Here is a 68,813-nt window from a genome sequence, read left to right as displayed (position 1 = left end):
ATAATAAGCTTAGTAGTATTAATAAAGTAAAATATTGAATTGATATTCTGTTCTGAAGCTGATTGTAGAATGTTCAAAGGGGTAATTGTTCCAAATGCAATACTTCTAGCCAAGGAAAAGTTGAGGCAGTCGCAGAGAATGTGCTTTATAGTAAGAATTTGTCCACAACAGCAGATTGGGGGAGAAGACTTCTTCAGGATCCATTGGTGAGTTGCAATTGTATGACCAAGGCGAATTCTCGAGAATGTTTGGATCTTGGTTTTCTCAACATTTGTTGGATATAGAGGTGGAGTTAATTGAGGGTTAATGCAAGAGTAGTGTTGATGATGGTATTGTAAATTTCCTTCTGCAATTTTCTCTTTAACTTTTCTTCCAATGTGTCTTTGAAGATCCAACTTTTCCATGACATCATCCATAATTAGAGGAGCAGAAGCAGCATACTTTGCCACTCGATCTAGGTAACACGCCACCGTTCGGTCATTATCGGTTAGAACTACACACCACTTTACTAAACTCATGCGGTTTCTTTATGTCGTAGCTAAATTAACTATTTTTGTTTAATTTGAATATTAAATTGAATTTGTTTACTATTATCTTTTGTCAAAGTTTTGCATGTTTTCAACGGCTTATGCGTTCACTCCCAGCTCATATTTATACCGATTGCTGGCGTGCCCGTCGTGTACGTGCTTTTTGTTTTCTTTTTTTTATTGTTTATTTATGCAAGAATTTTTCTTTTTTTCTTCATTTCTTATCTTTATTTTTCTAAATATAGCTTGCAGTATATATTAATAGTACTTAGCGCAAGATTTCTAAGACTCAATTGAACTCGACTGCTACTCTATTATTATTTTGAATTTCATGTGTAAATAAATAAAAAAATAAAAAAAAATTATATATCGAGGATGTCCGTGAGGAGGAGATTATTTTCGTTTGTCTTAAAAAGAGATGGCGGTTTCGCGGGACCATCTAATGTAATTTTTGATCTTACATGATAATTTACAATAAAATGAATTTCCTTCTCTACAGTATTTTGGGAAAGCAGATCCCACTAAAAAAATTTCTTCCTGATGCCCTTTTACCCAAAACATTTATGAGCATAATTAAAATTTTTCGACAAGTTCTCTTGAAATTATGTTGTTCTCAGCTAAACTTGCAACAGCTAAAATCATAGCTGTCAGTGAGGTCAGTCCATAAAGAATCCTCTATGTTGTAACCATTTCCAAATGTATTAGCGAAACGTATTTGATGTGCCATAAAAGAAGTCTGATGCATATTCTCATCACCACCACTAAAGACAGGTGTTACGTTCCTACCTTACGATTCATTGGTTACAGATAAAAAAAAACATTGTAACAAAGCTAAAAACGTAGTCAATCAGATTAAAGTCAAGCTATTTTGTGCTGCAGAACCTACTATGCAAAGATAGACTATCCTGTTGAGTGCAATAAGAGGAAATAATGAACTGAATACAGGATAAGGTAATCTTACGCGACGTCAGTAAAGTACAATACTTTCGCCTGAATGCGAACTTCCGATTTGGGACACAGGACGAAGTCAGTTTAATTCGTCCGTTCTCGCTCCCTTATGTGGAGCAATAATCTAAGCAAACCTTTGTAAGTCAAATTTGTAGATTTAATCGCGCATTCCGTTGCAGTAAAGCTGCCACAAACAAAGCTTTAAACTTAGACTGAATTTAATATATGAGGTAAGATTTCTGAAATTAGACACTCTGAATCGAGTATGATTGTAATAAAGTAAGGCAAAGACTAAATAAAGATTAACATCTTATAACGTTACTCTTGAAATAAATGTGTCATCACTGTCCAGGACTATAGAGCATCTAATTGCTCCGTAAGGATCTGATCTGATCGTGGTAAGTCACAATTTTCAATAAAGTAACAAGATCAAATAAATAGTTCTGAGAAGAACACTTACGAGCTTAACACCGGCCACAGAAAATTGCCCACATCTTTCTGAGATCAAATCCGTGGCACTGAATTGTGATTTTTAGTAAAGCATTAATAAGTTCATAAAGTTTCATTTGCAGTTCTTGGCAGATCTATTTACAAATTATTTACACTTGTTCTGGACGACGAAAAGTCTTCTGCTTGGCCCTTTATGATATTCTTTCTGCCTTGGCTCATGGGTCCACCAGTAACTTCTTGATGTGTGAAACGTTTTCACCACACCATATGCGCCATAGGCTTTCTCAGTGAGGCTAATATACTTCCCTATCTATTTTTTTCCTGGTAGGACACTTACTATTTTTAACAGTTGCTAATATAACGTTCAGACCTGCATCGGCCAGTGAAGCTTTGCGTATGTCTTCATTTGAGATGTTCGCGTTCATCTCTGTCCGGCGAACAATATTTTCTTCTGACGTTCCTTACAACGTTTTTTACTTTGTGGGATATTTGCGATCTTTTCTACACATTCCGTCTTGGAATTTCTACATTTCTGTTTCCGAAGATGCTGCTTATCGTGAGGGCAGGTTTTCCCTGCATACTTGGCTGTTTATTCTCATGCAGAACCTTTCAGATTGCTTAGCTTACTACATTCTTGATTCGTCTTACCTTCACGCTCTATCTTCATAATACGTAAAACGTTTCCTGCGAAGAACATCTCTTATAACATCCGTATGACATTTGGTAGTTCGGCGTAAGTGTTCAACATCTTATGCACAAACTCTGGCAGACAGATGTTTGTGAAGTGGGCCAGGTGTCCGATGTCGGTAGCACAATCTTCAATTGTTTCGTTCGGCTTCTGGCGACGTGTGGGCAAATCTAGATGGCTTACTTTCTTAACATGTTTGCTACCATATTTCTTTTCCATAGCCAAGGCAAACATTGCCCTTCTTCTTCCGAAATTGTGTGAACGATTTGTACTGTTCCTCTCTCCAAAGATGTTATTAGGGCGATAGCTTCATTATGGTCATCTCATTCATATTTTCTTGCAACAACAGCGAATTGCAGTTTAAATGTGCTGAAGCTTGAGATGCCACCAAATGTAAGCGTTTTTAAATTGGTGATATATGTGTGATACGCTATTAATACATAGGTTATGTATTCTTGCATTAAAGAATTTAATTCAATTCTCAGATTACTTTCTTCTTTAACACTCACTTTTTCTTCCAAGACTTTGTTTTTGGCATCGAATCCCACAGTTACATTAAATATGTGCACTTTTAACATTCCTCAGCTTTTGTCGATTTTTGCCGTTGTCTCACCAATTTTTAATGCCACTTGTCGTTGCCCTGCTTGCATTTGCTGCATTGATTGCAGCAACACATCGAGAAGCTATGTACTTGTATTACCGTCGCTTTTTGCTCCGCTATGTATGTTCTGGGTTATGGTTGTACAGTCTACCTCTTCGTCATCGTCACATTTAAATTCATGTGATAAAAAGTCCTTTCTCTCTTGCTGCAGTTGCCGTCTTAGCTGTTATTTTACTTCAGCCTTAGCACCAGGTGGGCGTAGCTATCTTCTTTTAGCTCTTATTTCAACTGTCCAACACTGTTAGAATACCAGACTCGATCACTATTTCTGCTATCAATCACAATTGCACTTCTGACACCAGTGTAACGTAAAACGCCCTTTCTGATTTTACGTATTTATCCGACTCCCTTTGAAATTGAGTTAGTGCCACTGAATTTTTAGAGGAGCGTAGTTTTTCTAAATAATTCTTAGGAGATCTATTTACAAATTATCTACAGGCTGCTACTGGCTTTGCCCCTTCGAATATTATCACTTAATTCTCTCGACTAGGTAACTTTGCTTACGCAAATATTTTCCTTGTATATCCTCTTACAAGCAAATTTGACATTTTGACATATGACATTTTTATGCTAGTACTTTTTCACCTGTCAAATTTTCTGTGAATTGCTTTCAAGCTTTCCATGAGTCACTAGATGCGTCGGCAGGTACAGCGTCAGGAATGTGTATTTTGTTCTACCATTTTTAGAACTTGGTTTGGCAACTCTGCGCGTACGCTGTGCTCGTATTTTTCACTTTGTGGGTAGAAATTTTGCAACTGCGTCTTTTTTTTATTGATTTACACGATTTAAAGCCTGTAAAGAAACGTTTTTGCTTCCTTACTATTAACAGGTCCGTCCGCTTAGATGTCTACCCATAGACCCTGGCAACATTCAGTCCAGTTGCTCCGTCCACGCGAAAACCTAAATACCTGTGGGTAGGGCACACCTTCAGCCGCCTTTGGCCCCAACGTAAGGTAAGGAACAGTTAACCGTATAAACGGCAAAGCTTAAATATTACACAAAGTTTGTATAAAACATACACACGAGTATAGAATATGTATAGTCTGTACAAAATCTGTATAAATCTGTATTAAATCTGGATAAAAGTAGAATCTGTACAAAACGGGTAGAAAACCATATAGAGAAGGGTATATTACTGTTAGGCCATTTCAACATATAGAAAGCTGTATGCTTTAAAAGGTATAAACACACACACTATGAACCATAGCATCACATATAGCAATGTATGCGCAAAATGTGTAAACACATACGGCAAAAACACACATGCTGTACTGTATAAACGCTGTTAGGCCATATAATCAGGTAGAACCCTTAAGCTTTACAATATATGAGCATACATGATCATGCAAAACGCATAGACTCAAGCAACACGCAAGTCTGTATACTTTAAAATGTATAAGCACATGCGATCATAGGAAAGCGCATAAACTGTAGAAACAATGCACAAAAATGTATAGCACCGTTAGGTCATATAAAAATCGTGAAGCAACGTACAAAAATGTATAACACCGTTAGGCCAAACAAAAACATATACTCAGGGATAAACACTTAGGTATAAAAGTGTATAGCACAGATGAACATATAACAATGCAAAGGCGTAGGATCACGCATGCCAAACATGTAAACACACAAATATAAACATGGATACACACATTATAAACAGAAAATACCCTTACTCCACATAAACGTAAGCTAAGTATTGTGCACAAAGGTTAAGAAACATAGCACTCACACACCTAACGGTGAATAAATCACGCGATTCGGTACCTGGGTGCATGTTGAGTAACACATATGAATAAGTTAGCAATAAGATTGGCAGAAGTTGGCACATGGGGAGGACTAGTATTAAGTTAGGTATAAGTAATTTCATGCGAGTCGTAACTAAGGTTGCGTCAAACCCGGCGAAGCCAACCTAAACTAAGTATATACATAAGTATAGTACTTTAAGGCAGATGTAAACGCATAGAACATGTTGGCAATGGGACAAGCGAGCTAGACTTCAGCTATAAAAGAGCAGCTCATCACACAGAATCGTTCAATTTGGTTTCATAGCGGCCTAAGGTAAGTGGGTACGGACAACTTTACAAGTGACCTTTATGAAGTTTTTTTGACTTACGGATAGGGGATGTGCTGGTTCAGCTTTTAGTCGCCATCCCTGAAGGACTTTTAGGACTACTGACTTTACGGATAGGGGATGTGCTGGTTCAGCTTTTAATCGCCATCCCTGAAGGACTGAGGAACATCCTTTTTGCACGAATAATCAACCGGAGACGAACCGTCGGCCCAGAGAGCCAAGGCAGCTATGACACTGGCAACGCTTCCGTTTTCTTGTAGTTCTCCGCGATAAATCAAAGAAAAAGATAAATAAATCTCTCACCACGTGTAAGCCACACCAGAAGTCGGGTCACCTCGCTGGCTCCTGGCCAGCCTCTACACAACGCTGCACTCTTCTTGAGAAAAAATAAGGGAAATTTTAAACTATCCCCCCCGAAGGTCCAGAACGTTTCATTTTAAATAGTCTTGCAACGAGCCCCGGATTGGCCGAGTTCCACCCCCGCTAAGAAGACTCGTTACAAGCCTATAGTGTTTAAATCTATTGAAATATATTGAAGTTTACTTGTAATTTATCTTTACTGCATTTTTCTGCGTATTGATATCATTTTGGTTTTTCCGATTAGTACTTGGAGCTCTCTTCAAAACGTTTCTTTCTTGTTTCTTGTTTTTTTCTCCTTGTTACTTTCAAACATCTCCCTTCGTTTGAATAGTTTACAGTTTTTCTGCTTGTGTACTGTATTTTGTGTATGCGTGTCAATTTAACACAACATTTTGAATAAGAGACAAACCTTTTGGTTTTTTTTTCACGTACAGTATTTTGTCTGTTGCTTTCTGACATTGATTGTTTATTTACGTCATGTCGAACCAAAGCCAGCCCAGATTCTGAGCGAATCATTAGTTGTTGGCTTTGCTTGTATTACTCGACCGTGCTGCAGACACAATCCTAGATCCTTCGAAAGGATTACATTGGTCATGTCTCGACTGAAGAAGGGGGGCTTTTACAAGCTTTTCAGGGAAATAAGGAATAGTTATTCTGATTTAAGTAAAGAGCTCCTGATATTGTGCGGAAAATTTAAAAAAATTAAAACAATGTTGAGTGTCGCTACCTGGAGCACTCATCTTCTTCTCCAATATATAAAAGAATAGTGTAGCGTCCGGTATTTCATCTCCCTCTTCCCGTAAATCTCATCATCAACGATAAAACTTGTACATCTGTCATTGGCGAATTCACTTAAGATAACGAATGTTCCATGCTTGCTTGCAAAGAACGTTAGCATTTCCTCCAACGTAAACTTAGCTGGTAATACAAACATTACAAATAAGCCGGGAAGCCCACCTCGTGTCAGTTATGCTGAGGTGGTAAAAGTGTCTCCTCCTAGTGGTGTCATTCAGTCTAGTCAGTCTGAGGATAACATAAAAAGTTTTTCTGCTGCAAAAGTTTGAAGCGTGTTAGCATTTTCAAATTGGCTCCATCCCAACATAAAGCTATGTCCTCCTTTAAGGTGTTAGTTCCGATTGAAAACACGGAAATTTTGTTAAATAAACCCTGTGGCTTTTTAGATTTGGGGACCTCATCCACGCATGTTATTGCAGATACTTTCAATGAATAAAATACTCACTGCTTATTAATCCTAAATATTTTTATAAGTTTGTGAACTCACAAAAAAAATCTTCTTATATCCCTCGCAAGTTTCTTCTAATGGCTCCGAGTCCTCTTGTTATGTTCAAACCTCAAATCTCTGTACTGAACACTCCCAACGACATTTTTCAACTGCTGATTCCGATTTACTGTTAACGATCCACATCAGATCACTAAGTCGGCTTCGATTCCTAACTTGATTATTTCAGAAAATGACGTTTCACATGGGTTGAGATCTACAAACAATAGTTGTTCGCCTGGGCCTGATGGCATTCCATCTTGTACACTTAGATCATGCTCTAACGAGCTTTGTGGTGTTATTTCAAAGAATGTATCAATTTTTGTTGGAAGAGTAGTTTCCTTAACAAATGTGGAAGCGCACATCGCGTTGAGAACTATAGAGTCATTCCCATGTTGAGTGTCTTAGCTAATTTGTTTAAACGACTTGTTACTCAATATTTAGCTTTTGCTGTCAAGTCTTATTTTTCTCCATTCTAGCCTACTTTCTGAAACGAAGATCAGCTATTACGAATCTCTTAGACTTCACTTGCCATGTTTTTAAGTGGTTCTCGCACGGACGGCGTATATACTAATGTTAGTAGAGAGGTTGAGATTCCAATTTCTATCCAACAAACGCACCACGAAAGGTTGCACTCAAGAAATGCGCGTGTCCATGGGGACAGACGAGCAGTCGCAACTTACTGGATAGGCTGTTATGCCCTGGACCACTCTACCCTTTGCCGCACTTTTGGCCCATATGTTTTTGCGGGGCATCCAGAGGTTGGGTCCCCAGACCCTTTTAGCTTACTTTCTTCCTTTAAACAAAAATTGTAGTATTCTTCTTTATTTATAACATAATATAAAAAGAAGTTTTTATTGATATACTTATTTGTGTATATATTTACTTTGAAATAGTGACGATATATAAATATAATATTCTTAAGGAAACAATTAGCAAAAAAAGTATGTCATGTTCATTGTTTTCAATGGTCAAAGGAACCCCATTAACAACAACCACCAAAAATACCTATCCTCGCCAGTATCGCTAGTGTCCACGAGGAGTAAACTCGCTTATAAAAAATTCAAAATATTCATCTCCCTTCAATTGCACAACATATCGCTTTTACCACCTATCTTTTGGCCAAACCGATATTTCTACTCTTTAATGGACACATATAGTAAAGAAGCACTTACACTTTTGACTATCGACGAGCCTGCGCCTCTACTGATTAAAATTGTCTCATCATCAAATTTTTTTGTTTATAAGGTAGTAGGTGGTACAAGTAAGTATCTGGTTATTTTCGCTGCCATCGTTTGCATTGAGATACATCACGAAAATAAATGCAAATAAAGCAAGGATTTTACTAGACGAATTGGTGTAGGATTTCTACAGTTGGCCTTACCAAACTATTATATTCTTATATGTTTTGATTTATACTTTGGCCGTACTAACCTGCGGTGTTCGTTCATTTTTAACTCAAAAAAAAGGAAATTATTTTCAATTAACAATTACTTGCAAAGTGTAAGAAAAAGTTAATATTTATATTGTTCATTATTTTCAATCTAATATAATAATATCAGCGGACGTTTCGTTGGCTGTGTTATTTTTATCATGTAACTGACAAGCCTTTTGTCTTTCTGCTAGTTTCTCCTGCAAAGTCTTCGTCGAATTAATAGAAGTTACTGCAGAGCACACTTGTGGGATTCGTGAAAATATTGTAGCGTGAGCTGAAGCACAGCCCGTTTCTGATAAGCAAGAGATTGCTGATGAAGTTGATGGTTTAATTGGCTCTGAAGATGTTAAGGTATTATAAACTGAAGGTCCGTGCATGGTAACATTTTGAATGTCATTTATATTTGACAAAGGATTTAAAGTACTTGCACCTGGAATATTTGATATTTGTGTATTTAGGATTTGCTCTGTATTTCCCGTAGGATTACTTTGAAGTAGATTTGCATATGCGGCCAATATATTTGTATGATTACCAAGAGTTTTAAATATATTTAAAATCTCCATGACATTTTGATTTTCTCTGCTTATATTTTCGATATCAATAGAACGATTGTATGGCTTTTTGATTGCATTTCCTTTTTTTAAAATATTCTTGCCCTTATTTGCAAGTTTGGAAATTGAAACGTCATTTTCCTGAATATGCTGCACTTCCTCAATTTGAATTACATCTGCTTCCCGTTTCATCGCTTTTATTGGAATTACGGAAACAGAGGACTTATTTAAAGACTTTGCGAAAACACTCGCATTTTCAACTGGTAACCTATTGTCTTCTATACAAAATGTCTTATTCTCATTTTCCTGAAGCTTTGCGTAGTATTCTTCAAATAGTCCTTGAAATTTAGTTGAGTCCTGCAAAAGACGTAAATAAAAACATGTAGCTTTTTATTCTAAAGGAGTAACAACACACTTACCTTATTCAATGTCATACCATCAAATATGATAGGTTGAAATTGTGAAGGTGTCATTAGATCTGCAAATGACACTTCAGTTGAAGGATGGTTTTCAATCTTTATTGGCTGTTTTAACGTTGCTAATTTGGTTACTACAGTTCGAAGTTTGGGCTTCGTTGATAAGCCGGGTATATGAAAAGTTCTTGACACCTGCAGCGTATACATGTAATCATAAAAAAATTTCATCTCGTCATTGGAAGAAAGTCAAATAAAACGTTATAGCAATACAAGTTCGACCTTGGAATGTTCTATATCTAATATAAAAAGTTAAAAATTTAGTAAACTTATAAAAATGACACTTTGAAAATCTTACAACACAGAGGAAAGAAAAGATCAAACGAAAAAAGAAAAATTATTACTTTCTTTAATATTAATTAATATAATTTACAAGAAAATTTATTATTTTCAAACTATTATCGTCAAAAAAGTTCAAAAAGTATACCTTCTCATATAAAAGCCAGCTTCCCACATTATGTCTTATAAACAGAAGAAGAACTTCCACAATAAAATATCAAAAATTAGATTTTGTTGTCATATAGGGATTTATTTCTGTTTAGAGTCATTTTATGGAAGCAAATCAAAAAATGACACCTTTCATGAAAACTTTTCCAGGTTTAATGTGAGGAAATATTATTTTTCAGAGATTTTTATTGACACATACTAACAATGAGAAAGTCTTGTCATATGACGATCTTTTTTTATTAGCAATTTACATGTGGAGTAGTGAACGTAATCGTGGTCCAATTCAACTTATATGCAGTTCGGCCAAGCCATGTTGGCTTACCAAATGTCATTGTTATCCTAATGAATTTATTTTTAAAACTGCGACTTGTAGGTTTAACATAAGAATATGTGTTTGGCCATTGCACAGAAAAAAAAACCGAAAACCCTAAATCGATTCAGAAACAGAATCTTGCTTAATTGGCGTAGTAAAAAGTGGATCTATCTCATGTCGGTCTGAGTGCTGCATGTAGCCGCAAAAATGTAGAAAATCCTTATTAGAACAGATGTAGAGTAGAATAATAATTGGCTAATGTCTCTACTACAAATATACTAAAAAATTTAATACTAACAGAGGATTTCAGTAATGACTGTTGGATAATAGGCAATTTGAAAAAGGGTCGAACCTTTGAAATTTGCAAACAAAATTTTATGTTCAAATTACGCTAAATTGTATATTTCAAAGCAAATTTTTTTTCTAATAATATGTTTCCAGCTATCAGGAACAGCTAACGTATAAACAATCATTACCAGAAGTAATGCATCCTCCAACTACCGTGGTTAAATAATACTTCTATACATATGTTGATCGTTTTGTGTTCACACCCACATTTGTAATTTGCTTGAAAAACTTCTTGACGTCTCAAACCATTCCAACACATTAAAAAATTCACATTCTCATTGGAGAGAGGGTGAAAAACATTAGCTTAACTAAAATAAGCTAAATCTAGACATTTTCATAATAAATATCGTAAAAAGAAAAACGAAAAAAAGGCATATTTATCAAGGAAGCCCATCTCACCGTTGCCGTTGGTTGAAGTAGAAAATGATCTACTGGACTGACAGTATCTGCTTGACTTTTTTCAAGATTTTTCAACACGGAAATTTCTTGCACACATAGCTTAATAGCCAAGTCGACGAAATTAACACTTTCTGGCACATGATCAATTTTATCCTTTATGAAAAACTTGTAGACTTCGACTAGCAGATGCGTAAAAATAACTTCCTTTTGGCTCATGTATTTCAAACATTTTTTGTGAATTTTATATATGTCAATAAGAAGGTTTAGAGTTTCCATATCATTTCGAGTATCTACGTTTTTCTGAAAAATTCCTCGTAAGATTTGTACACAATATGTTAAAGATTGTTGAAATAATTCTTTACGCTCGTTATCGGTTATATAACGCCTAAAAATATTTAAAATTAGTTATTGCCTTGATAAATATAAATATTTTTTTTTACTTACTTGTCTACGTCCGGTGTTTTATGCAGATGTAGCCCAACATCGATCATTAATTTGTACTTGTTCGTTTTGAGCAGTAATTGTATTAAAATATTAATACATTTGGCCAAATGTGTGGAGAAATTTCCAGGTCGATCGATTTCTGGAGAAGGTATGCGCCATATACCATTGAAGATATTGCTATTTTTTCGATCGTAAAATAAACCATTTATTGTATTTCCTAAACTAGTTTTATATTGTCCCAATAATAATTGTTCACATTTCTCGTAATCAAGTCGATTAGGAAGAGAGTACATATAATGGTATGTTAAACGGTATATTGATTTGTAATGTTCTGGAAAACGAGTAACACACTCCTCGATATTTTGTACCACACTTTTAAATATTGCCTCAAGCTCTGCACACGAGTACAAACGGCTATTACGATTAGGGTCAGTTTCATGCTCTGAAGAAGCATCCGTGTCGCTTTCACTTTCGCTAGACGACGACTCCGAAGTTTTACTAATTGTTGGCGTAGTTAGAGTTTCCTTAAAATAAAAAAATTTTTAATTTTAACTCTTGATTGTAAAAGAAATGAGATGAACATTAAAGACATAACGAAATACTCAATGAATATGAATGTGCCCTAAATTTATACATTCTTTACCACAAATAAGATAGAATGTTTGTTTGACATCAAATTTTACTGCAAAAATATTTTAAAATTCGGCTAAATCCGTCTATAATAGTTAGCAATATGAAAAATAGACAAGACCCCAGAGTCCATAAAATAGCTTCCAGTAGTGAGTGAGATATATATATGTAGCAATAACAGTTCATTGCCAAACGAAATTGTCAGCATACTTTATGCGAAAGTAATACATTAACAATCATGTGACTGACAATCTTATAAAAAAATTATTATTATTATTAACCTGTGATGTAAAAAAAGAGTGGTGCAAGAGAAGCTAATGATTCTACCATGCGTGCCTGGCTGTTCGATATGTGTTTTATGCTAGCGAAGTAGTTGAGCCATTGTCCTTTGAAATAAAGAAGTATGGTTCTTTGAAATGAAGCCAGAAATATTGTTGTAATGAGCGTAAAAATAATCTCGTCCATTTTTACATCTCCAGCTACGTAGCCCTTTCGATGCACACCTATCCCTTTGAAAAAAAGGCTATACTTAGTGAAAGTTATAGAGGGATAAGTGTGAGTGTTATAATCTTGGTCTTGTCGGGAGACCCTCAAGACAGCCATTTAGACACTATTCCATTTATTCTTAATGATTTCCCGATCGTTATTAAGTATGATAAACTTCTGATATATGCAAACGATATTTATCTTTTTAATCCTCAGAAGTTCCACAGCTGCTACGCATCGGCGCTATACCGTAAAGTCTTAATGCACTTAAACTTGCGTATATTAATAACGTTGAACTGAAAAAAGTCTGGTCATTTGCCGGTGGTTGAAGGAACTCGAAGTTTGTAATGAAAAAATTATTCATGCGTCTGGTCATGTCAGTTCGTGAAAATGAATCATTACGTTAGTTGCCTAGTTATCAATACTATATTGAGTTAATTGAATCAGTCTAAAAACAGTTGTGCTACGCAATTGTAGCGGGGGTCCCACGTACTCGTTGCTATGTAATGAACACACGCTTAGGGTAATTGACTTATCTTCGATGGAAAGACAAAAATTTTTGTTATAGGGGCAACTTCTATATGTGATCTAGTGAGCTGAAGAATAAACGCTTCGGCCTTATTAAGTGAAATTCACAATTAAAGTACAGCGCCGCGTAACTCACCAAATTTCATTTAATTAATCTTATTCAATGTGGATTCTATTTTGGGCCATTTAACCCCTTTCGCTTTCTTTGTGGCAATTTTAATAACGTTTATTATTTAATTTCTACATCCGATTCTAAGGATATAGTCAAAGAATGCCTGTTCCGACATCTTTAACCTTCAAATAAACGGTAACCAAACTTTGTTGTTACAAGAAAGTTTTTGGCGAAAGCACCGCACTTCCTTATACATACTTAATAATTAGATAAGGTATCTTAGAGTTGCGTATAATAGTCACAGTTCTTCTGAGTTCTTTACATCCCTTTTTAGCATGGTACGTACACAATGGTTAAATTCGATGATTTAAACCTTTCTTTGTATGAATTAACAGTTTGCCACTTCGTATTACTGCGCTATTCAGCGTATAAACACGTTAAGCATAGAACGCTCAAAACTGCATATTCGACGTTCATTACTTTTATTGCTGGATTTGAAGAAATCCGTTGCCAAAGCTCATCAAACACTTTTAGAAGCTTATGGAGATCCTTAAACTGTTAAAAACCTTAAACTGTTTAAACGTGGTGATTTTGATGTGAATGACAATGAATTGCAAGGCTCATCGGACGAAAACGCAGCACAAACCCTCAAAAAATTTTCGAAGAATGGGAAAGATCCAAAAGAAAAATGGCTAAAGTACGAAAATGCCATTTCGAATCGTTTCAACATCGCGGGTTCATTGCTTACCAGGCGAGCAAGATGAGTTTTCTCTGGTGTATCGTGATTGACGATGAAAAATGGATGTACTACGAAAATCCCAAGCGCCAAAAGTTATGGGTTAGTCCAGTAGCGCCATTCACATTGACACCGAAGGGGAATATTCATGGCTATAAAGTTTTTCTATGCCTATGATAGGATCAGCAAGGAGTGGTTTATTGCGAGCAGCTAAAACAGAATAATACATGTTACTACAAATGTCTACCGACATCAGTTAAACAAATTGAACGATGTATAGTTGCAAGAAGGACCAGCAATACGGGTTGACAGACGCAAAATCGACAGCGCGGCCACAAAGATACACTGTGCCAGCTCGAATGAAGAGTTATCTTTAGTTCATTATTTAAATATAACAAATAAGTAAATAAAAAAACAAACAAATACAACTCCAATCCATCGAAGTTGCAATCTTGCTCTGCAACTCAATCTGCAAAGTTGCGCTTCGAATCGTTTTTCCGTTCAATCCAAGAGATATTGCCTTTGCGATCTTTGCAAAGATGTTTATTACAACGACTGTGTAATCTCTAAAAACGCCAATGCCGGCTTGTGACATTGAACCTTTTCTTTGAGTTATGTTAAATTATTAATTCACTAAAATAAACCAGAAATGCTCATTTACAAACTAACGCTCAACGCAGATACAATACATTTAAGCAAACGGCAGCTGAAATACTTTGTTTTTACGTGTTTTTTTGTGTTAAATTGTGTTGCATCAAATTAAAGGAAAACAAATTAAAAAGAAAAAATAATAATTAAAATAAATTGTTACTGATTACAATTTTAAGTGACAAATTACACTTTCCATTTAATTAACAACCTCATGAGTTGCTTTTTTCTTTCGGATTTTGCGTAAGTGTTTCTCAGAGTAGCATCCACAACAGTCAAAACATTACCAGTCTGTCTTTCTATGGAGGCACGATTTGATTCGATATTGTATGTAAATTTGACTTCGAAAATTATTTTTTGAATATTACTGAAAAGAGTAAGAAATCGAGTATGGCCGGGAATATTGTCGAGTTATCTCCATATCCCACCGATCCAACAGTGCTAAAAAGCCAGGTTTATAAGGACCTGTCCGCTTTGTGTGCCAAATGTACTTCAAATCCTTAAATCAATTTACAGATTTTGGTATGCTATATAATTTCTTCGTCCTTTTTGAAACCCGTAGAAACGCTGAAGGTAAAAAAAAATATTTCTTCCTACCTTTTCTTTCACAATTACCTTAAAAGTTTTGGGATGTTTGATTTAAAAAGAGTTTATTTATTTATTTATTCATTCATTTATACATGGAATTCAACTAAAGAAAATTACAGCCGAATTTAGTGCATCTTAGAATATGGAATAGAATATAGAATAGAATAGAAAATCTTATACTAATTGTTTTAAATTTAGTATACAATAAAAAGGAACAAAAAGAAGAATAACAATAACAAAGTAAGTTTGAAAATAAACTAACAAATTAAAAATAATTCATGTACAAATAAATAAAAAGAGAGAAAAAAAAAGAAAAAAACATGTAGACCACTAGCACAGAAGCACACCCGCAACAAGATCAAATCCAGGTTGCAAGTGAACCCCTAAACCATTGCAAACATGCATAAACTTGGCAACCAACACATTAACAAGACAATATTATTTTAGATAAAAAATGAAATCTTAAGAATCAAATGTTAGTTTAATTACGGCAGAAGTAAATTGCGCATATTTAGCAAAGTTGCTTTAATAGACTTTAAGTGATAGACATTATTTAGGTTTCTGCAAACAACTCTGAGCGACTTAAACAGCTCATAGTTGTATTTACATTGACTAAGCTTAATCAAAATAAAGTGCGTAGAAAAACGGTTAGGGACATTTAAGCTTATCTCACCAAGTAATGCGGGCGATTCAATAGTACCATTTATTACTTTGATTAAGAAGGAAACCCCAAGAACAAATCTACGTTTCTCCAGTGACGGTAAGGATAACAGAAGCAAACTATTTTCATAGAGTGGACGATTCAATTGAATCTACACACAACCTTTATGAAGGAGACCACACAACAGAGGCATACTCAAGTATAGGTCTAACTAAACACATGTAAAGCCTTTTCGTCATATAAGGATCACCAAGCTCTCTGGACCACCTCTTTATAAAATCAAGCCCGGCCCTTGCTTTGCTTAACAAGAGCTCAATAAGCAAATTGAAACGTAAGTTATAATCAAAGAGAACGCCTAAATCTGTGAACGAATCGATGTTTTCCAACTTGTGCGAATCAATGAAATATTGAGTACTAAACGACTTCCTTCTTAAGATAGAAAGCTTCTTACATTTATTTAGATTTGGTTTCAGAAGATTGAAAGAGCATCATGCAACCAAATTATTCAAATCACTTTGAAGGTGATGTGATTGCGATTCTACGGAAAAGGAAGAAAACAGTTTCACATCATCAGCATACATTAAGATCTCGCTGAATTTAATCACGGAGGGCAAATCATTGATGTATAAATTAAATAAAATGGGTCCTAAGTGGCTACCTTGAGCTACGCCAGACGTCACGGGGAATTCATCCAAGGTAATGAGGTTAAATAAAACCCTGAATGATCTACCATGCAGATAAGAGCTTAACCATTCCACTAAGAAGAAAGGTAAGCCAGAGGCTTGGAGTTTAAAGATCAGTAAGTTACGGTTAACAAAATCAAACGCTTTGCTTAAATCAGTGTATATAACATCTGTGCGAGAGCCACTAGAAAAAGTCTTGAAAACATGACAACTAAACTCTAACAGATTGGTGACCGTAGATCTTCCCTTTCGAAAATTATTTTGGAGAGGAGAAATATACGATTCCATGGAAAAGGCTATATACTGAGCCACAATTCGCTCAAACAGTTTAGGCAAGACACTCAACTTGGCAATGCCTCTGTAGTTCTCTACAAGTTGCCTATTACCACTTTTGTGAATAGGAATAAGGAAACAAGTCTTCCAACGTAAAGGGAAAACACCTGAATTCAAGGACTGGTTAAAAATTTTTGAGATAACACCACATAAGTCGGCAACGCAAGATTTAAGTACACAAGATGGAATTCCATCAGGTCCAGGCGCACAACTATGTTTTAGAGAGCTCGAGGCTTTAAAAACGTCATCTTCAACAATAACCAAATTAGGTTATTAGTTAGTTATAAGTTAGTTATAGGATATGGGTAGTTTGCGGATAAATCAGAATTAGCAGTCGAAAAGTATTCAGCTAACAGATTTGATATTTCAAAATCATCCGACGAATCAGAGCCATTACAAGAAACATGCAAGGGATGTGTGGAAATTTTTCTTTTTGATTTAAAAAAGTGCTTAGGATTAGCAAACAGAGAGGATTTAATGAACTGCAGATATTTGCTTTGCATGGAAAGATTCGGTATTTTTATTAGGATGTTAACGATTTTGCCGAAAATGCCATTTTTGACGTATCAATTAAATCCGCTTTTAGGCTTTGGCGGGGAAATTCGTTCAACAAAAACGCATCTATCCTTATTTTCACTAGCGTGAATATCGGTTTTACGGAAAATTCTTTCGTGTTTTTCCAGTCGATTATTTCATTTCCACCGTAAAAACATGATTTAAGTGTGGTAGGTTCGTATACATCTCTAAATTTTGTAAGACTAAAGAGACCAGATGCCTTAATTGTGGCAAGACGCCTAAATGCAGCGTAGGCAAGTTGAATGCATCCCCCGTGTTTCGAACGATCGTAAGACATCCGCCTAGAGTTCGGGAAATAGCTCCTAATAAGATCGTGGCTATAAGGACGTACAAAGTAAAAATTTAAACAAAATAAAGCACTCACTGCTTAAAAGGGCTGATTATTTACCTTTTGCAATTCAAAACAAAACAATTAATACGTACAGATAAAATAGTTTAATGCGCATCCATTATTTTTCTGTTTTTTTTTTCAGCCGCAACAGACTACACACTTTGGTTCTTTGTTTCATATTCTGTGCGTGCATTACCCATTAATTAAGAACACTACGTAAGCATCCGCACATCTACAAGCCATCAATAGAACACCTGTGTTGGTAATTATTCTTTACTCTGCTATAATTTAAGGATTATATCATTCAATTATAAGAAATAATTTAAGGGTTAATTCTTAATTTCTTTATTACTATACAAATGAAGAATAGTTTGCGGACTATTTTTCAGTTAAATCTGAACGCAAATAATCATGCAATTATTCCCGTTGTCTCGATAATGAATCGTATGATGAGAATTTCCCTTCGTTGGTAAATTCATCTAAGGTTTCTTCAAAAAATAGCAATGAGGATACGAATAAAATATCAACTAAAAAAAGTGCAATATCATTGTCAAAAGAAAATCGGTTCTCTCAAAAACTTTTCCTAGTCCACCTCTAAGACGGCTCAAAGGCCAATGATTCCTATGAATGATATGCGTTCATCTGCAATGGAGAGAAGAAATTTCTCCATATAATACACGAGTATTCGTCGTAACTCATCTGTGAACATTATTCCAGCGCCTTCTTATGACTTTTAAAACACACAAATCTACAAACATGCGAACTGCGAACAGTGAACTGTCTTATCTCATAGCGAGTCCAAAGAAAATCGGTGAAATGTTTGTCATGTTAACTTGACAAAGCTTGATAGAATTCTTTTAAAGTTTTCAATCCAAGCGCGTATTGGTGTATACACAATGTTGAAGTTTGGCTCAAGGCAGTTGCTTGAGCGACATCCTCTCGAATTTATATACAGCTGAGCTACATAACCGACAAGACGATAAAACTCATATTTTTCAATATATCAAGTTGTTTTTCAGTGACTGCGGGTAATCTCCCCGTAAAGCAAACCTTTCTTTGATGCATGTGCCTTAATTAATATTTTAATCTTCACACAGCAAATAATGTATTTTGTTAAAGGCTCTAAACGTAAAATTTACTACTATATCAAAGGAAATAAGGTCAATCGGGAGAAATCTAACTCTTGGAACGCGTAGAGCTGGGGCTGCACTTTGTTTCGCCTGGCCAGCCCAGTTACGTTTACAAAAAAAAATTTAAAACCAACAAGAGCACTATCGATGTCATGTCAACTAACAATCCCATTGTTCGTATGTATTGTTCTCCTGTCCGTTAGTCTGTGTTTATGCATCTGTTGATCATTTAAGTCATTGTCCGTAAGTACATCCACACACGAACGCACTTACTTATTTATAACATCTTCACGAGCCCTTCTCTTTATCTATTCCGTAACTATTGCTATAGAGATCACCTTATCTTATATTTATTTCTTAAGTACAATAGAGTTTGTAATTAATAACGAATACTTATATTGTTCTATTTAGCAAACGCTACAATACTCTTCATAATTGTCCTTCGGTTTATTTTTCACTAAAAATTAAGTTGTTATGGTTTGTCGAACGAATAATGCTTACTATTAAATACAAAACAATTATTGTGTCGTATATACCATCTTTCATTTGAATCATTTCTGTTTTTTGTTCCTGTCTTTCCTTTTACCGCACGAGTCAACTAAATTTATTTCATGATTTTCTGCATGAACTGCTTAGATCCCATAGTTTTGACATATTCCCGACTATTTCTATTTTATCTCCACCGTAGCATTTCGCAAAAGAGAAAAGCGAAAAAAACCAATGGCGTAATAGTTGTTCATGTTATAAACCATTCGAGTCTTCTTCAAACAAAATTAAAATTTTTTTTTAATATTTATCAACGAATATAACGAGAGAGAAGTTTCCCGAAATTTTGGCTTTTATTGCACGTTTAACAATTCATATGAGCCGCTGCACTTAATTTTAATTTTATTTATTTAACTATAAATTAGCGTATGAATTGTTTCAACTATATACACATATTCTTTTTTATTTTGTTACTTCTCCGTTCGTTAAAGACAGTGCGTTTCATTTTTCTTTTACGATGATCCATGGACGACAATTCCCAGAATGCATAAATTGGCCGTTTTCAATTTATTTTTTTTTTGCGCATTATAGTGGCTGGATACATTTCTATTTGCAGACTGTCTTGATCTGTCTCATGAGTATTCCTTCTCGTCATGGTAACAAAAAAGAGACGCCATTTGCTTATGTAAAACCCACCCTTATGCTATGCACACGGACTCTCTTTTCATAATTCTCTCTTTAATTTGCGATATTATGTCAGTGGAGAATTATGAAAAGAAATACCGACTCCGATGTTGTATGGAACACTGCTGTCTTGTAAAGAGCAGAAGAAAAGCCGGCCAACCGAAATCCTCCACATCTATATACACGGACGTTACACTCTTCGCAAGGGCAATACGATAAGTCCTTGAAAGACTGTCAATCCAGATATAATATCATAAAACTCACGACTAACAACCAATCAGGATTGTCTGTCAAAAAAGTTCGGACAATTTAGAGAGCATTAGCCCTTACCGGGCTGACATCTTCAAATCCTTAGCATATGCTCAATGTTTTATATTTTTAAGGAGTTAATTCAAGTTCAAGTAATGAACTCTTCCTGCCTCCAGAATGTGAGGAATCTCAGCGAGGTTATTGTTCTTTTGACAAGATAAAATCAATCCGTTAGCGATAAAGATGAAGCTTTCATGAACAATTTTGAATCGACATGTATGACGAAGCGAAGCGCCAATTTTTCCTGTGCGACGATTTTATGCCAAAAAAACTTGTTCGTTATTACAACAATGACTACGATATAGACGCTACTGACGTTTCGATCAGACTAAGTGTGTTCAGCTACTCGGTAGTGAAGCATCTATTCGAAACATTGCATAAAGTCAAAATCATGGCGGAGCTCTCCTCCACTTTTATTGAATTGCACGACATCAGGCATGCTGCAAAGACAGGTGTAACGAAATTTCTTGGTTTTTTTTGTTCGGCTCCTTTTTTTAATAAGCAAACGAGATGTAGATAATCAGTACATATTTGAAACACTTACGATGATATACGTATGTCAAATTGAGCACTGTCACTTTTATTAAAAGAGCTAGGTTTTATGCAAAACGGCTCAATTTAATAATACAATTTTGTCCCAGTGTAGTAACTCGTAAATACATATTTCAACAATTAAAAGACAAATTTAAAGAAATTGCGCGTACAAAAATGAATCGCATCTTCTATTAAATAAATCCCACTTTTAACTTTAGTCTGTTTAAAAATAATTCGTGCTATACCAATTGTTATAATTGTTGCAGTACTAGTGGTTCTGCTGAACATCTCATTTCCAATAAAGCTCGATGGTATTAGAGGTTCTTTTAACTTTTTCAATTTATTTGATGGTCTCCCCCTTCTCTTCCCAGCAAAAAACGTGCGTCATCTCGGAGATCTAACTTCCTTCATTAGAATCGCGGATTTGTCTTTTGAACTTATATAATATATTTAATATACCCACTGAATTTTAGTATAATTACTCTTAGTAAGTATATTTATTTTGACATAATTTATTTTACCAATAAGCATTTAAATAGTTTCGATGAGCATAAGCATTTATGTAATTTTTATTATTACATCTTTGACCATATTTATACCTGAAATCTCTTTGCTGGTTTTGATTCTTAATTTGGTCATTTCGGAAATGCACATTTTAGAAGATTTAAGATGTCTAAAATATAGTTCCGCACTTGGACTTGATGGTAGGTATACTTAAAACATGCTCTGTTGAGCTATGTGGCGTTATTTCAATGATTTTTAATCAATGCTTGATATCAGATGTTTTGCCTTTGTGTTGGAAGAGTACTTTCCTTATTGTAACTCACAAATGTGGAAATAGACTTCACGTAGCGAACATCAATCCACAGAGAGGCATCTCCAAGTTGATTGTTTTAGCTAAGTTGTTTGAGCGCATTGTCACTCAGCATCTACTTTTTGCTATTAAGGTTTATATTTCTCTACTGCAATATAGCTTTCGAAAAGCAAGATCTACTGTCACAAATCTGAGTTTACTTGCCATGTTTTTAAGGCTTATTCTAGTGGCTCTCGCACGGATGTCGTATACTGATTTTAGCATAGCGTTTGACTTACTTAACCATAATTTATCTTCAAACTCCAGGCCTCTGGTCTTTCCCTTCTACTTAGTGAAATGGATAAGCTCGTATTTGCATTACAGATCATTCTGTTTAACTTCATCACCTCGGACGTATTTCCCGTGACGTCTAGTTTCCTTCAAAGCAGCCATTTAGGACCCATTTTATTTAATGTTTACATTAACGTTCTCCCCTCGGTGATTGAATCCTTAATTAATTTCGTTAAATTGTGCCCGTTAAATTTTATGAAAGTAAATGTAAAAAAATCCAAGAAGCTTTCTTTCTTAAGAAGGAAGTCATTCAGTACTGAGTATTTCATTGACTCACACAAGTCGGAAAACGTTGCTTCGCTAATCGATTCGGGAGTTCTATTCGATCAAAGATTACGTCTGAATTTGCAACTGGACTCTCTTGAAGTAAAGCTAGGTCCGCGCTTGGTTTCGTTAAAAGGTGGTTCAAAGAGCTAAAGGATCCTTACATTACAATAAGGCTATATATGTGCTTAGTTAGAGCAATACTTCAATACACCTCGGTTATGTTGTCTCCTATCTACAGGTTTTATGTAAATTCAATTGAATTGAATCCGCTCAAAAGTAATTCTTGCTGTTTACCCTTAGGAATTTGAGTTGGGAACCGCTCGGCTCTTTGGCTTCTGATGAAAATAAGTTGCTTCAGGTGGGCTTAGCATCACTTGAGAAACGTAGATCTATTTTTGATGTCTCCTTAACTAATGGTACAATGCATTCGTCCATATTAGTTGGTGAAATAAGCTTCAATGTCGTTAATCGCTTCTCTAATCACTTTATTTTCATTAAGCTGAATCAAAGTAAATATAATTATGAGCTGTTTGACCCGTTTGGAGTTGTTTGCAGAAATCTAAATGATGTCTATCACTTAATCTCAATATCGGATTCTTTAGAGTCCATCAAAACGACTTTGCTTAATACGCGCAATTTGCCTATGTTGTATTTAAACTAACTTTCAATCTTAACATGTTATTGCAATTCGAAAATTAACAGGCGTTGTTTGCTATTATCGGTTGGGAAGCTTTTGCATGTTTGTAGTGTTTTAGGGGATCACCTGCAACTTGTTTCCGTACCGGTTGTGAGTGTGTCTATGTAATATCCGTTCTATTTTTTTTTTTTTCTTCACATTTCTTTGTATACTTTATACTAACTTTTAATAATAGTTAGTATAAGATTTACTTCCAAAAATTAATTGAATTCGATGTTTAATTTACTTTAGTTGTTTAATAAATGCATTGCAATCCCTCTGCATACCACACCCAATAATACTGCTAACAACGCCAGCATCCCGTTACACACCTATCTCACTTCTAGGTCTCACAGGTGACGGAAAACACCGATGCGCAAAAAAGAAATTCCACATTTTTAACATATCCAACAAACATATCCTTTGCATTAATTTAAAAACAGACAAGATACATATGAAGTTGCTGATCGATAAAGGACCAGAAATCTCACAAATAAATAAATAAATATTTACAAATTAAATGGCAACACTTCAGGAAAATTAAACACTGTATGAACCGCATTAATAAATTTAAAATTGGACAGATTAAATCTTCACATAACTTTCACCTTCAACAGACGGAATAATAGGAACAGATTTTTACAAAAATACCTGTGCAAAGTAGACTACGACACATTAACTATAGAATAAAGAGCATACAACGAAAGCATTGCTTTACGTATGGAAACTAACAACCCAATGATTATTACCACACCCACTAGGACAGAAATTGTTCACCCAATAAAATTCTGTAAACAATAGACATTAACCAAGAAGACGAGCACACTAAAGAAACGGTACTAATATATTTAACGAGATTCAAAACGTTTTCCATCTGAAAGCAGAACCACCAAAATCTAACAATTTCTGTACACAAAAGTTATCAATAACAGACAAAACCCCAGTATACGTACGAAATTTCAGATTACCTCCACCACAAAGTCAAGAAATCAATAACCAACCACAGAAATTAATTGATGATGACATAGTAGAACCTTCTATAACCCCTTATGACTCAACTCCACTTATTGCACCAAAGAAAAATTGCGACGTCTAAAAAAATAGAGATTTATAGTGAACTTTAGAAAATTAAACGATAAACTAATAAATGACAAATTCCCCTTATCCCGACCTTTAGCAGCCGTTTCCGCAAACAAAGGGCACTATAAATTTGAGAGACTACCATTTGGACTAAAAATTTCCTCAAATAGTTTTAAGAGGATGCTGAGTATAGCCTTAAGAGGACAAGGTTCTAGTCCTTTCTTACATGTCGATTACATTATTATATTTGGCTGTATTTTAAAATATCACAATCTTGTTAAAGTGTTCTCACAATTAAGAAAATACAATTAAAAATTAAATGCCAATAAACGCCAATTTCTAAGACTAGAAGTAGGACACTTGGAACAACTTATAACAATAGAAGTCATCCGAACAAATCCCGCAAAATTTAAAACTACTACAGAATATCCTTTCCATAAAAATTTTGATAACCTGCGACGCTTCGTTGCATTATGATATTCTTATAGAAGATTCATCAAGGATTTTGCAACAATTACAAAATACCACAATACATTACTATAAAAAACACCAACCCTTTATTTATATGGTCTAACGAGTGTCAAAATGCTTTCAACACATTCAAAGAAAAGCTAATAAACCCACCAATTCTCCAATACCCGGACTTCGACAATTCACTTATATTAACAACAGACTCATCCGGGTTTGCTTTACGAGCAATACTTTCAAAAGGAGACGTGGAACATGATTTACATGATTTATGTTCGCAAGTACTACACTCTCGAAACACGACGTAAATAAATCCGCCATAGAACTACTAGCAATCCATTGCGGTATAAAGTTTTGCAGACCTTATCTCTTCAGACAAAAATTAATCGTAATAACAGATCATAGACCGTTAATCTCTCTTTTTATCGATAAAAACTCAACATATAAAATGACGAAAATGAGAATGGATTTATCGGTTGACGATTTTGGTATAATTTATAAAAAAAAGCTCCTGCAATATAGACGGGGACAATTTGTCGCGGATAAATATGAATTATGACTCCACTAAAGTATTAATACCTAAAAGAATGAATTTGAATTAATTTATGCTAACATTTACAAATGACGACAATCGGGACCAATGGACACCATACTACTAGAGTATTACTGTTTTGCTTACAATACCGCAGAAAACATAACTACACCTCCCATGGAAAGTTATCGTATTTGCCGAACGATAATATAATGGCAAATGACAAAAACTACAATTTGGACGAATACACCAACGAATTGAAGGCCAGACTATGACGTTCTTTAAGAATACCTAAAAACTCATAGAAACAGAGAAAAACACCTCTAAACAGATAAATCCACTGGGAACATTGTATTGTTGAAAAACGGAAATAAAAGAAAAAAGAACCAAAAACCATATGTTGGGCCTTATGAAATCATTGCACGAAACGGAGTAAACTCCACAATTAGAGTTAACAAGTCTCTAAAAGATTTCACAACAACCAATTGAAACCATATATTCCAAACATGAAAAAACTACAAACCTACTTTGTAAAAACCATATGTAGCAAACTTTATATATACTTATAATTATATAATGTAATGAATATAAGAAGTTAATGTAATATTAAATACTGGGCCTTTAGGTTAAGAAATCTGCCATTTTAAATTTAAAAAACCCGTAAGTTAAGATTTATGCTACATAATATTTAAAAATATAGATACTATTTTATTAGAATATATTAAGCACTAAAAACAAAAACGTGCTTTTCTAATTTTAGCATAACTAATAAAATTTAGTCAGTTTGTTTTGTTATCTTAAAAGTATATCTGTAAGCTTCTGCAAATAATCACCACATTATATTATCAGGACATATAAGCCGCTTTTTTCGTTGCCTTAATCCAATAAAACAACATCCGAATAAAAAAAAAAAAATTCTTAATGTTCTTCTTTTCTAAAATTACCCGTATTATTGGTTAAATAAGAGTTATAAGAGATGATAAGTTTCTGGTGGAAAAGGAGTCAAAAATTCGTGGTCCAGAATTGAATTTTCACAGAAGCCCAGAAGAAGCGGTTGTTTACATGAAATGATTTTTAAATCAAAACGCCATGAACCAATATAAAAATTTTTTAATTTTTTCTAAAAAACATGTATCTAGGTATGTAATGAAAAAAATTCATAAATGTAAAAATAGTCTTCAGTAGATTTTTTCCATTTTATATGCTGCTATTTAACTGGCTTTCTTGGCAACATGGAAAGTTCCAATTGATATTTCCAGTATGACCAATTGACATATCCAGTTATGTTGAAATTTGGCAATACATTCGGTTACAATGACTAAACAATTGGTATATATATTAGAGCTACACGTAAATAATCATTTATTTGCAAAGAATTTGCCTTGCTCTAACACCGATCTTTGAAGAGGAAACACATGTTCAACTGTTTCCGATAAGGCAGAAAATATTTCAAAATACAATTTTTTTTTTACAAAATGGCGGCTTTCGTACCCGCTATATTCTGCACAATATTAATCATTGCATCATTTTTCATGTTCAGGTGGGAACTAACACAACAGTAACAACACAGACGAATTGCGATATTTATAGAGATATATTGAAAGTCAATTAGTATAAAACGATCACTTGAGTTTGATAATGACGCCGTAGAATCGGTAAAGATATCTGATCCAAAATTAAGTATGAGACTCTTGTTATCTACATGGTCACTGATACAAAGACACCTAATACGAAAGTGGAGAGGCGTGGAGGCAAAAAATATGGACACCGCATTAATTATCTAAAACGTAAACAAGAATATCCGTCGATAATTTGCACTGCATTGTTGTCCATATTTAGTAGAGATCTATTTCTTAGCAGAAGCATTACCGGAGAGGAGAAATATATATTTTATAGCAACATCAAAGAATCCAAGCAACGGCAAACTATAAATTTTATTTATCGGGGAAGTAACTTGAGTCACGCTTGACTTTCGGAGGTTTGAATTTTTGTAAGACTGGAATGGCAAATTTTCAGGAAAGATGGAAAAATATACTTGATAATGATATGGATAATAATATAATAAATTAATAAGCAACAACTTGAATTTTACTACAAAATTTTTTCGATTTCAAAATAATTAATTAGTTATGGGCGTCGCTATTGCTTATACGCAGTCTATATATAGCTAGGCACCAACACTAGTTTTGATACCGTTCTTTTATTAATATTTTTACCCATTGAATTTCCAATGTTGTTAATCTTTTCGTCACTCGACAGCTCCATAAACCCCCTTTACTTTATGAACCAGTAAAGAAAAGCAAATATTTATATGCTTTGAACATTTTACGGGATTTCGTTTTCGATAAAACTAAATAATTCTCTCACACACCCTTCCGTAACAATATATAAAACAATAGACGTCACAACTTATATCACAAGATCGGCTGTTAATGGATATTTCGGACACTCCTGGCGAAAAATCTAATTTTTTACACATTAAAATCTGAAGCGCGCCAATCTTTTGGTCATACAAAAGGGACTTCGGGAAAAAATTAATTATTCATCTTTCAATTGGTTGAAATATAAAGGTGGGACGGGGTTTTCAATAAAGCCAGTACCCTTAGATAATAGTGCTTTAAGACTTTGGTCGTAGAATTTATTCCTCTGGCTAAAAAATCAATAATAATAAAAATAATGATAGAAAAATGTATTTCAGATAAAGCTCGGAGCTTCCAGAGCTGTTAGATTTGCGAAACATTTGCGTCGCGAAGATATATGGAATGGTACAGCTAGTTTATGTTGTGGACGTTGAACTCGCCAGCAACTACGATTTCGCTGTCAGGGTATTCGTTAAGAATAGATGATATTGAGTTGGATAGGGTGTTGAAGCCATTAGGGGAAACCATCCTGTCCGCTTCTATAAACGAACACGAAATGCAATGAGTCTCATCGATAGTGAGGTCTATTCAGGATCCGGTAAAGTTGGTGGCACTGGCACGACTATGTCGTTGCAAACATATATCACGCGAACACTGTGTGATGCAAAACTCTGAATAACTTCAAATCTGCATGGATCGTTGCTTTCAATTACCTAGCGCCAGGTATGTGCTCAATCGGGAAGTATTATGCCTTTGCCAATCGGACACTTATCATATAAGACTAAGCTCGATCGCCCCGCTGCACTAGCAAGGTTTGATAAGGTTTAGCAATGAAATTTATGGAGACTGTTCCTATTACCGAGATGGGAACACAAAAGCCCTGAACAACTCTGTACATGGGTTATAATGTAATGTAATAATTTAAGGTAATAAAGAATAATATAAAGTTTATAATGTACTTAGTTGTTTTTATGGTTTTGCTATTGGTGTTTGTTGCAATTGTTTTGTGTTGTTTTCATGTTGCATTCGCTGTTACTTTGCTCTTATTGCCATTGGAACGTTACTATTGTAGCTGTCTTTGGTGTTGATACTGGTGTTATTTATGATGGCTATTGTTAAATAGCACTTGCAGATTTCCGTTGTTGTTGGGCCTGCTGCTATTTGATGGGCTTGTTGATGTTCTTTTGTTGCTTGTTCGGCTGGTATTACTGCTACTGTTGCTGTGTGTTATTATTCGTTGGTACTACTGCTAATGTTGCTCATATCGTCGTTGGTGTTGTTGGTATTGTTGCAGATTTCACTCTTAACGTGCACCCATTCCATTTCTTACTTATATATATGTACATTTAATTTTGATTTTAATTTATTCGTTAAAATTTTACTGAAGTGAAGTTAGCCCCCCAAGATAACCCAAATTTTCGTGGTTCGTGTATTCGCTAAAAATGTCTTTGCTGACTTACAATTTTTTGCGAAACGAATAACAATAAGTAAAATAAGTATTAAAATTAAATATTCTTATCGCACATATAAAACATAATAAGTCGCTAGTTACGAACACAAAACCAAAAATGCTTAGTTATTGCTAGTAAATCTCATGCAAAAGTATGTTACAAATACTGAAAGAATCCAATGTTAAAATCGTATTATAACCTTTTTTAGACTTTAGGATTTTTCTTTCCCTTGATTTAAACTAGATGGGACTAAACATACTTCTTCCCTTACCGCCAGTGCATTTTTAGGAACCTGTGGAATGAAACTTTCTATTCTGAGTTATGCGTCATATGATCTACTGTTTTTTACTAAATATTTTCATGTAGAGTTTAAGGCACTTCCATTTTCCTTATAAAGTATATTTTTGATGCCTTATTACGAAAATGAATGTATAATTGTATAAAGCGAAATATTGTGAGGTATTTAAAAGTCGTCCTTACCTGTCTACATTTTTTTAAATCTTTATTTATGCGAACTATGCGATGCGATCTTGAGAAATTTCAAGTACGGAGTAAATACGGCAATTAGAAAAGGGAACAATCTGTCGTGTTAATAGAAGACTAATAAATGAGAAAGAGTTTTCACATTTAATTGATGTAGCAAAATAGTATTCATCGATTTTTTTAAGAAATATTAAAAATGAAAATTTCTTTTCATGTAACAGCTTTTGCAAATAGTGTTGTATGTGGAGATGGTAAAAATTTTCAATGCGATCTATTATCAAGATAACTCATTTCTGGGTCAAAGCATATCGGATTGCATATTTTATCAAAATATTTCCATAATTGCGACACACAACGTCAGACGTGGCAGACATCAGGCAATAAGGGGCAAATCGATTAAAAAATCGGTTCTAAGTTGAAGGGTATAATAGAAGACAAGTCCATCCTAAGTTTGTCCTAACGTTCTTCGCAAACCTATTTGCTGCATGCCAAAATCGCCAGAAAAAGCCCGTTGGCCAGTTAAAGGCTTTTTTTTAGAAATCTCTACGTGTAAAGGTTCACCCATCTCTGCTTCATATTAAACGGTTTTGTTACAAAAAACGAAATATTAAGTTGCGACCATTCCTTGGAGACATATTTTAATGGAGCCACACTTGCCATCATTTGATAAGAGAATTAAAGCCTTCTTTGAATATCATTACTATCAAATAAATTATGCAGTTTGTGTGTACCATCTTTGCTCCTGTACACTCCGTGGGATATTAATGTGGCAACGTTCAACGAAAAAAAGGGTGGTTTTAACCGAAGGACGGCGTAAATGTAATTGGGGTTGACTTGGATAAAAATTTTGTTTGCTTTGTATTAAATAATGAAGAATACATTTTTATTTTATAATTTTTACATGTTTTTACTGATATCAGTTTTAAATATTTGCAATGCCGTCACAACAGCACAATTTTATGAAACATCTGGGTAGGTTCATAATACAATATACCAATCACTTTATAAACAAAACGTAATAACGAATGGTCTATTATAGAGCGGAGAAGTTCGCAAAAAATTCGCTTAATGATGAGGTGAAATAAAAGTTTTTATTTAAATTGCAAAAGTTGTATAATGTTAACGATAATGTTTACATATAGATCGCTGTTGGAATATGTCAGATATACAATGGAACGACGTGTAAAAAATATTTATATGATCAAAGCGTATTTGTTCCACCGAACCTTTCATTAAATGAACTCGAAGAGAGGCTAAAGGCTGCATATGGAGTTATTAAAGAATCAAAGTAATACGCAAAATTTTACAATTTCCGATATTATTGCAATACGAAATCACTTAATCTTTTTTAAATTTCTGTTTTGCAGAGATATGAGCCCAAACTGTCGTATTTATGCTCTCCCAAGTTTATGTTTTAGTACTTTGCCATTATGCCGGACACCAGAACGAACCAATTTGCTTTATTTTGCCAATAGAGCGGCACACAAGGAAACAAAATCCAGGAAAAATTTTACAATAGATATTCGAACAGACTCTGAGAATCAAATATCAATTAGCCGTGTGAAACGTTTTTTAGAAAAGGCGACGAAAGAACGCAAATTAGTTTTAAAGAGAAAATCTGCCATTACATACGACGATGTTTTTAACATAGACGTTTTTAGTCAATATCCACCGACTAGAGAAACTGAAAATCTACGGCGCATTTGCCGCGACGAATGTGAACTACTTGAGAATGAACTTTGCCAAAAAGAGTACGCTATAGCTAAACGGCATCCGGTTATTGGAGAAAAACTACCATTAGAAGAGTGCTCGCGATTACCTCAACATAGTGACTGTTCCTCAATGGGAATAACGATTGATTTGGACCCAACGCAGTCATGTTATTGGGAAGATGGTTCCGGATATCGCGGAACAATGGCTCAATCTCAAACAGGAAAGATATGTCTACGCTGGTCATGGCTAATGAAGGAAATTTCCGACTATCCAGAATTAGCGGGACAAAACTACTGCCGGTAGATAACAAATGCAACTGCTTCTTAAATTAAAGTACTTAGGAGTACCCTAAGATAACGCAGTATTTCTTATACATACATTATCAATTTAGTTATTTCAGGAATTTATATCAAGGAAAGTTTGACCTATGGAAGCAAGATATGATAACTCCGTAATTGAGAGGGTTTTTGAAATTCACCTAAGCACGCTGCTTTTCTTTCTACAGAAGGCATAGTTTGAACTCATACCAGCTTTTTCTCTTTTATGAAAAAAATTCCCAATGTTCCGAACATGTACTAACATAGAAAGCTTTCCGTAAAGAAACTTAGTAATTCTGCAATTAGCAGATGGTTTGCCCACTTCCTTATACTCAAATCTGTGGCAGTTAAAAATTGTTTTTTTTTTTTTGAACATTCATGTAAATGTAAAAGCCAGCATAAATATATGTGAAGCCACAGCCTATAAATATTTTCCGATATATTTTTCGAATTTTAAAGACTGGAAATCAGAAATTAAAGAAAATGTTAACAATCCGCTCACTATTTAGAAAACTGATGATGCCATATGTCGTTATATAAATTTAAAAACGATATGGGCCGTATCCAATAGGTAAAAGCGCAATTGAAACAAAACTTCGTTTAGAGATAACCGCAAATTTGTCAGTTTAACAACATGTGATGAAACTCAAGTTAAAAGTTAAAAGTACGCTCTATAGAATATTATATTCCAACCTTGAAGATAGCAGAGTAATAATATGAAATCTTCAATATTTCTAACAAACAGCAAATCTCAACAATAGAGTCCTTTACGCAACTACAGTTAGAGTCATAACAGAATAACGACAATTCACAAGAAATCGCCCAAAAAATCTCGAGGCAGAGAGAAAAGACTGCATAAAATCATATTATCACAAGAGCTCTTAATTTATAAAATCACAGGTTCGTTTAATATGCTATAAGCAAGATTTTTTTATTGATTATTTTTTAGGAATCCTGGAAGCGTAGAAGACAAGCCATGGTGTTTCGTAGGCGACAAATCTTTCGAAAAAATTATAGAACCATGCAATATTCCTAAATGCTCGGATAGCATTTGGATGTACATTTTTACAACGTTAGGTGCTCTTTTAAGTTTTCTGTTCATGTTTATTTTCTTGAAGCTACTGAAGCGGAAGAAAAATAATGGAATGACAAATATTCAAAATGTTTGTATTTACAATTTTAAAAAATCTTATAGAGAACAATTCTTCAATTTTCCGTTTTTAATTTCAGATAAATACGCCAAATGCAGACAAAAATATTTACGGAAACTCACAAGTTAACACTTCACTCGAAATGTCGCGAATTGACACCTCAAATAATGTAGACCAATCATGTGTTTTTACCCAGAATATGGAAAGAAGTTCACTGCTGCGAGTGCCACATTACACTTTGGACGATGTGGAATTCGTTGAAGAGCTAGGGGAAGGAGCATTTGGTAAGAGACACAGTGAAAGAAAAAAAGGTATTATTGAATAAGAAAAATATAAATTAATATCGAAGGATACGTATTAGAGTTCTAACATAGAAATTTTCAGATGAAATGACGTAGATCATCAAGTAATAAAATTAGTATATTGTTTATGATGAAAATAGTGGTACATCTACCATATGATTACTAAAATATTTTTGTAAATTTTCTATATTTCTACAGGCAAAGTATATAAAGGCCAGTTAGTTTCAGCTGGAGGTGATAAAACTTTTGTAGCTGTGAAGGCTCTAAAGGAGAATGCCTCATATAAAACGCAACAAGATTTTAGACGAGAAATAGAATTAATTTCGGATCTGAAACACGACAACATTGTATGCATACTGGGAGTAGTTTTAAACAAGGAACCGTTTTGCATGCTGTTTGAATATATGTCCAATGGAGATTTGCACGAATTTCTTATAGCCAATTCGCCAAATGAGAACAAACTTCTTACGCAATTAGAGTTCTTAAAAATAGCTCTACAAATAAGCGAAGGAATGGAATATTTATCTAATCATCATTATGTTCATCGAGATTTAGCCGCACGTAACTGTCTTGTTGGCGATGACTTAATGGTCAAGATATCAGATTTTGGCTTGTCCAGGGATATTTACAGTTCGGATTATTACAGGTTTGTTGGTTTTTGTTTTTTCTGAAATTAAATGACGCTATGTAGCTGTACAGGGTTCAATCAAAGTCATTGCTACCGGTTCGTTGGATGCCGTCTGAATCGATTTTATATGGTAAGTTTACCACTGAAAGCGACGTTTGGTCATTCGGAGTTGTTTTATGGGAAATCTACAGTTACGGCATGCAAGTATGAGCGATAATGGCTTGTAAAAATTGTGAAATAATTTTTATTTCCTTTTCATAGCCATACTTTGGGCATAATAATCAGGAAGTTATAAATTTGGTGAGATCACGGCAACTTTTAAATTGTCCGGAATCCTGTCCAACTGCTGTATATTCGCTAATGATTGAATGCTGGCATGAACAATCTGTCAGGCGACCGTCTTTTGCAGAAATAACGCATCGATTAAAGGTCTGGTATCAAGGGCAACAGAAGCTTGCGCTTACTACAACAAATAATATTTAATATACTTCGACTGATACTTTTTAAAAAACATAGCAACATTAGTTCTACTAAGCTGTATGACTTTTTATACAATAAAATTAGAAGGAAAAAAAAGAAGAACTTTATGCAATTCATGGAATGTCGATGTTATCACTTGGTTACGTACATGAAACAAAACAAAATTTTTTTTTTATATGTAAAGTGTAACTTTAGAGCTTTCCTTTCTCCAATTATGGGCAAGTTCGTCTGCTTTGATATAGGAAATTTATTCGTAGGAAGGCCAACATGCAATGTTTGGCAACTATTTGTAATGTATTCATTAGCTAAACTAAGGCTTTGAATACTTTTTTACACATAATCCGACTACACATAAAGCAGAGGTTTCCAATCTTTATGCTGCTACCTTTCCTCGGAAAATGATAAAAATGTGTCCACATCTTCGCGTTTTCTCTTTATTACAAATTTGATAATTGAGCTCAATATTCTCGGCTTTAAAAGAAGTCAGCCTTCTTCCAAAAGCAAGCCTTTGATTGAAAACACTTTTTTTGAGGCAACATCCTTTTGTCGGTCGGCCATAGTTTTATCACTTTCAATTCAAGCATCACCTGTTTAGCAAAAATGGGCAGCGCTCGCATATAATACCATTTCATATGCATCATACAATATAAATAATTGTACATTGTTGTTATGCAATTCACATTATGCTTTTACCACAGTAATTCCATGTAACAAATAACTATTCTATATCAATTTCATCACAAGATACTGCAAATTAAAATTTATTAATCTGTAAATGCTTATTTCCATTCATTTGCTATAATAAAAAGAAAATTTTGCACTGATCTTTGCCGATAAATATTACAAGTTATCAATCTATTTCTCCAGTCCGACAACAACCCATTTTCAATAGACGTCGTCCATGTGCCAGTGTATCAAATTTTCTCAAAACATCTCCAACATTGCGACCTGCTGGTTGAACAGAAATATACATCGACAGACATAGGCCGATCGTTGTAATCAACTGTGTGTCTATCTTAAGCCGTTTTCGGCATTGGGTAGATAGACACAAACCTAATATATAGCCTTCGCTTCAAAAGATTTAGGATAAAATTATCATTTATGCTTACATTTTTACGTGTTTTAGTTTAGTTTAAAATTGTATCACTATCACTTGCGAAAGTCTAATGGTTTAGAGAAATGTAATAACAATAAGTTATATTTTTAGCTTGGTGGTACCAGAGGTCCATGAAAGATGTTAAAATTTAAATTTATAGTTACCTAAAATAAATAAATTAAAAATACTGAATTTTATACAATTGTGTAAACAATATGAAGTTTTAAACGAAACTCCATATGAAAAAAAGAGTTTCTACAAATGGATTTTTAATCTTCACTTCGCTTCAGTTAAAATTTCTAACCAATCACTAGAGTAGAAAATTCGATTTGCATCTAATATGATCTTCAATCCATATCCTCTATTGCTATGAGAATAGTCGCACAACTGTAATATTCTCTATCTTGATTCTTTCACCATTTTCCGGATCTTGTCTGAATTTATTAACATACTTTCATCTCTTAGGCGCATCAATAAGACGCCCACAATCATTTCAATTCCAAACTCTTTTTTCAATTCTAATAAATTTTTTTTATCTTCAATCCAATTTTTCTGATGCAAAATTCTTACTTTAAAGACACATGTGCAGCACATGTTTCTGAAATTATGTTTCTTATGCAGAAACCCGTTTTTATATGGAAGAGTAAAAAATCATTTCACAGAAACGCTTGTCGAGACCCTATTTGGTAATTATTCATCTGGCATTTTTATATAAATTATCTTAGATTATTATAGATTACATTTTCACACTTTCTTTCGCTTTTCTTTCAATTTCGGGATAGTGTGAATTATCAGTACCACTTCAACTTTGATTTAGAAATTTAAATCAAGAATTGAGGTCTTATCAGAATTGTTTCTCAAATCGATTATGACAATTCAAATGAGAGACATGCGGATTATATATCATGCTGCACGAAATCAAGAAGAAAAGAATTCTGTGTAAGTTTTTGAACACATTTTCGAGCCTTCAAAGCGAAACGGTGAGTGACAAGTACGATATCAACAACTTCAGCTTTTATACTTCTTAGTAAGCTTGTTTGCGTCACAACCTCTATAAAAAAACTTTTAAGATATTCTTTTCCTACCGAAAAACTACTAACATCGGATACATGCCAAAATTTTTCTTGCGTTTACGGGATTCAATAATATTGATCAGCTCTTTTGTAAGGTAATGTGTATTCTAAAAATAGCGCTTTTGAACGTGTTATATTTATAATGTTATAACAGTTATTCAAGTTACATTAGGTACTTGTTACATAATTAGTTGCTAAGTGCGTACCTGTGATTCCCTTCTAGACGCATTGGGACTCTCTTGAGGAAGCATCGTTTGTTTTCTTTCCTCTGGCGGTTTAAAGTTATGAACTAATGATCCTTTAATTATGTTAAGAGAATTTCCTGCAATAAAAGAAATAATGTCTACGTAGAGAAATGCATTTATATTTAGGTAAGTAAATAAAAAACTTCATAACATTAAGTTCGTACCGCTAAATTGCGTCTTTTAGAATAATGCAGATTTTATTTACTATTCTTAGGCCATCTATTTATAAATTACTTACAGGCCCTTATATTTACAACACTTTAATTTTTCTTTAATGCCTGCTCTTGTCGGTGCGAATATTGCTATTTAACTCTCTTGACTCGACTCAAATTGACCTTCCGCAAATGTTCTACTTATATACCTTTTCGCAAGCAGGTTACCACTACATAAATTCATCGGGGCACTCTTGTGTTAATTTCTTTATCCGCTAAATTCTTCCTAATTGCAGCATGACGCAGATAAAGCCTCACGAAGTGGCTTTCCCTTTCTTTTCAATTCTTTTTGTTAGGATATCAACTAACTTTCATGAAAGCTCAAATCATCAAATATGTGATTTTCGTAACACTATTGAACCCCAATGGATTTCTGGACTAAAAACTAAATTAAATGAATTTCGCAACTTTTTTTGAAGTCGGCTTAAAACCAGTAAATACATTTTGTAGCGAATGAGAGAAACGGACGGTGCATGATCTACCTATAATTGGCATACTTTTGGACCATTTCCGGATGCTTTACATCAACTAAGCGCTTTAATTTCTTTACTTGGGTAATAGCAGAGGACACGATGACTAATTCCCTTGTATAAAGTGACATCGAATTTTTATCGAATTCCGACTTGTTTTCAAAATGCTTACGTTTCACTAAATTAACAAAAATCGTAACTTTTTTATTTTAGATATGTGTAAACGGTGACTTCTTGAACTCATCTCAGCATGGCTTTGAAGGATTAATATTACTAAAACAGCTTGGCTCTAAGATCATCTTTTGTAGAGATACACCCTCCTTACCACTTTAAATTTTAATACAACTTTTTTTGCTAAAATAGAGCTTATAACCTTTGTAGCTAATCTTCAATATTTTTACTACTTCTTCAAAAATGTATTTTTCCAATAACAACAACAACGTAGTACAACTTCATTGGAGACATTCGTTGCCATATGCGTATATACATACTTAATCGGTGTGCTATCTTTTTCTTGCCGTAGTTTGTTCTGCTTGTGAAAGTGCTTAAATATCGTACAAAAAAAAACGAAAGAAAATTGTGTTCATCTTATAACGAATTTAGAATTTGCATCTCCCTAAACAAATATATGGGTTAGCCAATTTTGTTAATTGTTTGTTAATTGCCGTATTAAATTAAAATATGTGTTTTTACTAAATTTTACATTAATTTAAAATTAATAACTTTGTATGTGGAAGTCAACTAAAAACGCATTCTATATTAGTTTTGTAACTGTTACGTTTCAAAAGCTGCGGACATTTTTATATGCACAATGTTCTTCGTTATGTACACACCGCAGGCATTTTATATTTTTTACTTTTGGATTTGGAATGCTATACAATCCAGAAAATATATAATATTGTCAAAAATGTACGTACTATATTTACTTTTTCTAGTTCGTGTGAAGTAGAAGCAGACTGGTAACTAATGATATTTACCGCATCTTTGGTTTTTTATTTTTGAACCTTACGGCACCTGCGGTAAAAATATATTAAAACCCATACTCCGACCAACTTCCCGGAGACACCACAAGTCAGAAGTTATTTGTTTGTTAACAGTTTTCGTAATTTAAAAGCATTTTTATACCTACCGCCGAAGAAAAAGGAGTTATATTCATTTTGTCGAAATATTTGCAGTACGCAGTGAATGTTGTTTGTTTTCTAACAATATTGATATTGGAGCATTTTGTTATGACTACTGTATCGTAATATTAAATTTCGCTCAAAATTACAAAAACTGTAGCAAGAAAACATATTTTTGTTTCCTGTTGGTTTGTGCAAACGCAGGCAGAACAAAGGAAGACCCGAGATACAATCTCCGAGATAGTATGCCTATATCCATCAATGTGGGGAAATAAGACATTGCAAGCAATAATAGCATTAAAGCGTGAACTTTTACCAAATACCAAAAAGGGTGAAACCATGTACACATTCCTGATGCTTTACCTGCCTCATGCAGTTGGCGATTGTCCAGGGGATTAACCACAATTCGCAGAATATTTCGCGGGAAAAGGTTATTAGCACAAAAATGTCACAATGAAATTAAGTGCTGTTGCATAGAAGGGTCTACATGCAGAATGTGTGTGAAATGCAAAACCAGTCGAATCAAGAGAGTTGAATCATGATATTGAAACGAACAAGCCCCGAAACAGCGTCATTGCAGGCGTACGTTCCTGTAAATAATTTGTAAATAGATCTCCTAAGAATTGTAAATAAAACCTACACTATTCCTACAATACGAACTTAATCTCAAAAGGGATTGGATGAGAACCTAAAATAGCTGCGGGCAGCCTTAGGTTACAATATACGTACACGGCTTATGAGTTCTTTGATACCTATTTGTATTCATTACAAATATGAAAAGTTAATAAAACTTTTATGATAAGTATAACATTATAGATATGTCACGAGCAATATAATTTTGCCCATTTTTCTGTCAAAAATGAAAATATATTCGACTTACCATCCACTTTAGCTTTATTATAAGCAAACGGACTATTGGATAAATTTTTGAGTACTTTATTGAAAAGATCCACATTTGTTCTTGTAACTTCCTTCTCATGTTCTAGAAATTTTATTATTGACGCATTAATGCGATAGAACACTTCAAGCGCTTCAACAGAAAGCGTTGTTGGATTGCTGTGATTAAGTTTTATAGGATACGTTGCATTGTTTTCGTAAAGGTAGTTGGCAGCCTGCAAAATGATATAATAATAATTGAATTTATAACTACGGGAAATTTGTATAATAATGTTACCATTAAATAGTGATTTAAATAGACTTTTGGTTCTTCTTTGCGTTTTTCTGATATCTTCCCTAACATATACTGGCACAACCATTTTTCGTCATTGGCATCGGCATTCTCTTCGGGACATGCTGTTGTGTTTTGTAAAGACGTGGCATAAGAAAAACAGTTGAATGCTATATTTAACATTCTGGTTTTCTTTTCTTCAACATTTGAAAACCTAAAAAAAAGCCAAATCGTTTTTTGTTACGTGATAAGGCTGCCCTCTGTTCTATACGTACTTTTCCATCGAAAGATTTTCCGAGTCGTGCTTTAAATAACGTGAAAAATATGAGTGAATAGTATAAGTGAAAGAGCCGTACTCTATCCAAAGCAGAGCCTGATAACGGTTTAAATTAACACAACATTCGAAACAACGCAAAACCTCTTCACATTCTTCCCATAAAATTACGGGACTGTGAGAAAAATCAAATAAATAAATTGATTCATTTTAAGAACTTCTTCACATACCTAATTGCGCCTAATCCATTTAATTTAGTTTCTATTTTACTAGCCTTTGATAAAGCAATTCCAGCCCAAGAATCAAATCTAACAGACGATACTGCCAAATCAAGAATGTAGTATTTGATGGCTTTGAAAAAATCACGGCTTTTAAAGTAAAAATCGGCCAGCAAATAAAATATGCTATTAATCTTGTAAGGCCACTTAAACACTTTCGTCTCTTCCGGCAAGCTTTCTAATTGGCCTTCAATAAACTTTGTAATATGCTCAACAGATTCCGATAAATCTAAATCCTGCGGCATCAATGATATAATTTTTAATAACAGTTGTTCCATATCTGACGATATAGATTCCAGTTTATATGAATTGAATTCTGGCAGTTTTTCTGGGCGATATAGATCAAACACTTGCACAGCTCTTAGCCAGTTAAGCTTCACTTGAGTGGCTTCATGATCTTCCAAATGCCTACATCTAGCCTTTTTTTGCGGGTACTTAAATAAGCAATAGGTCACCTATAATATAAAAAATTCTGATTTCCTTCAAATTGTTGTCTAATTTATTCAATTACCTGTTCGATGTGTTCGTACAACAAATCTCTGCATCCATCGTATATTGGAGCTTTAAGATTCAATGCAATAGCATCTAATATGTATTGCAGAAATTCTCCGTTATCTTTTGAACACCATTGTCTTTTGCCTAAAAATTCATGTGCTGTAAATAATATCGAGAATGATTTTGGAATCAATTCGTTAGCGTCTTCACTTTCGTTAGGTGCTACGTTGAAAATATTAGGACTGTCGTTCTCATCCCTATAAAAAACAAGAAAAATTCAAAAATTTTGAGACGACATATCCATCCAGCCAGAGACACAGATATGAGAAAAATTTTATATTGATGCAAGCAACGATTTTGAATAGATTAGAATCGTAAAAATGTGGATGTCGCATGGACGTTTCACATTTATAACTTAGTACTGAATGTACGCGCATGAAATTTTATCTAAATTTATTGGTAACAGGGCTCACTTTGATACCAAAAAAATAGAAGCACATCTCTTGCAATCTTTGCTTACTAAATAAAACATTGTTTTGGTACCTTAACAGAATTTGATGTAAAACTACCCAAAGTCGTTTAAAATCCAGTTCCTGTCCTTGAGTGTTGTTCTTCTCGAATATTCCATCAAGATAAAAAACTAGGATACTTATAATGTTTTGAACTAACCGAGATAAGCCGTCATCGCTCAAATGAGTTACTGTTAAAAATTATTTCTTTTATTAAGCATAAAAATTATTTTAATAAAGCCTGCTATTATTTCTTACCAGCGTGAAAACCTTCATTTAATATAATCACTTCAATATACGATATAACAAAATTATGCAATTCAGCTAATTGCTTTTGTCTAGATGCTCTTGTTTCAGCCAAAAGATTAGAAATTATGTAATGAAGGCACTTCTCTGACCATATGAAGCAATTCTGAAAAAAAGCATAAAAATTTTTAATAAATTTTATTTGCTTTAGTTCTAGAACCTTCCCAAGTTTATCTCTTTTTAATTTATTTTTTCTTTTACAATATGACAAATTCAAAATTAAATCAAAAAATGACAAAAAGCAAGAAACTAAAATAGTTACATACTACATTATACATTCCTCTCCTCCTACAAACGAAATTAATTGCGGATATTCGGATTTGGTTTTAGGTATCAAGTGTTTAGGTAATATTTCCGGGACTGCAGGTTGCAGTCTGTACGTATGTCCTTTTTTGTTTGTATTTTACACTATATCAGACTTTCTTCAATAACTTTGAAACGTAAAGACATTGTTTGACATGTTTACTCAAAATTTGTTAAATTTTTTGTAACATTTAAATTAGACAACGGATCGCGATGATGGTCAATGTATCACTTGCTATTTTTGAAATTTTTTTTCAACTTTTGCAGGAAGTGGTCATGACATCCGGTAACCGACAATTATCTCGACATATCATTTCAGCGGAAGTGGTAGAGATAATATACTCGGTTCGTAAGCTGCACGAAGTCCCATTGGAACTAATGATAGTTTTTCACTCTAATGCTAGCTAGGATTCAACAATCCTTGCTTTTAGTTGCCTAAGGAAACGCTCTACCATACCACTGCTTTGAAGGTCAACGGAGGATAAACAATGTCTATGTGTTTGTATGTATTGGCATTTGCTTTTGAAAATTTCTACGTTATGTGTCGGTAGATCAGTATGTCTCGAGATTTTTGACATGAAATACGTTGGTTTTCATTCCCCGGCCAAGTATACCTAGCAGCTATTAATCTCCCAGTAGCTTACGGCACGTTTTCTCGTTTCAGATTAAATCCTTCTTTTATTCGTTGTTTGATATTTGGGTGACAATGTTACAATTCAAATCCTTTCCAAATGCTCCGAACAAAGCCCTCGCAAGCACGGTAGATTCAACTCTGATGTATTAAACATCATTGGGATATTGAACAATATATTCGAATTGTCCTGTGATAATACGTTTTGAAACTTTTTAATTGTCTTTTGAAATTGTAGCTTTTTTTTTCTTTTTATGCTGAAAATGTGTTATCGGGGCTTGTAGCAAAATTGGTCCAAGTGAATTCAAATAGTGGCCATGGACGTTTAAAAAAAATTGGAGAACTTCGCATCATTTAAGACAAACAATACAAACAACTAATTATTTCCACATATGTTGACATATCTTAACAATTAAAACAAGTTTATGCTTCTACATCATTCACCTTCAAAAATCACGAAAAGATGATCGCTTCCTTCAACGTATGATTACTCAAACACGCTGGCATGTGCTTTTGAACCTAATCAATAATTCAATTTAATATTTGATATGCTATCATGAATCGACTCATTGCAACAGTGAAAAGACGTATTTGAGAGTTTCTCTTATATGAAAGATTCGTTATTATAGCACTTTTTCTTAAAGTTGTTGTACAAAAACTATAATAAAAATATATATTACCGCTAACGTTAACTTTTCTTTTGATCACCCTGCAATGTCCATTTTGCTATTGTGTTTGCACACCTATTCAAAAATAATTCTAAAATTCAGTTGGTTCTAGAAACCTGTAAAAACTTTCAATTGCAAATGCGTATTTTGAACCACAGAACTTTTAAACCTTACGATTATCATGTCTCTTGAAGTTGTCCTTCCGAGAGAACTTTGATACACAGATGATAAGACCTATTTACAAACGCTTATATAGCGAAACATTTTTACATATATATTTACCTCGTAAGAACATGTGTTCCAAAACGACTGCAGAAGTATCTGTATTTGTACACAGAAATCTTTAAACCAAAATTCATTTTCATAACTATTATTACTTGACTCTATAGCTTTCGTAATAATTTCAGCAAGTTGTTGCCATTCTCCATTTTCAAACAATTTCGGAATCCGATTAGCATCTATTTGTCTAAAATACAATTTGAACTTTAAATTTTAATTGTCAAACAATAGCGTTTTATATAATAATACCGTTGAAAATCATTTTGTAGCCTATCGATATAATCCTTGTTTAAGCAAATATTGCTAAGGTTTGGCAAATGCAAAACATACGGTTCCTCGTCATACGCCGACATAATTTGTGAAATTTGCTGCAAACATGCCAGACATTGTTTGTAATAACCACTGGCATTCAGACGTAAGTATTCCAAATATACTAAACGTAATTCGAAAATATAACGAAGATTGATCTCTATTATCTGACAATTTCCTAGATTAAATATGAGATGCTTGAAAAGATTTTTCCACCTAAAAATAAGTGAATAACAAAAATGTTTTTGATTTATTTCGACTATACACTTCGCTAATGCTAGTAAATTACCTGTCATTAAGCCTGAAATCTATTTCCAAAAAGAAAACACAAATTCTGAATGAAGCTTCAAAGTTCTCTGAAGTTAACTGATTCCAAGTGGATAAATCAAAGTGAGCCCTAAATTGAAATAAAAGTTATATTTATCTTAGAGTGTGAAGTCTTGTACATAACTTATAAGATAAATAAGCATAAATTTTTATTAAGATTCGACAATCAATAAGTGCCTTTCAATTTTCAGGATCCTGTTAATTTGTGTCAAAGGTTAGAAATCTTTTGAAAATTTTTAGTTTTCTTGAAGCTGCTTGAATTTTTCAGTATCATGAGAATCTCCTTTAGGTGCATCCTTCCAACGCGCATATAACAATGTGTCAAAAATTTATTTGCTACATTTTCCCGAACTTTCGAAGAAACGAAACTAATGAAGAGGTACATACTTTATTGAATTACTAATGCCCATTTCTTAATGTTCTAATCTCCAATAATATATAAGATGACAAGTTAAAACATTATACTCGTGTGAGGCGAGTTTTTAAATGCCGTACACCATTCCCCTTAATGTCTTCATCATAAGACGGCATTGTAAATTGTTTCTATAAGTGAACGGATACATAAAGTAGTTAATGTGATTCATACTTAACACAATAAATATTTAAATTAAATCGGTACTTCCGAACCAATTTTAAACAGAAAGTACAGAAAGTTTATTTTTGTAAGGACTTCAAATAGTCCGATGACTTTTGATATTATTTTTCCCAAATTTTTACGGCGAAACCTTAAATAAATGAACTTTTTCCGCCGACTTTTTTAAAGTAAACGGCAATGGTCGTAAAAATGCGTCAGTCCAATGTATGTTTAATAACGTTTATCGTTCGTTTCGTCAAATTTTATCAAAATATCTCGCTAATTAAGAGATTGAACGTTGACATGTCTGCAGATCGACAGGAGTACTGAAATCAATACTCGGAATGGTGTCAAATCAATTTTTTTTGTCAAAAGATGGGCCTAAATAATCTATATTGAAACCGAACGCAACTGCAACCAAAAATATTGCTACTATTAAAAATGTTATTACAAATATTTTTTAGTGAGCATAATAATTATATTAAGTTTAAAAAGACGCCATCAACAAACATAATTTGCTGATATGTTTAAACATTTACATAAAATCTCTTACGTATATATTTCAAATATATCCAAATACAGATCTTTTACTGGATCTGGAATTTTTATATTCCAATATAACGACACACACTTCAACCAGTTGAAGACGAGATGCATTAAATCCGTCGGCTGTTGCTGAAATATTAATAGGAAAATTAAATGTCAGTTCACAGAATAATTGAATGAATGAAAATATCATGTTGAGTCTAAAATAAGATATTAAAACGTATTTTTAAAGCTAAAGAGTTATTAAACGATTTACATGGAATTTTTTTAAAAAGTGTTTAAACTCATCTTGAGTTCTTGTTTGAAATGTTTCTTCCGTGTAAACAATACTGCAATGCCTACAGCGAAACGCAGTAATTTGTTTTCCAATTTCCTCCGCGCTATCCCGAAATGGCCAATTATTCAAGGATATTTTTCTGAAAAGTTACGTAAAAATATCAAAGTAGTTATTATTTATTTTGATCAACAATTTTATTTTGCACTCACTTTGTATGCTTTGAAAATAGTTTCCGTAAATAATTATTAAGGCTTACGTCAATTTCATCACGCTCGGGTTTCTTGCGTGATGCGTATCTTCGACTTTTATGCCAGCCCCATTGTTCAAGAAAATGTAGATCACTACAGCGACGCCTTTTTTTGTTTGTTTCGCAACCATCAGATTTAGCATTTGAATCCGAATCATCATTGTTATTATCGTTTGCAATTTGTATATCAAATTGCTCCGAAACAGCGTCATCTAATTCAATTTCATTTAGTTGAACAGAATTTTGCGCTAATAAAGCAACCTTCGGTGCATCCGAACTAATGCAGTGCACACCTCTAACTACATCCCCTTGATGATCAACATGCATAGGTTCACTTATTAGAATATCCTCCAAATTAAACATAAAAAACGAACTTTTTCTTTCAGAATACGTATCCTTTATAAATTGCCCAATTGACAACCAACTCAAGACTTTTGTTTTATGTGATTGTAATTTTACAAGGGAATTTTCGATATCATCGTTAGGATTTTCTATGCGTAACTCTGCTGGCTTCAGCATTTCGTAATCTCGTAAATGCGTACCTATTATTGGCAAGCAAGAGGTATCATAACTGAGTAAACGGCCTTTAAAAATTGACGCAATTTCTTGATACACTTGCAATGCGTTATTAGAATGGGGATTTTGATGTAACATTTTTGTGGCCCAATTAAAAGCTCCTAACATATTATTTCTTCGGCAAAGCGTCTGTAGCATGCCTTCCTCGGCAAGCCAGTGGGTAGAATTACGGACCAAACAAGTTTCAAAAGCATATTCAGCCAAATCTAGCACACCTAATTTGAGCGCCAGTTGCCCAAATTTATGTAAAGTGAACACATCTGAATCATCTATCAGAACTGCCTAAAAAGCAAAAATTGCTTTATCAATAAATTCCCAATGTTACGAAAAAAAGTGCCCTACTTACGAGTATGTAATGCTGAAGAGCCAATTCATCATCACCTTTTTCCTCCAATAAAGCAGCGATGTGTTTGTGACTGTTGTATCTAATGATTCCAAGTTTATCATTACTACTTTCAGCCAAATTCTACAAGAAAGCAATTTTATATTAATAGTAGGTGCTGACATATTGAAATGAAACTCTTTCTGCGCAACACTGCTCTGTTCAACAGCAGAGGCATCCGATTACCTCGAGGTAATCGTAGTTATTTGGCTTATCTTTATTTGTATATTATACGAGATTGCATTAGTTTTATTGAAAGTCGCTCACCTCGTTTAAAACTTGCGTTTTAAGCAAATCTTTCAGCAACCGCAAACACAAATCTATTTTTCCTTTTGAGTTAAGTTTTATAGCACGAACATACTCAGCCTCAACTACGGTCTCCTAAGAATAATCGTTCAAAATGCAAAATGAAGATAAAAACTTTAAAGAGTATACCTGAGCTTCTTTAGTTAATTCAACTTCTTCTTCCGACACCTCTTCAGGGCCGTCATTATTTAAAGCAACAATTTTAATCATGTCTTTATTTATTTATTTTGGAGACGATGAAGGTTATTGGAGTAAGCGGAAACTTATAGCTTAACTTACGAATTTTATACATGTTTATCCTAACATTAATATTCACTTTCAGGCTCCACCTAAGATCAAATGTAGATTATTTATCCACTACAATATTAAGCCCCCATTAGTGAATAAGGTAAGGTTTTATATACCTTACGGTAACGCATTATGCTGCCAGACTTAACAATGCCTTCTTGCTACTCCACGATTTTTTTACCGATTATAGTATTTCACTTCTAATACAAAACTCTACTTTATGAAATTTACGTTTTATTCCACTCAGTGCATTTACAAAAAGGAGTAAAGTTTCAAAAACTCAAAAACTATAATCAGATCTCTATGTCGTTTAATTACGCGCACGATTTTATTAACTAGCCACTTTTCTTTGCTCTTCTTATGACGATTAATCTACAGATGTAACATTTCTGAGCTAAACAAATTTGTTCGACAATCAATAGACGATTTTCGAATATTGAAAACACATGTCATTTGTCGAAATCGCACGAAGCTTTCTTCTGACTTTCCGACTAAATTTGATTTTTCTTACAATATTTTCGGCGAATTACGAAGACAGAAAGTGTTTGTACTTATCACATAATATTCTTCTGCACATTTTTTTTCTAAAAAATTCATTAATGTTATATTTCTGGTATAAATCATTATTTTTTTTTTTTTTTTTTTTGGTATGTTGAACAGAGATGGACTAAGCCAATAGATTTGTGGCTTATATGTCCAAATAATAAACTGTTGTAATTTTTAGTCACGATTATGTATAAAACGTAACAAAAAAAAAAAAAGAGCGGCAGTAATAACTGGAGGGAGCATGTTAAATGTAATTGTGTGTCTGTGTGTGTAAGTGTGCTTGTTGAGTTCTTGAAAGTCAGACAGTGTTGCAAACTTTGGCTGAAAACGAAAAGGAATGTTATGGTAATTGAAAATGATTGAACGCAAAAAAAAAAAAGGAAAGAGGAGGAAAAAGAAAAATTCTAAAAGGATAAATTGGCTTTTCTAATAAAGCAAGTTAGTTCCCCGAGATGACGTACATTTTTTGCTGCAACGAGATCGAGGAGACAGCCATATAACTTGAAGAAGCTAATGGAATCTCTAATGCCATCAAGCCTGTGACATCTGAAGATTAGATGCTCAGCAGACTCAACAACATTGCAAACTTCACAAACATCACATGGTATAGCGCGAATCACTTTCAAATAAACTTTGTCATAAGTATGACCACTCATGAGTCTATAAAGAATTTTGATTTCCCAGGAATTAAAAGAAGATACAAAAAAGGGTTTGAATTGAAATGTGGGATTTAATTTATAGAAAAGGCGATTGGATTTGACGCGCGCGATTTCTTTAAATTCGTCGTTTAGCTGTTGAAGGATGTGGTTGCGAATTGCCCGTGTTGCTTCATTGGGAGTGTATTTGATGGACAAAATTGTCCCATCAACACGAGCTCTCCCTGCATGAAAGTCGGCTTTTACATTTAAAAAAAAAGCCGCAGTGACCAGGTACCCAAACGAGGTGACACTCATGCACTTGAGATCCATGCAACATCTTATGAATATCAAACACATATTGATTTTCTGCATCTCTTTTATTTATTAGAAGTAGAGCTGACCTGTTGTCAGAAAAAATAACAAACCTTCTGATACCAACCTTAATAGCATGTCGAATGGCGACCAAGTCGAGGAAAGTTCCTGTTCAACTTTAACTCGATGTACTGTTTCAGATAGACGTTTCACGTCCGAGAAGCCAGATACATTATGTCCGACGGAACCGTCGGTGGCATATATATCGTAGCCGTTGTTGTAATACAAAAGGAGCTTTTCTTGGCATAACAACCTCGTACAAGAGAAGTTGACATTTTGTTTTGAGGTAGAGATCGGTTCGAGAATGTTCATGAAGACTCTGCATTTGCTGGTAATGAAATTCAAGGGGGAAATTGAATCTAACTTATCAAAAATATGACGAAGTTTTTGATAGCAAAAAGTATAGCTGCAAGTGACAGTATCACTGAGAGATAAAATTTCCTGAAAAAAGAAAGGATTTATCATCTTGACTTTAATTAACTCTTTGGCAGTGCAAAAAAGGGCTCTTTCGGATACTGGCCATTCACCAGATATAACATTGAGAATATGTTGAGGAGTTGAGGGGGTCAGTCCAGTACAACGCTTCAACATTCGGTTTTCAAATGCTTGTGTACGTTTTTCAATATATTTTGGGAAATTGCAACATATGGAATGTCCAAATTCAATTTTGGACCTGACTAGAGATTTGTAAACGGTCAAAGCATTTTTGGGAGGCAAGCCTGTCTGATTGTTTGTCATGAGTTTGATGATGTTGCATCCAGACTGACAATCTTTGAACGCCTTTTCATAGTGCCCACGAAGGGTTAAGCTGTCATTTAAAATTCTCCCAAGAAATCGAAGAGATTTTACCTGATTAACTTGGGTACCTTTGATAAGAAGTCTGATTTCGCGTTTAGAACCTTTGGCAAACTAGATAGTGTTTGTCTTGCTGGGGTTAAAATATTAATTAAGATCAGCGCATGCATCGAACAACAAGTTCGCTTTCATCGAGAGGTTATTGACAGCTGCTGGAAAAGATGAGTCCGCAGATACGATTAGAAAATCGTCTGCATATTGAAAAATGTGAGTTTTGTCATCTTGAAGATCATGCAAAGAAGCTGCGTATAAATTGAAGAGTATGGGGCTTAAGCAACTGCCTTGTGGGATACCACCGCATATTTCAACTTTTTCGGTACCCATCACCAACACACGCTTGGATAAAAAATTAAGTATCCACAGCGGCATTTGAAGAGGAATCGAAAAGTTTAGGAGAATTCTACCGAGCTTAATCAAGTTGACACAGTCATAGGCTTTGCAGATGTCCAGGGAGAGCATGACAACCATTTTCCCTGCTTTTTTTAAGCTGGCTATGAGAAAACACAGTTACATTAACGCACATATTCGTAGATTTGCGTTTTTGATAGGCGTAAGACCGAGCTGGAATAATGTTCTTAGTTTTCAGGAAAGCAGTTAGTCTCTCCTTAACCATGAGGTTGATGGTCTTTATGAATACAGATATTAGTGAAATTGGTCTGAAGCTACTTAAATCATTTAAGTCTTTACCTGGCTTGGGAATGGGAACTATTTTGATGCAACGCAAATCAAAGGGTATAAAGTTGGTGGACCAGCAGTTGTTAATTGCATGCAAAAGCATGCTAAAGCTTCCTCCAGACAGTGCTGTGAGCATGTCATACTTGACTCCATCACAACCTGCAGCAGTAGCTCTCTTTCTGAAATGTAAAACATACATTAGCTCATGCAATGAAAAGGGTGTGTTACTGATACTACTAAAAGGAATTGAAGGCATTGTAATAGGATTAACAATTGGAATGTAGCTCTTGAGCATATCTAAGTATTTTTTATTATCACGGTCATTCCATACAGCACAACCGCTTAATTTTCGACTAGAATGTCGATGACCATTGATATAATTCCAGAAGCAACGTGGGTTGCCGTTACCACATAACTCTTTAATAGCGATGGCTCTATGTGCCCTTTTCGCCTTTCTAACTGCAGACCTCCATTCTTTCAGTATTTTCATATATTCAATGTAGTTGGCTGGATTGGCATATTTACTCATTTTTTTTCTTGCAGCTTGGTATTTGCGGAAAAGTGTTGACAGGGAAGGATTCCACCAAGGTTTAGGTTAGAAGGACTCAATGTCAGGAAAGTTGGTTCTAGCAGACCTGATCACAGACTGAAAGACACTTTGAATTGATGATAAATCAGAAGGGAGATCAACTTTAGACAGACGGTCCATAAGGAAGTTGCATGAAATGAAATTTTCTATTTTCTTGACGGAATTGTTACAACTGTGGAATATAATGGGGGAGTGCTGACTTTTGCCAATGGAAACATTGGACGTGTTTCAGTTGAAAGATAAAATAGTTGAGTTCGACAAAGTTAGATCCAAGACACTGCTCGCCGTGCGACCGCTCCGGTTACAGTGAAAGGTAGTATTGCCGTTATTTAAGACACTGAAACTGCTGGAATTGATGGCATTTACCAGGATTTTGCCTTTGTTAGTAGAGACTTGATCGCCATACAGGCGGTGTCTTGCATTGAAATCTCCAGCTAGAATCACATTTTGTTCACCGTCAAGAAAGTCGCATAATCTCTGAATCTCATCACGAAAGGTTTGCACATCGAGACTGGGTGGAAAGTAGCATGAGACTATGAAAAGATTCGGTTTCAGGTTGATGGTTTTGATGATGATGATGTCAACGGCAGAGTTATAGGGAATACGTCTGAAATTGACACCTTTCTTAATTAATATACTAACACCACCATAGCCATCATTTCGGCATTTGGTGGCTGAGGCATAATTCGAAACTTTAACTTCGAAACAGTTTTCATCTTTCAGAAAAACTTCACTTAAGATACAAAACTCAATCTTGTTTGAGTTTAAGTAAAAATCTAGAAAAGATAGGTTACGTCGGACACTTTTAATAGTACATTGTAAAAAGGATATCATGTTGAAACTTGAGAAAGAACCCCAGCGGATTTCCTCGCAGTACTGGATGCTCGAACGGGGCAAGAAATAGCACAGACAGACATTGTTTCTTCAAATTCTTTAATAAGATTATGAGGGATCATCGGACGGATACTTTCTTGAATCGTGAGAATTAATCTTTCAAGCAAATAGTTGTTTGAAATTTTCGGTCCAAGAAGGCTTGTTCCAGACGACTTGGGCGGTGTATTGGGAGAAGGCTTGGTGGGTGATTTGATAAGAGATTTGGAGGGAACCAATTTCTTTTTGACGACAGCATTGTATTTATTTTTGGTTAAGATTTTGTTGGCATTTTGATTATCATCCTTGGTCGAAATTGCGGACGTGTTCCCCAGGGGAGGGAAATTGCCGTCATAAGTGTTGTCATCGAGACATTCGAAATAATTTTCGGAAAAATTCTCTTTGACCTCTTTATACGAAAGATTTTTAATCGTCATTATCCTGTTGATGTTTAATTCAATTTCCCTATTAGGGCAACACTTATTGAGAGCGTTATGCTTACCTGAGCCACATGACAAGCACTTCATCGCCTCACAATTTACACATTTCGGAGACTTTTCACAGTTAAAGCACTTGCTCTCTTTAGCTTTGCAAAATTTAGATACGTGACCGTATCTGCCACACTTAAAGCACTGTTTTAAAGTGGGTACAAAGTATTCGACCGGCAGATTACAATAGTTAAATTTTATTGCCTTAGGGAGGGCTCTCCCTTTGAAGTCAATTTTGATGCTGGTTGTGGGAATCCACTCGTCTTTGTTGTTGGAATTTCTTCTTTGGAAACGGACAGCGGACTTAATCGGAATATCGGATATGGCGTTTTTAATTCTATCATCGACACTATATGTGCTTGGGATGTTTCGAATAACTCCAAATCTCTCAGTGAACGACCTCGGTATGTACGCTTTTAAATTCTTTTTATTAAATTCATTATTCATAACAAAATTGTTGGCATTGGCAGCGGAGCTGAAAAGCAGTTTGACTCTACCCCTGCTGACAACTTTTATTTCTTTCAAGCCGTACATACCGAAATCCTTCAAGTAATCATAGAAATAGAGTTAATATTGATGCGATTTCCTTCTGCGCGGACGCAAACAAAAACGACAAAATTGCAGTTGGAAAGGCAATCGTACAAATTAATCTCGAGATTTGGGGCGGCTGCGGCACCCAAATCAGAGGGCTTGTCGGTAGCCTGTTTACTAGGCGGAATTAAAACGTTTGCGTTAGCCCCTCCGTTATCAGATAAAAGAATATTATTCTCTCCCATTTTCGATCTCTTGGTGTGCCCAGTGGCGTTCATGTAAAAATTTTCAAAACAGTCTCTATTAGTAGTTATAAGATCAGACCCAGTCTCCATGGGGAAACGGGCTGATGTTGTTTTGGTTGTTATCACAGGGAACACAAAAAGAAAAAATCACAAAGAAAAAACAAGAAATAATAATTGAATATATGTATTGCTTCTTAATTTTTCTCTCACGAGAGATTCCTCCTCCTTCCCTCCTTTTCCTTCTTTAAAATTGTTTTCTTTGGTTATTTTATTACTTTATTAAACCTCTTTTCCTTTTTTCAAATATTTAAAATCTCTTTCTTTTTCTTTTTCCACTAACACCGGTAAACACAAAAATTATCCAGCTGCCGTTTGCGGAGATGACTTGTTGTGTCAAGTGTGAATGAAATGCGGATGCATAAATCATTACGACAAAGCTTTTATCTAAAAACAATTTGTTTGATTAATTACAAAAAAAACTATTTTTGTGGCTGTATATGCTGTGTATTGGATTTTGTTGGTGCAACAGCACAGTACTACTTTTACAGCAACAACCCCACACAGTATTACTGCAAAGCAAAAACATTTTTTCTTACGTAGGGAAAATGCTTAGCATGGCGTCTTGCAATATAAAATCAAATGTATATTTTTTTTTTTTTTTTTTACTTTAAAATGAAATGAAATATGGCTGGTACGTTGAATTTACAGATAATTTATAAGTTCGGCGGTTATTTGCTATATATATTTATATTACTTTTATTAAATTTTTAACAAAGGATTTGACTTTCTCCAGCTATTCATGTTATTAAAAAAAAGAATTGGCAGCACTATCTCAATAGATCAAAGCAATATGATTGCACATCAGTATTTGCAAACACCCGAAAACCTTTAATAGAAAAATTATTTTCTTTGTACATATTACTTTTTTCTAATATTGACGAAAATGAAGCTAACAGGTGACGAAATGGTTGAAAGGAATGAAAGTCATTGGCGAAAGGTTCGTATCCGTAATCCTAATTTAATGCATTTAAAAATCACTTAATCTATTTGTTTGTGCATATCTATTTGTTCCTACTAGTAATTATTCTTTAATTTGGCAAACTACATAACAAAGTAGTCGTGTCAAAAAGTTAAAGGGGACCATTGCGTTTAGAGCACAGTCTATCGCAGAATTTTAAAAAAAAAATTTCGAATCATGGAATATATTTTTGTGAAATATAACCATCGCTATTGTTTGCAAATAAAAAGCGTTTTTGATCTTATGTATGAAAAGTAGGACAATTTGGTTACTTTACTTTTCTATCGCTTGAAAACACATTTATGCTGAATGTAGTTTTTATTAACCAATAATATTTTTACTAATCTAAAGAAATTTATAAAATTCAATAGAATTTCTATCAATAATTTAGCATCAATCTAACATATATTGAAGTTTTGATTTTTCAATCTTCAAGGCTATGATTGGTCCTCTTCCAGACGATTTTTTGCGGGTTACGAATGTCCAAGGATCTGGTAATAAACGAACGGCTTGTCGTCTACCTATTTCTCAATTTGTAGTAAGATTATTGCACTTTTCCTTACATTATTACTAAAGTTCAGATAAAATTAAAATGTGCATTTTTTCACAATTATAGGCACCTAACCACGTTGGCCGCATAAGTATTACTTGTTCACAAGCTAAACTTGTTCGCAACTATGGAATTACGAGGATGGACCCATATGTGCGCATACGTGTTGGTCACTATGTTTACGAAACCCAAACAGATCCTAACGGTGGCAAAAATCCTCGCTGGAATCGCGTTATTCAAAGCCAACTTCCAGCAGGCGTCAATTCTATTTATGTTGAAGTATATGACGAATGCAATTTTAAGATGGATGAATTAATCGCTTGGTGTGAAATTAAGATACCTGAAAGGGTTTTACTGGGGGAAACTCACGAGCAATGGTATTCTCTAAGCGGAAAGCAAGGTGAAGGGTTAGAAGGAGCCATTGATGTTGTTCTAAGTTTCTGCAATCAACCTATACCATCGTATATGTACCAAGCATTTCAAATGCCATCTCCTTTGCTAATGGTACCATCTGTTAGATCTACACCATTATATGTCACATCTCAACCACCGATACCACCACAAGCAGTACCAACACAAGTGACAGAATCGGAATTACAACAGGTAACATCTTATAAAAATTTCTGATTTAACTAAAAGTGTAGCTAAGTATCATGCAAAGTTTTTTATACGGAACTACAAATATTATGGAGAGTTCCCTAAATTCTTACGTAGAAAGATTTTCCTTCATTGCATACTGTTTGTATACTGCTATTGTCACAATGTGCTGACAATGGCTCATTTAAAAAATCAGGGAAATTTTGTCTTTCCTATTAGGTGAGCACTCAGTAAAGACCATGAATTGGTGAAGCTGAGAGCCAAATATATGTTACGTTTGTTTTTGGACGAAAGCATTTTGGGGTTCTCGGCAAAACTGGGCGCGGAATTGCTGAACACTTCGATGTTGATGTAAATTTTTGCCTTTAAAAGTAACATTGGCATTTACGAATATTATTTATAGCTTATTGAAGTTGATTTCATTTCTGCTGGAATGGAGTGGGCAATGGGTTCTGTCGGCGGTTTTTGCGTGGTTTCTCATGTTATTGTCGAGCATCAACGTTTATCCAACGTTTATCGTTGTACAGAGTCGCAAATTAAATTAACTATTATTATTGCTGGTAAAGTTCGGCACAAATGTTTGAGTCGAAGACATTGTATTGAAAATAGCCGAATTTCGTGATCTTTTCCTACGTAATCACAGTTATTGTGAATAGTTTTTGTTTTTGGATTTAAAAAATGTAATGTAATTATACAAATATATATATATATATATTTTATTCTTAATAGATTAAGGAGATGTTTCCTAATATTGAAGTCGACGTTGTGAAGACAATTTTTGAAGCTAACCGTGGAGACAAAGATGCCACGATAAATTCATTACTTCAATTAAATGAATGATAAAATTATGTGTTTGATGCAAATATTATTATAATAAATGAATCGTCTTTGCTAAAAACGCCGTTTAAGAAACTGCTTACTCGGCTGGTTCTGGTAGTATGAGGACTTTATTTACATTTACTAGGACGTGACGATCACAGCAAACGATGAATAGGACGAGCATGTGATGTAAAAATAAAAAAGGGTTAAGGAAACAAGAAATTTATAAAGGGCTAAAAAAGAGGATTTAAAGAGTAAGTAATATACATATATATGTATAATAAACATATATATATATATATAATAAACATATATATATATATATACACACACACTTATTCACACTTATTACAATTACTAACGTCTAACTCTTAAAAAACTTCTACTTTAATGTCCCTCTACCACATTTTTTAAGTCAGTGACGACATACAATTGACATAGATAGAATTTTGACTTGATATAATTAAGATAGATAGAGACTTTACTTGACACAACTAACATAGATAGAAGCTTTACTTGATGCAATTAACATGTCCAGCATACTGTTGAACGGGGTAGTGAATACGGCAACACGTAATTACCCATTCTTACAATAGAAATAGCTAAGTAGAGTTATATTTTGATAAAATTTAGGGTCTTTATTAAAAATTTTGAAGAAATGCACAGCTTTATATTTGCAATTTTAGTTTTTAAATTACTATTTAATATTTAAGGCAGTGTTTAACTTCTCTACTGCACGATAACTGGAATGTAACTATATTTTTGTTTTTTCCATATGAAAACCATCAAAGAAATTGTTATATACTAATTTACTGGTAACATTGTTAAGATTTCCAGACACTTCAATAAACAATTGTGAAAAAACGTAAGTACAAACGCATATTCTTTTGTTACAACAGTGAGAAGAAAGAAAACTCAAAAAATGTATTAAATTCGCAACAGACCGAAATTCGCAATTTGACCTAGGCATATCCGTCCGTCCGCCTCAACAACATCTATCTAATGTCTGTCGTAGACATTCTTCAAGGCTGGTAATGAAAGAGAGTATAATATCAATTAAAAACTCGTCAACTTACTGCTTTATTTGGCATTTCCACCTGTAGACGATATTTTAGACTTTAGAAGAAGTTAACTTGAAATAAGTAAAATAATACTTTGTGAACTAATTATAAATGTCTTAAATATTAAATGAAAAGGCTCATTTTATAGACACATACACATAGTCGTTCTGGTATAGAAATATATTTATGTTGAAAGCAGGTAGATAGTTAAGGGGCGATTCTTCTTCCATTCCATCAAAACCGTATAAAACATTATTAAATAGTCTTAAACAGGCTTAAACACTTCTAAACACCTTAAAGTAATAGCGGAATTCAACATCAAAACCTTTTTAAACACTATTAAACTGTCTTAAACAGGTTTAAACACTTCTAAACACTCTTAAACACCTCTAAACACTTCAAAATAATAGAGGAATTCAACATAAAAACCTTATTAATCGGATGGCCCAGAATCGGGACCTTGCTTTTTTCGACTTGACTATATTCGAGATTACCTCCTTTATGTCGAATAGTAAATCATGTTTGTTGATGTTTTGTTTGGATCTCTGCACGATGTGGAGGTAATCGTATAACAAGTGTATCTGGTGTCTGCTGCCATCAACTCTTGTCCCACTATAGATTCCGTCTCCGAATTTTTTTAACATACCTTTATTGGACGCATTTCGATCGCAGACGATAGCTCGGACATCGAGGCCAATATCGTCTGCGAGTTGTAAAGTCTCCTCTAGCAGAGTACTTCCGCCCAATGGGTAGGAGAGGCAGCGGGGGTACTAACTCAAAACTATGTTGAATCACATCAGTAGGCTCTGCAAAGTATTTGCTATTTAAGCTTTGCAAAGATGTGCGTATTTTTTGTGTTTATATCATGACCCTATCGCATGTTTTCCGGCCTGGCTCGTCGGATGGGATGGGTAAAAAAAATTGTAATTAGTTTCATGATAATTTATTTGTTACGCTACAAATATTTCATTTTTTTAAAAAAACATGCTTTTAATTTGAAATTTTTTCCCGGATAAATACATTGTTATGCCCTATCAATACTGCTTTTCACTCACCCTTCGGTCACCCCCAGGAAGTCTCACCAGTTACTTAATATTTTTAATAATAACGCATTTTTTCTATTTTTCCAAGAAAAAGAAATAAAAGTAAAAATAACAAAACGAAATTATTTAAGTTAAATTGAATTAAACTAATTTAAAATCTAAAAAAAAGTTTCACAATTCAAGGACATTTATGTTTCTTTTTTCCTTTTTGTTTTTAGAAGAAGTATATCAATTACAATTTATAGAATGTAAAAATTATTTTTAATTAACATCACTTAACAACGGATACTCAGGTGTATAATAGGAAATGTTATTCGCGAATAAAGGAAAATTTAGATTAATTTAATTTAACAAATCAAAAGAAACGTACCAAATCAAACAACCACGTTGATGCGCATCGCCGCAGCTAAATGATTTTTTTATCAGATTATAAATTTTAAAATTTTGGATAATAAGAAAAAATACTAAGAAAAAAATACAAAAAAAATTGTCGCTTATTGAATCGATGAGACATGTAACCGCTTAAAAGATGGACATTTTCAACGCCTTAGGGATGAATGGTAAAAAATTGATCATTAGAGCCACGTAATTATTTCAATTACTAACGTGTGAGTGGACCAACTGCGCAGAATTTGAATTTTTCTGTATTTTCTGCTTTTGAATTATAACTTGCATGTTGTTAGGGCCGAAATTCATAATATAGACTTTTTCACAACATAGTTATATAAATTTTCACTTTTTTGTAGTTTTTTTAGCAAGAAGTTTCTGTTATTTTTCCTTCTTTTTTCTTTTGAAAAAAAATATCAATGAAATGATGGTTCTCTTTATTATTATTATTATTATAATTTTAGACTAATGAAATAAATTCTCAGACTAAAAGAAGACATTGAGCACTAGCAACACAGGCTATCGGCTCTAATTTAAATAAATGTACATTAGATAATGAGCTTAGTAGTATTAATAAAGTAATATATTGAATTGATATTCTGTTCTGAAGCTGATTGTAGAATGTTCAAAGGGATAATCGTCCCAAATGGAATACTTCTTGCCAAGGAATAGTTGAGGCAGTCGCAGAGAATGTGCTTTATAGTAAGAGTTTGTCCACAACAGCAGATTGGGGAAGAAGACTTCTTCAGGATCCATTGGTGAGTTGCAATTGTATGACCAAGGCGAATTCTCGAAAATGTTTGGATCTTGGTTTTCTAAACATTTGTTGGATATAAAGGTGGAGTTAATTGAGGGTTAAGAATAGTGTTGATGATGTAAATTTCCTTCCGCAATTTTCTCTTTAACTTTTTTCCAATGTATCTTTGAAGATCTAACTTTTCCATGACATCATCCATAATTAGAGGAGCAGAGGCAGCATACTTTGCCGCTCGATCAGACTGCTCGTTTTCCAATAAACCGACGTGACTTGGTACCCATAACATTTTAATTTTTCCATCGGGTTTTGCAATTATATTCCTTAATTTGTTGATTGTGCTCCATCTCGAAGTCGAAGGGTTCCGAATAGCTTGTAATGCAGACAAACTGTCGGTAACAATGACGGTTTTGAGTTTGTTTTTATGGGCAAGGTTCGCACCGTGGAAGATAGCTCTAGCTTCGGTTGTGAAAGTTGAAGTACCTTCGTGAAATATGTGATTGAGAAGAACCTGTCCTGTAGCATCTACCACGGCACAAGCAGGAGGCAGACCAGGAGATTTTGAGCCGTCTGTGTACAAAAGATTCCAAACAGTACTCTCCAATACTTGGGTTTTTTCAGCTATTAGATTCCCGAAGACGCAATTTGGAGTATCTTCTTTCTTGTGCATAGACAGCGAGATGTCAAAAGAGCAGTCTTTCAAAATCCGTGGAGGTTTAACACCAAAAGAGCGGAAAATTTCTAAGCGAATGTTCAACTGCTTTGCGACCTACAAACAATAGTCAATTGCAGATGGTGTCTTTGGAATTTTCTTCGCAATAATAATCTTTCTCACGGCATCGCCGAGAATAGATTTGTTTGAATTAAGAAGCTTGGGGTCTGTTTTGGCTTTTAACTCATAAAGTCTATTTTCTAAAATTGGGAGACCAGTTTCAATTATAAATTACTTACGGGCGTGTTCCGAAGAGCGTGACAACTTGCTCTGACGGCTTGGTGCTAAGCCGGTTTAAGAATGTTGATATTAGATTAGCATTTTAGTAAGATAAGTAAGTAAGATTTTTAACCGAAGACAGTGTACTTTCCAATGATTTTTGTTGGAAAACGTGAGCCCGAGAATATGGAGCGTCTGCACGTTTAGTACTGGTAAGTCATTAATATGCATCAGTAGATTTCCTGCATAGCATATCTGCTTTCGACAAATGTACATTTCCTTAGATTTTTATATGGAAATTTTAGTCCCTGACGAGTTTGCCCTTGCGGAGATATCTCGTCCAATAGATTCGAGGATGTTGATTGCCTTCGTGCTATCTTTTTCTTTTGTAAAAATGTATACATCGTTCGCGTAGAGACAATGTTCCACTCTTGGTACACGGCAAAGAATTTTGCTAATTTCGTTGAAGGCAATCTGGAAAAGCGTGACAGAAAGAGGAGATCCTTGTGGAATGCCATTCATTTGCGGAAACGAATCAGAGAGATGATTGTTAATTCTAACTTTAAACCGCCGATGCGACATGAATGATTTGACGTAGTTACAAAATTTGGGTCCAACATTCCCCGCTTGAAACTAACTTGTTGCTTTGTTATCAGGTTCTTGGACTCAAGAAACCAAGATAATCTAGATGCCATAATCTTTTCCAATACCTTTCAGAGGCAAGATAAAAAAAAGATTGGGCGATAATCCGATACGATGGAGACATTTGTAGACTTTGGAATTGGAACAACTGTAGCCAGTTTCCACATGTAGGGTATATGGCCACTCAAAACGGAGAATAAATTGCAGAATTCTTGCTGAGAAAACGATTGCGAAGGTGAGATATATAGCGAACGCACTGTAAATTTTATGTTTAACATTATTTGTATATTTGAGCTTAAATTTATACGTCTGTGAGGTATACTTGGTTTTATAAAAACACCAATTCCTTGTTTGGAATATAAATTTTGGTCAGCATTCGTGAAGTATCCAGTATACGATTTGTGTGGAATGCGATTAAAGGAGTTTCTACAATGGGTCTCTTGAAGCGATAAAAAGGTTGGATTAAAATCACTTATGAGTGTACGGAGTTCATCAAAATTATTAATAAGTCCCTTAATGTTCCATTGTAGAATTTTAAAAACTTTATTTAATTGTAGTGACATGAAGTGGAAAGTAGGTTAAGTTGCCATGTCAGCGTCTCCGTCAAAAATGTCACTATAAGAATTTCCGTTGAATAATTTGTTCTTACCAGCAGAACAATCTGTACTTCGATGGTTGCGTAAATTTGAAGTGCAACGAGCGGACACACGTGAATAATTTGAAATTGAAGATTGATTGAAGGATGAAAGATTGGATTCCTTACGGCTTGTAATTTGTTGAGCATAGATGAGCACTGTTGATTCTGGGGGATTTAGTTTATTAGATTTTGGCATATGTGTTGTTGTTTTAATTTTTTCAATATTTGCTGTTGTTTTGATTTTTTCAATATTATCTTTGACGGGTGGTGTGGCCGGTTTCGCAATACAATTTTTGGTTAATAGTAGAACATGTTTTTTATTTGAAGAAGTTGGAGTTAAAAGCTTATTAGGCTCGATTTGTGAGGCGACAGCAGCGTAGGTATTACTTTTGTTAATTTTTTGGTTTCCAGACGAATTCATTTCTCGGTACATGCGTCGCGCTTCACCCATGCTACAGTAATTTTCTGTTTTGATTTTTAGAATCTCACGCATTTAAATAAAACGTGGGCATTGTTTGTCTAACGTCGAGGGTTGATCGTTGCAGTTTAAGCGTACAATTTCCTGCATGTGGAAGAAGACCACTGTTAGCACAAGATGGAGTGCTGTTGCATCTTTTCGCGTTTGACCCAGGCGTTGGCAATTTTTACACCTCATAGGATTTGGAATGTAGAGTTCTACTTTACATTTGTACCAAGCTACATCAACCGTTAGCGGTAGCCGATAGCGGTCAAAAGACAAGATAATTCTTCCTGTAGGGGAGCGGATTTTTCCATCGCCATTTAATTTGGTGAATTTGTAGACTTCAGTTACTCCTTGACTGCCCCTTTCGCGAACAATTTCATCTTCCGGTACATGCTTTAAGCATGGGGCGTAAACTACGCCTTTAACCGAGTTCAGTTTGTCATGCAGTAATGATTTTGATTTTATGAGCTTTTCGGTTGCGCTCGGGTTCCTTGCGAAAACAAGTAAATTCCCATTGCGTAGAATCGATATAGAGTCTATATATGTTGTCATGCTATCTAATGCTTTTTTAATAGTAAAAGGGCTGATTTGCGAAATTGTTATGGAGGGATCAGTTGGAGAAATCGCAAGATATTTTTTGTCAAAAGAAATGATGCTATTGGTTGGCAACAATGGAAATTCGGAATTTTTAATTTTTTTTCTTTGGGGGGATACGTCTGCTAATAGGTGAAATCTATTTGAGTTTCTATCAGGCGGCCCCGGGATCATTATGCCTTATGGTTGTCTATTATTTAATAAATTGGTAAATAACCACTCACTTGAAAAGATTTGGGAACTGCTGACGATAATGACAATTGTTTTCAATACTTTATTCTTATTTTTCTTTTATGTTTTTGTTTTTTTTTTTGATTTTTTTATTATATTTACAGAAAACAAAAGCAGATATCGTATCTGCGGTAATCAGTTTTTGCAAAACCACAGAGAACACACAAGTTAAACACACAAAAACACTGAAGACAATTAAAAAATCGCAGACGAAAAACAAATACGCACTACTCCGAACGCACGTCGATGTCAACTGTTCTCTTTAAAAATGTAAGGAAAAACCAAATTTCAAAATCTCCAAAAACTGACACATCAAAACTGAGTATAATCATTTCAAGTGAGCACATAGCGGTTCGTTCGAAAAACACAAACCCTCGACTCACTAAATTATCTTTCTCCATCCCCCAGGAAAACTCAAATTTTTTTTTTTCGTCTGACAAATAACTACTTGTTCTTTTTTTTATTTTTTTTTATACTACAGTACCTATTACAGCTCTGCGCCGCAAACACGAGCACACCGTCGTTGTTGTCGCCTCTGCACACACGCGGCATCCGCAGAAGAGGACGGCCTCTCATTATCCTCCTGGATTCTAACGGCTTTCATTTCGAACCCCTGGAATTCCTTCATCTCACTCAATGTCCATATCACCTCGGCGGCGCGCTTATATCCAAGTTCATGCACATACATAGGTATTCGTATGGAAGGAAGGCAATCGGATCCCAACCCAAATTCCTAAGGGCAAAAAGCAAGAATTGCTTTTGAACAGATTCAATTGAACCCACATAGCACCTATATGAAGGAGACCACACAATGGAGGCATATCCGAGTATAGGTCTAACCAAACACATGTAACAAACGTAATCTGTGGTCAAAGAGAGCGCCTAAATCTGCGAATAAATCGACGTCCTCCAACTTATGAGTATCAGTGAAATACTGAGTAATGATTTACATTTAGTTTCAAAAGAAGCAAAGAGCACCGTGCAACCAAAGTCACTTTGAGGCTGATGTGATTGCGATTTTACAGAGAAGGAAGAAAAAAGTTTCACATCATCTGGATACATTAAAACCTGACTGAAATTAATCACCGATGGGAGATCATTAATGTATAAACTAAATAAAATGGGACCTAAGTGGCTGCCTTGAGATACGCCAGACGTCACGAGGAATTCATCCGAGGTAATGAGGTTAAATAAAACCCTGAATGATCTACCATGCAGATAAGAGCTTAACCATTCCACTAAGAAGAAAGGTAAGCCAGAGGTTTGGAGTTTAAAGATCAGTAAGTTACGGTTAACCAAATCAAACGCTTTGCTTAAATCAGTGTACATAACATCTGTGCGAGAGTCACTAGAAAAAGTCTTGAAAACATGACAACTCTAATAAATTGGTGACCGTACATCGCCTTTTCCGAAAGTCATGCTGGTGTGGAGAAATATACGAACTAATGGCAAAGGCCAAATGCTGAGTCACAATTCGCTCAAACAGCTTAGGCAAGACACTCAACTTGGCTATGCCTCTGTAGCTCTCAACAAGTTGTCTACTTCCACTTTTGCGAATAGGAACAAGGAAACAACTCTTCCAACGCAAAGGGAAAACACTTAAATTCAAAGACTGGTTAAAAATCTTTGAAATAACACTATATAAGTCGGCAGCGCAAGATTTAAGTACACAAGATGGAATTCCATCAGGTCCAGGCGCACAACTGTGTTTTAGAGATCTCGAGGCTTTAAAAACGTCATCTTCAGCAATAACCAAATTAAGAATTGAAACCAAGTTAGTTATAGGATATGGGTGGTTTGCGGATAAATCAGAATTAGCAGTCGCAAAGTTTCGTCGGAAGTACTCAGCAAACAGATTTGATATTTCAAAATCATCCGACGAATCAGAGCCATTAAAAGAAACATACAAGAGATGTGTGGAAATTCTTATTTTTGAGTTAACAAATTTAAAAAAGCATTTAGGAGTTGCCTACAGAGAGGATTTAATGAATTGAAGGTATCTGCAGTAATAATCGTGGTTGAGGAAGTTAAATCTATGCCTTGCCACCGGGTAAGCGAAATTTTCTGTTCTAGTAATATTTAAATGTCTTATTAAACCACGGGGCACATCCGCTTCGAGGTCGGCACTGCTTGGTCGGAACAGGTGCAGCAATAGCTAGATTTAGTGTATTGTAGAACGATGACAATAAGTTTTCATTACTTCTAGTTGAGAAATCAAACCTTATATGTGAAAGATGATAATTTTGCAATACAATGTTGATTTTATGAAAATCGTAATATTTATTTGAACAAGTTGGATTTGGACCGTTAAAATAGTTCAATTAACTATCATGCTTTTGATGAAAGGAAATTCACATTGGTGGATGATAAGGATCCTCAGGTAAACTAAACGGAAGACAACGATTAACGCAAATGTCAGCAAAATTGGCATGGCAAAGATCAAGCAATCTACCATTGCAATTAGGGGTACCATTGTATTGAACTAAATTATGATCAAATAATTCATTAAAGAACACAACGGTTCTACCAGATGTTGAGGTAGGAATCAAACAGCCAGAACTATCACTGTAACACCAAGTGACTTGAGGCAAATTGAAGTCACCCAACGCAATGACTATATCGGTAGGTTTAGATTGCTTGGCCACTTCACAAATGAGGGCGGCCTGTTTCTTATATGGAGATATTAGAATTTGGGGGAATATAGAAGCAGGTTATAAATAGATGTTTATTAGGCATTTTCGCACGAATGGCGATAATTTCAACTTCAGGAGAAGTGGCAAATTTAATTAAATTGGACGGGACTGACGCAGATATGGCAATTAATACACCACCACCAATGCGATTCACTCGACCATTTCTAAAGACTTGGAAAGAATTATGAAAAAGTTCTGACGAATGAAGATCGGGTTTTAGCCAAGTTTCAGTGAAGGCCAAACAGAAAAACTTCGCGCTCACTGAATTTAGAAAAGTAGAACGGATTTTTGAATTTAGGCCCCTAACATTTTGATAAATGAGAGATAATGGGCCTGAAGAAACATTTGGTTCTTTGAAGGCGACAGGACTACTGGTTTAGTATTACGGAGTCGATCACGGAGGAAGAATTCCTTTATTAAAGATCCAACTGGCCACAGTGGCTTATCTAACAACATATCAATGTTTTCAGTCGGAACAAGAATTTTAAAAGATGCGATTGCTCTAGATTGAGACGGAGGCCATTTAAAAATACTAACCCGCTTTAAATCGATTGATGGGGCTTTCGCCGCCAGATAACTTTTTATGTTACCCATCGGGTGATGTATCGGGTGCAGGTCTTGACACAAATATGGCTTTTCTGGGAGTAATTGCTGTCAAGCAAACGTTATTACAGCTAGGAGTAGTAGGGTTCACAACAGGGGAGTTTTGAGTTGGGGAGAATATAGATGGGGTTATCAATGGAGCAGCTTGTGCGACATGTCCAGTTTGGTGACCAGGGTTCACACTCGAACAGCCGGGGGGAAAGGACGATTTATATTGCTCTTTATTAGTTTTATACAATGACGCTTGAGTTGAGTGAGTGACGCCACTAGGAGGCGGAACCCTTGCCACTCCAGCATAGCTTAAACCAGAAGGACTTGCCGGCTTATTAACAACTTTTTTGTTACAGACTGACTCAGTCATATCAGAAACGCTGACGTTCTTTGAGGACATTATGGAAGCGCTAACTTACACCAACGAATCGGACTTCAGAGGAATTAGAGCTAACTTACCATACGCTACGCTACGAGTTGTGATTTTACTAGCTTGGGAAGAAGACGAGTGCTCAATAAAACGACACTCATGAAACCTAGTCTTAACGATCTAAAACTTTTCACACAGGGAGCAGAGGTTTTTACTCAATTCAGAGAAGCTACTCCTCGTCTCCGTGAACAATTTGTTGAAGGCAATGGCCCGCTTACTACAATCATTACATGACCATCGCAATTCCTTCGAGTGGTCAACGACTGCATCAACAGCACGGCCGATAATACACGCACACTTTGCATGGCCAAAGCGATCGCAAAGCCAACACAAAACGAATCTTTCAGATTCCGTATCCGTTTTCGCCCGACAAGGTGTATATAAACACTCCATGTCCAATCTAAAAGACAGAAGTGGATTGTGAAGAACAGGCAGAACAAATTGCAATAAATCCTCAACACAAAGTTTATCAACCAATTTGAGCAAGACTTCTACGTTACGTTGACACTGTAACAAGAGATGAAAAGCAAAACAAAACTACAAACAAAAAAATAAAAAAACAAAAAAGGGAGAAGAAAACCAAAACAAAAAAAAAAGAGACTTGTATCAGAGCTAAATTTTTGTTTGCAAAGTTCCAGTGAATCAAATTGTAAAGAAAAAACACTTCTTGTACTTTAAATTCACTCACTTTCTTCTCACAGTATATTATAAATTTACACACAACCACAAGAAATTAAAATATTAATTGCAGAAAAAAATATAGACGACTATACCGCGCGCAGAGTTGTCAAACTTGATGTTCATGAAGTCTATTGAAAATCTTTTTTTTCTTTTTTGAGATATGGAGAACGAATGAAGTAAGCCAACGAGATACGTCTCGTATACATACATACGTCCAGACTGACAGCAATTTTAAATTTCAATGCAAAACAATGGGTGAAGAGTAGAAATTCTATATGTGTAAAACAAGATTTTATTTGGTTTTTTTCTTTTGATTTGTTTAAGTTAACTGAATGATGAACTGAATGATGTAAGTTGTTCTTTTGCGCTTAAATTTGGCAAGAAGAAAAATTGGTTCTCGCAGTCATCCGGGCGTGATTTCTCCCAATTTTACCCTAGAAAGAGTGAATTTCATTTTCTTTATATACAGTTCTTACCATTAAAAAAAAAAATTTATTAAAGGATTTTACTATTTACTATAAAAGCAAATTAAAGCTATTCCTTTCAGAAATATAAATGAATTAAAACATCCAATAAATTGTTTCACTTTTTATTATATGTAAAATAGTCTGGAGTTGACAATAAGACAACAATGAGTGAATATAAGATCGGAAAGCAGTTCTTGTTTTATTAACTGAAAGTGAAAAGGAAGAGAGAAAAATTAACAATTGTATAAAATCAACGCCACAAAAACTGTGCAAATTGAGTACATAAGAGAAAAAAAAATGATCTAATTAACATTGAAAATCGATATAACTACAAAAAAAAAAAAAAGAACAAAAAAATAAAACACGCAAAAAAAATCAATCTAAGATGAAAGCTAATAAAAGTACAACTAGAAATCAAAACTCTAAGCACTGTCAAAAATAGATATATATAGTTTAAAGCAATTAAAAATAGTTTAAATAAATTCTGAAAATATTAAATAGGTTGCAAAGCAGATAAAAGCGCATAAATCTTTACTATTCACAATTGTCTTCTGCCGAAAGGTGCTGGGCTTTAAAACGAACGTATTTTGCAAGAAATTGGCTGAATATGTTGTGTATATGCCGGCGTGTGCCCTTGGAAAAGCAATAAAAGCAACAACAACGACATCATCAAAAACAAAACACGATGTGTGGTTCAGGAAAAGAAAACCAAAGACATCGTAACGAAACCATCTAAGAAGTCCTAAAAAACGGGCAAATAAAAAAAAAATTGTTTTGTTTGAAAGAAAAATTTTAACAATTTTCTCTTCTTACAGGTACTAGCGAAAAGTTTATTAGAAGAAAGGAAAACACCCGCACCACCACCATCAATAAAGACAACAATAACAGGTGACAAATTTAAAGAAAACTTCCATGCTGTGAGTTACAAGAAGAAAAGTTAACTGAATAGGCTATTTCGCCCCAAGGGCAACAAATAGCTAAATCTCAGTTAAGTTGATTGACGTGTCATTGGTAAAGTTAGCGCCAAATCGTGAAGAATAGGTATGCCGAGTGAAACATAAAGGAGAACAAAATTTTTAATAGTCCTTATCCAAATATATGACTAAACTTTAACTGCAGTAGAAAATTTGAGAAAATATTTGACCCCTCGGTATTTTGAAATACAGGGGAAAAATTGACTTCATAGTCTGATAAAAGCGAACATTTAAATCCATTTATTTCCACGATAAATAAATGAAAAATCTCTGTGAAATTTAATCACTGGTTTTTTTTTGGGAAAATTAGTTCTAAATAACGAATAAAAATTTATTTTTTTTGTTAACTGTTAAAGCGATCTCGGTTACTCCCCAAACTCATTTTAACTTACTTAACTCAGGACGGCAGGGAGTGAACGAAAATACGGTTACGTTGTCGCTACTATCCGATCGATAGTATTTAAGATTACAAAATAAAAATAAAAAAACTCGGTACGTCTGAATTCAAGAAAAAAGTTAAGCATTATCAAGGATCGATTTATACTCGCTAAATAATTATACAAACCATTTGGAG

At 34.5% G+C, this 68,813-nt stretch overlaps 3 protein-coding genes across 5 annotated transcripts; 2 read left to right on the top strand and 1 right to left on the bottom strand.

Moving 5' to 3' along the window:
• Positions 1-8,106: 8,106 nt before the first annotated feature.
• Positions 8,107-47,504, bottom strand: LOC119640346. 3 transcript variants are annotated; one of them, XM_038038294.1, is made up of 22 exons: positions 46,981-47,504; positions 46,706-46,905; positions 46,538-46,651; positions 46,235-46,354; positions 45,275-46,170; positions 45,045-45,204; positions 44,796-44,917; positions 43,631-43,738; positions 43,282-43,557; positions 43,036-43,219; positions 41,104-41,257; positions 40,880-41,036; positions 40,353-40,593; positions 39,794-40,296; positions 39,565-39,738; positions 39,296-39,503; positions 39,002-39,233; positions 36,280-36,395; positions 11,398-11,921; positions 10,954-11,338; positions 9,393-9,581; positions 8,107-9,330 (listed from the first exon to the last, which is right to left on the bottom strand). In XM_038038294.1, exons 2-22 carry the CDS (start codon positions 46,784-46,786, stop codon positions 8,527-8,529), a joined length of 5,748 nt encoding a protein of 1,915 aa, XP_037894222.1. In that variant the 5' UTR covers positions 46,787-46,905; positions 46,981-47,504; the 3' UTR covers positions 8,107-8,526. The 3 variants fall into 3 exon arrangements, with proteins under 3 accessions (XP_037894222.1, XP_037894221.1, XP_037894223.1); XM_038038293.1 differs by having other exon boundaries at positions 46,706-47,504; XM_038038295.1 differs by having other exon boundaries at positions 39,794-40,275; positions 46,706-47,504.
• On the top strand, positions 30,202-34,757 carry LOC119640347 (tyrosine-protein kinase transmembrane receptor Ror). The gene is made up of 9 exons (XM_038038296.1): positions 30,202-30,285; positions 30,353-30,389; positions 30,456-30,601; positions 30,681-31,325; positions 32,293-32,506; positions 32,574-32,778; positions 32,995-33,442; positions 33,496-33,628; positions 33,686-34,757. Exons 1-9 carry the CDS (start codon positions 30,215-30,217, stop codon positions 33,905-33,907), a joined length of 2,121 nt encoding a protein of 706 aa, XP_037894224.1. The 5' UTR covers positions 30,202-30,214; the 3' UTR covers positions 33,908-34,757.
• Positions 47,505-53,492: 5,988 nt separating the features above from the next.
• On the top strand, positions 53,493-55,750 carry LOC119640349 (toll-interacting protein-like). Its single transcript, XM_038038297.1, has 4 exons — positions 53,493-53,670; positions 54,128-54,229; positions 54,308-54,844; positions 55,568-55,750. Exons 1-4 carry the CDS (start codon positions 53,617-53,619, stop codon positions 55,676-55,678), a joined length of 804 nt encoding a protein of 267 aa, XP_037894225.1. The 5' UTR covers positions 53,493-53,616; the 3' UTR covers positions 55,679-55,750.
• The last annotated feature ends 13,063 nt before the right edge of the window (positions 55,751-68,813 follow it).

This window comes from Glossina fuscipes, unplaced genomic scaffold (assembly GCF_014805625.2).
Source record: "Glossina fuscipes isolate IAEA_lab_2018 unplaced genomic scaffold, Yale_Gfus_2 121, whole genome shotgun sequence".
Taxonomy (NCBI): domain Eukaryota; kingdom Metazoa; phylum Arthropoda; class Insecta; order Diptera; family Glossinidae; genus Glossina; species Glossina fuscipes.
The sequence above is the reverse complement of the archived record's forward strand: the minus strand, read 5'-3'. Positions and strand labels throughout refer to the sequence as shown.

What these genes read in the sequence shown, in the direction of transcription:
- LOC119640349 (XM_038038297.1), top strand. Translation starts at nt 53,617, where the DNA reads ATGAAGCTAACAGGTGACGAAATGGTTGAAAGGAATGAAAGTCATTGG. An exon ending in ATGAAAGTCATTGGCGAAAG is followed by an intron (nt 53,671 to 54,127) that starts GTTCGTATCCGT and finishes TCAATCTTCAAG; the next exon opens with GCTATGATTGGTCCTCTTCC. An exon ending in TACCTATTTCTCAATTTGTA is followed by an intron (nt 54,230 to 54,307) that starts GTAAGATTATTG and finishes TCACAATTATAG; the next exon opens with GCACCTAACCACGTTGGCCG.
- LOC119640346 (XM_038038293.1), bottom strand. Translation starts at nt 46,786, where the DNA reads ATGATTAAAATTGTTGCTTTAAATAATGACGGCCCTGAAGAGGTGTCG. An exon ending in CTATTTTCAAAGCATACAAA is followed by an intron (nt 45,205 to 45,274) that starts GTGAGTGCAAAA and finishes GTAACTTTTCAG; the next exon opens with AAAAATATCCTTGAATAATT. An exon ending in GATTTCAGGCTTAATGACAG is followed by an intron (nt 43,558 to 43,630) that starts GTAATTTACTAG and finishes ACTTATTTTTAG; the next exon opens with GTGGAAAAATCTTTTCAAGC.
- LOC119640347 (XM_038038296.1), top strand. Translation starts at nt 30,215, where the DNA reads ATGTTTTTACTGATATCAGTTTTAAATATTTGCAATGCCGTCACAACA. An exon ending in GCGGGACAAAACTACTGCCG is followed by an intron (nt 31,326 to 32,292) that starts GTAGATAACAAA and finishes ATTATTTTTTAG; the next exon opens with GAATCCTGGAAGCGTAGAAG. An exon ending in TACAGTTCGGATTATTACAG is followed by an intron (nt 33,443 to 33,495) that starts GTTTGTTGGTTT and finishes GTAGCTGTACAG; the next exon opens with GGTTCAATCAAAGTCATTGC.